This window comes from Cynara cardunculus (assembly GCF_001531365.2).
Source record: "Cynara cardunculus var. scolymus isolate 2C chromosome LG 2, CcrdV1, whole genome shotgun sequence".
NCBI lineage: Eukaryota > Viridiplantae > Streptophyta > Magnoliopsida > Asterales > Asteraceae > Cynara > Cynara cardunculus.
Window position 1 is genome coordinate 69557848 of NC_037529.1, and position 54393 is coordinate 69612240.

At 36.0% G+C, this 54393-nt stretch overlaps 8 protein-coding genes and 1 non-coding gene across 14 annotated transcripts; 6 read left to right on the forward strand and 3 right to left on the reverse strand.

The window, feature by feature from the left end:
- Nucleotides 1–3902: 3902 nt before the first annotated feature.
- Nucleotides 3903–7263, forward strand: LOC112507697 (probable amino acid permease 7). Its single transcript, XM_025112362.1, has 7 exons — nt 3903–3996; nt 4104–4340; nt 4624–4717; nt 5173–5387; nt 5875–6008; nt 6103–6330; nt 6862–7263. The coding sequence occupies exons 1-7, from the start codon at nt 3903–3905 to the stop codon at nt 7261–7263; spliced, it is 1404 nt and encodes a 467-aa protein (XP_024968130.1).
- Nucleotides 7264–8926: 1663 nt separating this feature from the next.
- LOC112507097 (probable amino acid permease 7) lies at nt 8927–14134 on the forward strand. Of its 3 annotated transcripts, none has more exons than XM_025111518.1 (8): nt 8927–9011; nt 9238–9298; nt 10578–10817; nt 11267–11360; nt 11437–11651; nt 12641–12774; nt 12857–13084; nt 13612–14134. In XM_025111518.1, the coding sequence occupies exons 2-8, from the start codon at nt 9247–9249 to the stop codon at nt 13990–13992; spliced, it is 1344 nt and encodes a 447-aa protein (XP_024967286.1). In that variant the 5' UTR covers nt 8927–9011; nt 9238–9246; the 3' UTR covers nt 13993–14134. The 3 variants fall into 3 exon arrangements, with proteins under 3 accessions (XP_024967286.1, XP_024967287.1, XP_024967285.1); XM_025111519.1 differs by lacking the exon at nt 8927–9011 and having other exon boundaries at nt 9048–9298; nt 13612–13721; nt 13808–13971; XM_025111517.1 differs by lacking the exon at nt 8927–9011 and having other exon boundaries at nt 9048–9298.
- On the forward strand, nt 9029–9189 carry LOC112508370. The gene has a single exon (XR_003068743.1). It is a non-coding gene; the product is annotated as a U1 spliceosomal RNA (small nuclear RNA).
- A 1330-nt stretch (nt 14135–15464) lies between the features above and the next one.
- Nucleotides 15465–17682, reverse strand: LOC112506394 (3-oxo-Delta(4,5)-steroid 5-beta-reductase-like). The gene is made up of 2 exons (XM_025110398.1): nt 17644–17682; nt 15465–16691 (listed from the first exon to the last, which is right to left on the reverse strand). Exons 1-2 carry the CDS (start codon nt 17680–17682, stop codon nt 15555–15557), a joined length of 1176 nt encoding a protein of 391 aa, XP_024966166.1. The 3' UTR covers nt 15465–15554.
- Nucleotides 17683–18372: 690 nt separating this feature from the next.
- On the forward strand, nt 18373–19529 carry LOC112507857. The gene has a single exon (XM_025112590.1). It carries the CDS (start codon nt 18519–18521, stop codon nt 19215–19217), a length of 699 nt encoding a protein of 232 aa, XP_024968358.1. The 5' UTR covers nt 18373–18518; the 3' UTR covers nt 19218–19529.
- Nucleotides 19530–21080: 1551 nt separating this feature from the next.
- Nucleotides 21081–26237, reverse strand: LOC112507298. The gene is made up of 4 exons (XM_025111829.1): nt 26138–26237; nt 23299–23649; nt 22678–22938; nt 21081–21654 (listed from the first exon to the last, which is right to left on the reverse strand). Exons 2-4 carry the CDS (start codon nt 23563–23565, stop codon nt 21241–21243), a joined length of 942 nt encoding a protein of 313 aa, XP_024967597.1. The 5' UTR covers nt 23566–23649; nt 26138–26237; the 3' UTR covers nt 21081–21240.
- A 3541-nt stretch (nt 26238–29778) lies between these two features.
- Nucleotides 29779–37030, forward strand: LOC112506516 (KH domain-containing protein At5g56140). Of its 2 annotated transcripts, none has more exons than XM_025110630.1 (7): nt 29779–30128; nt 30693–30778; nt 33917–34065; nt 34884–35003; nt 35178–35294; nt 36335–36478; nt 36593–37030. In XM_025110630.1, the coding sequence occupies exons 1-7, from the start codon at nt 30022–30024 to the stop codon at nt 36740–36742; spliced, it is 873 nt and encodes a 290-aa protein (XP_024966398.1). In that variant the 5' UTR covers nt 29779–30021; the 3' UTR covers nt 36743–37030. The 2 variants fall into 2 exon arrangements, with proteins under 2 accessions (XP_024966398.1, XP_024966397.1); XM_025110629.1 differs by having other exon boundaries at nt 29844–30128; nt 34869–35003.
- A 145-nt stretch (nt 37031–37175) lies between these two features.
- Nucleotides 37176–41442, reverse strand: LOC112508006 (probable calcium-binding protein CML21). Of its 2 annotated transcripts, none has more exons than XM_025112784.1 (5): nt 41353–41442; nt 39270–39506; nt 38787–38989; nt 37961–38135; nt 37176–37643 (listed from the first exon to the last, which is right to left on the reverse strand). In XM_025112784.1, exons 2-5 carry the CDS (start codon nt 39466–39468, stop codon nt 37528–37530), a joined length of 693 nt encoding a protein of 230 aa, XP_024968552.1. In that variant the 5' UTR covers nt 39469–39506; nt 41353–41442; the 3' UTR covers nt 37176–37527. The 2 variants fall into 2 exon arrangements, with proteins under 2 accessions (XP_024968552.1, XP_024968551.1); XM_025112783.1 differs by lacking the exon at nt 41353–41442 and adding an exon at nt 41065–41343.
- Nucleotides 41443–44787: 3345 nt separating this feature from the next.
- Nucleotides 44788–49659, forward strand: LOC112505711 (ubiquitin-conjugating enzyme E2-17 kDa-like). 2 transcript variants are annotated; one of them, XM_025109654.1, is made up of 5 exons: nt 44788–44867; nt 45840–45931; nt 47673–47800; nt 48495–48599; nt 49310–49659. In XM_025109654.1, the coding sequence occupies exons 2-5, from the start codon at nt 45862–45864 to the stop codon at nt 49451–49453; spliced, it is 447 nt and encodes a 148-aa protein (XP_024965422.1). In that variant the 5' UTR covers nt 44788–44867; nt 45840–45861; the 3' UTR covers nt 49454–49659. The 2 variants fall into 2 exon arrangements, with proteins under 2 accessions (XP_024965422.1, XP_024965421.1); XM_025109653.1 differs by having other exon boundaries at nt 44794–44867; nt 45820–45931.
- Nucleotides 49660–54393: the final 4734 nt, after the last annotated feature.

Here is a 54393-nt window from a genome sequence, read left to right on the forward strand (position 1 = left end):
TTATATTTTATTCAAAAATAAAAATATTACCACTTTCTCAAAACCACATAAAACCAATGTTTACTTAAAATTCAAGATTACAAGTAAATTATGCAAAAATACTGTAACACCCTCATTTTTTTTTTTTTTTTGAGAATGTCACGTAACCTGAATCAATTTCCTGAATACATAGTCCAAAAGACGGCTAAAATATCACCGTTCTAATCGTTTACAGCGGTAGTCTTTGAATCCCAAAATTTTAACTTAAGTTCAAACCCACCTTCACTTGGGGTTAAGTTACAAAAGATCATTACAGCGCATCTTAGACAAAAGACTAAAATGAGATAATAATAGGCAACACTCTAAGCATGTCCTTTGCCTTTGTCCGTCCTCGAACTACCTGGGCCTGAAATGCATACTATAGTCAGCTTATAAAGCTCAGTGAGTTCATGGTTTTCGTGTATAAAAACATTGTACGTCATACATTTCAACTTGTAAACCTTGTACCAAGTAGCATACAATTTTTGAAAACATGCAACACTGAAATAAATGAAATCTCCTAAATTATCTGTCTGGAATGGGTCATTTAGTCACAAACACGCCATGGGTTGATACTTCATTCTCGATTGATCACCTATTTGTCCGGGTAGTGTTTTATACTGGTCGTGACTTACTGGTCAAATGTCCAGCCTTAAATCATCAAACTTTTAGAAAAGCATGATAGAGTTATTCGAAACATGATTAAACACATAACATGCAATTGATCATAAAACGTCATACATGTAAAACATATCATGTATGTAAACTGAAACATCATGCATTTGTACCACCATCGTATAATGCTTGAAAATAAATTTATACATAGGTATGCATCCCATTGTAAGTCTCATGAAGACTCACCTAATAACGTCGATTGCTTACTTAACGGTGCTGACTGGTAACCTACAATTTATAATAGCGAATAGTAAATAATAAGTTTCTCCAAGGACTATAAAAGTCATCTTACGGTCAACTATTCGCTTGCTATTCTAAAAGTCTTATCGAACCATCGGGGCTAAGGATGAAACTTTAAGGCTGCCTCTGTGCTAAGTCTTGGAGAGGACCAGAGCCTCTGTGGACGACACAGAGCCTCTGTGGTCGACCAAAGCCTCTGCGAACCACCAGGGCCTCTGTGAACTACCAGAGCCTCTGCGGTTGTAACCATAGAAAATAATTCATCGCCCAGGACCAGAACCCCTCTGGTCTCTCTTACAAAGCTTATGGTCTCGTGACCAGAGCCTCTGGTTAAACCAATCTATACTTGGGAAATAATTCTACACCAAGGGCCAGAGCCCCTATGTGGTCTCTTCTCCAGAGCTCTCATGCAGAGCCTCTGTCTAATATAACTTGACACAGAGTTCTTACGCAGAGTTTCACTATAACATAACTTGATACAAAGCTTTCATGCAGAGCTTCTGGCTAGCATGACACAAAGCTCTCATGCAGAGCTTCTGTCTAACACACATGATACAGAGCTCTTATGCAGAGCTTCTGTCTAACACACATGATACATAGCTCTTATGCAGAGCTTCTGTGTAACATTCTCTAAGGTGGCTTCTAAGCAGGCTGTGATACATCGTGTTTAACAAATGAAAAATAATCCTTGAAATCGACTCCCAAAACACAAAGTTTGGACGTGAGCCTTCTAGGGTTCTATACATGGCCAAAGCCACGACTAAACATTGTTTAAATCATAAATTTGGTCGAGTATTTACCTCTAAACGACGGGAAGCAAGGGGGGGTTCTTGCTAGTATGAACTCCGACTTTTCTCCTTCTCTCAAACTCGACGATTCCTTATTCTTTCAAAAGGATAACTACTCTAGACCAGTACCCCTGATTTATACTCAGGCGGTTTGGCCTATTAGTTGACCAAATCGGCCAAATCCCAATTTTTAGGTTGTGAGACTGTCTTCTCCACAGCCTGAAATCATGCAGGTCGCAGTTTCCCCTTATGGGCCAGGCACCGCCTGTCCTCTGCTGCCTCTCCCAAGCTTACAGCAGGCTCTCCCCCTCTAATTGGAGCCTTCAGCACTTAGCTGTAAGTAAAAACAAAGTTAACTTATTTTAAACCTCTAACTTTTATTTAACATATATATATATATATATATATATATATATGTATATTCATAAATAAAATAGAAATAATAATAAATATGCCTTATTTTATTCCTCGAAATTTTTGGATTTTACAAATACAACTTATAAAACTCGATTTTTGAATTCATATAACTGATTGCGGATAAATATAATCAAATAGAGGATAAACATCTTATTTTAAAATCTAAAAAATCTAAAATATAATTAGAATAATTATCGAGTTACTAACAAAATGATTAATTATTATCTTTATAAGAAAATTATATTATTAAACTAAATCTAAATTAATTCGTTATTGTACCTAAATTAAACTATAATAAAAAATTGAATTAAAAAATTACAAAAAAATAGGAGTTTTAAATAGTTAATTTGATACGAATATCGCTATATTTTTGTCATCGCTTTCTCAAAATAACATAAAGCCATATTATAACATCGATTGAGATAAATAATAAAACGAAATATTAAAATCACGATGTATCTCGCTGCATTGCGCGAGTACGCTTCTAGTTTTTTAAAAAAATAAGCAGAACTGGTTAAATTAATATATGTGTTGGTGTTATCATTGGTTATTGTGGATTACCATAAGTCAAAGATTCATCTCGAGCTTTATAGATCTATCAACCAAACATAAAATAATATAACTATAAAAAAAATACTAAACAGACAAAAAAGTAGGACGGCGTTGAAATTCTTAAGTGATTTGGTGTGTATTATAAAACGAAACATGTGATAATGATGTTTATAGCCAATGTGGATAACAACTACTTTCATATGACACGTGGGGCATCTGTATAAGCTTGATGTACCATCATAATCGAGAGGGACCCTGACACCCGTATTTTCTTTCATATTTTTAATAATACCGGTGTTTATACTGTTTAAAGTTATGAAACTAAACCAGATATATTTGAATCAAATAATTTTTTTATAAATAAAACAATAATTTTGTTGTCAATCAGAATTGATGTCGTCAACATAAATGCAAACGCGACAAATAATTTAAAGATAAAACAATGATTGGAACTAAACCAGCTTCAGATTCTATACGTTGCACCATGCATTTACCAACTTTAAGTTGTGTGGCCCATTCAAAACCCTTTATTCCTCTGTTCTTGATGGTTCTTTAAATATTATTCCGGTAGCGTCTGGTACGCAAAATGGATGGTACAAGACAGATCAGATGAAACAGAATCACGAAACAGTACACGATTCATGAAAAGTAACGTACATAATATGTAAAGTTTTAAACATTTAAGCACCCGGGTAACAGGTTGAAGCATTAACCAGTTATCATGCTGATGCGGTATCCAACTCAGTATTATTAGCTGATGTGGTTAGTGACATGAATTTTTTATAATCTAAAATTAGTTTTCAACCGGTTATCCGAATACTTAAATATTTAAAGCTTTACATTTTAGGTACCCGAATCGAAGTTTAAAAGTACATTACCAAAAATAAGAATCAAATTAAAATACGTTATTTTTTCATGGAATTTGTTCTTTTATTTAATATAATTTTTATAAAATGATTTTTTAATCATCATTTTAAATAAAAAAATAAAAGGTTGCATAATTTTTTATATATTTAAATTTAATAGAAAACGAAACGGTAAAATGAGTGGCAAAAGAGGGAACGAAATAAAAAAAAGGACACGTATGCAGCTTCTCCAACGATCTTCAAATCAGTTTCATCATAAAATCAACGCCATTGATCCTTTCACTCTCACACGTCTCCCCTTTCAACTTGTCATTTTTGCGTGGGAGAGAGATAACCTGCAACTTCCATGGCTGGCTCCATAGAAGAAGACCTGTCTCCGCTAATAGAACACTCGCATTCATCTCCTGATCATCAATCTCACATCGTCACACATAGAACTGGTATGTTAATTTCAATTTCGTCTCATCGTTTCCTGTTTTATTGGAATTTGAATTGATCGTCTAAGGTCTACTCACTGGACGGTCGGAATGTAAACGTGGAGTTACAGGAACGATATGGACGGCGATAGCTCATATAATAACCGGAGTGATGGGAGCAGGAGTGTTGTCGTTGGGATGGAGCTTGGCGCAACTCGGATGGTTGTTTGGTACTCTTGCAATCTTAGTTTTCGCGTTGGTTACCGGAGTTTCAACCTCCATTCTCTCCGATTGCTACAGATCTCCGGACTCCGAGTTAGGTCCTGATAGGCATACTTCCTTTCTTCAAGCTGTTAGATTCTATTTAGGTCAGTTCTGGATTTCTCTTACCATTTGCCATTCATTCACTTCTGTTTTCCAGAATTAACGTAATATCGGTGGAAATTTTTTAGATATCAGTTTCAATAGATTGATTATTAAGTTTGTTACCAAATACTTAACCAGTAATCGGTGCATAAACTTTTTTGGCAGAGCTTCTAGAGTGTCCTTGTCTGTTTTTTTATGCTAATGTAATATTATTAATGATACAAGCGATCATCCCGATTGAATTAATGGCGTAAAGTCGAATTTGAGGCTAACTTTGAAAAGCAGGGGAGAGGAATCAGAAGATATGTGCCGTGTTCTTCAACGAGAGCTTATTTGGGAATGATATTGCTTACACCATTGCAACTGCTACCAGCATCAGGTAAATCCAATTTACTGGTGTAGTACTTTTATTTCATGAACATTGATGCAGGGAAATGTTTGTTTCTGATAATTTATCAACATTTAAATCACTAATGTAGATATTCTTTGCTAATGATCCAATTTCATGGATAAATATCGGTTTATAAACTTTGCACAACTCGTGGTAAAGGACATGCTTGCATACATCTCATTTCGCAACTTAATTTCGAGCTAGATATACTAAGATCATTAGATTTGATTTGGTTTGCTTATGAACTTTGCTTTTGGGCCATGAAAGTTGATTTATGATGTACCGCAGACCTTACTTTCGAGTGTGATATGCTAAAAATCGTTTGATTTGGTTTGTTTATAAACTTTGCTTTTGGGCAATGCTGGAAAAGTGATCTAAGTTTGTCTTGACTTGAGGTGTTGCGGTCATCTTAAGATATTGATTACATGATGATATGAATGCAGGGCAATACTGAAATCGAATTGTTATCACGAACAAGGGCATGATGCAGCATGTAAATATCCAGACAGCATTTATATGCTTCTGTTTGGACTAGTGCAGATCGTCATGTCTCAGATACCAAATTTCCATAACATGGCTTGGCTCTCTGTTGTTGCTGCCATGATGTCGATTGCTTACTCTACCGTCGGTTTGGGGCTTGGTTTGGCAAAAGTTATCGGTATAATATATATTCGCTTCGGTTTTTAAATTTGATTTTCTTGCCTTTCCTTTATCCTAATCACATTGAGCCTTTTGTGGGCTAACCTAGAAGTACTGAATTTGAATCCTACACTTGGGAAAATGCCCGTCTACCCTGTGGGGTACTCAGTAGAGAGAAAATATGTGTACATCTTATCCCTAAACCCTATAGACCGGGTACGCCTTACCCCTAAAGCCTCCTTTGTGTGGGATATATTGGGATTTGGTTGCCCCTCTAACCTGTAGAGTGGTCAATAGAGGCAACATATGCGTAGATCTTACCCCTAAACCCTACTTGGTTTGAGATATATTAGGTACATCTTTCCCCTAAACCCTACTTTGTGTGTGATATATTCGGTTCGTTTGATTTGGTTACTTGGGAAAATGCCTACCAATATCATCTTCTGGATGGAATTCTTGAGTGCGGTTTTTTGGGGTGTTTCTGAAAATATAGCTTTGAGTTTCAGAAAATGGGGAGATTAAGGGGAGAATAGGAGGAGTCCCATCAGCTTCTGCAGCTTATAAAACATGGCTAGTTTTTCAGGGTCTTGGAGACATAGCTTTTGCTTATCCATACTCAATGATACTCCTAGAAATTCAGGTGCTGCACCTGATGGGTTCATTCAAATTTGCACTTTTTTTTTCTTGTGATGAATAACTAAATCTTGAATTCTTGATTTGCCTTTTCAATGAAGGATACCTTGCAATCACCACCATCTGAAACTGTAACAATGAAAAAAGCCTCAAAGTCTGCAATCATCATCACCACCGTCTTCTATCTATGTTGCGGAGGCTTCGGGTATGCAGCCTTTGGGAACATGACACCCGGGAATCTCTTGACTGGATTTGGGTTCTACGAGCCCTATTGGCTCGTCGATTTTGCCAATGCGTGTGTCGTTCTACATCTTGTTGGCGGATATCAGGTACTACACATTTGTGTCCGTGATCTGAATGCAGAAGTCATTACTAAGGGTCTGTTTACTACCTGGTTACCATCTCTTATTGCGTATATCCAACAAGAGATGCTGTTTACCAAGCCCCTCTTGGCTCTTGGCGGTCCATGGTGCTGACTTAGATAGGAGGGGCTCTTATGAGCTGTTTGGTTGATTTTCCATTTAGTTATGTATAGATAAAGATATCTATGTGGATTCTGGGAGGGTCTTTCCATAGATGGAAGGAGCGTGTTTTTAGTTGGGAGGGACAGGTTCGGAAAAACTTGACTTTCTTCATAAAGCTTCCCCTAGAAGCATACTAAATAAACTACTCTCTATATCATTAAGCCACTGCCAAACAGTCATCGGACCGAATAAGTTGTCAGTCCGATTAAGCTCATTAAGCTGCCAACAAACAAGCCCTTACATGGTCAATGATAAGCTCTTACCCGATTATTGTTTACCCAATTTGTGTTGGAAAATGACTCCTGACTGTTCTAATTATATGTGAATGTTATTCAGATCTTCAGCCAACCGATATTTGCATTTGTGGAAAGATGGTTTTCCGAGAGGCACCCAGATAGTCGATTTGTGAACGAGTTCTACACATTGAACCTGCCTTCACTGCCGGCATTTCAAGTGAATCTCTTCAGGCTATGTTTCAGGTCGCTATACGTTGTGACCACGACTGCAATCGCAATGCTGTTTCCGTATTTCAACCAAGTGTTGGGAGTGTTGGGAGCCTTAAGCTTTTGGCCACTGACCATATATTTCCCGGTCGAGATGTATTTCGTGCAAAGAAACATCGCACCTTGGACACGAAAGTGGGTTGCTCTTCGATCCTTCAGCATCGCTTGCTTTCTTGTATCGGCTTTGGCATTCATCGGATCACTCGAAGGACTCGTATCGGCTAGATTCCAGTAAATACACGTTCATTTTTTCCCAATGCACAGATATATCATCAATCTCATCATTCAAACATTTAATTGACATTCATGTAGATTTGTGGGCTTCCAAATCTTTTGGTAGTTCCTTTTGAGTAATAAATGTTGGCTAAAAATAGAAGATGTTACGATCAAGTCGTTATTCGGGTTTTTTCTTGTTAACGGTGAGTGTCCGAGTCATTTTGTGCGCATCTCTACTAATCTTAGGGATCCTGAAGAACTCATAACAACCAGTAAAAACCCCATTCCCGTTGCAAGACTTGAACTAGCCTCTGAGGAGAATCCTCAAAGGCCCCAAGTCTTGTAACGGTATTATATTTGATGATTCGAGTGTTTGAAAACTACGTTGAAAAACTATCTAACGCTTCATTTGAGTGGGATAAACGGTTTTATACTGTTTGGTTATGTTCGTTGTTTAATAAACAAACAACGAATATAAACAAACATCTGGATATCATGGAATCATTAGAGCATCTACGACGAAGATGCTGTTATTTTTTTTTATAAGTGGGGTATTAAAAGTTAAAATCTCTAGAAAAAAAAACATATAGCATACATGTTGAAAATGCTCTAACATTTATTTAAAAAGAACTCTTAGTGAAAAAATATTTACCTAAAACAACCGAGGGTCGTTTACTAAATATTTATTTTAGTAAGCATTTAATAGTTTGATTATCTTATTGAGTGGATATAACAAAGACCGATAATCTTATTTGGTAAGAGGAAAGACAATAATCAAAACTTTTAATCCGGTAGTGAGAGTGGTAACTCTTACCCGGTTATAAACACTTACCATCAACCCATTTTGATGACTGGAAATACTACACCATAATAGGGGCGTGCATTGGGCGGGATCAACCGGGAAAATAAAAAACCCGATCGGATTTCAGATATGAAAATCAAGCCCCAATTTTTGGATTTCGAATTTTGGATTGCTTCGAGTTCGGGTTGGTCGGTTTTGGGTTGAGGTCAATCGGGTTCTTGTTTAGTTATGCTGCAAAAAAAAATATATCAAATCAATTTTGACGATAAATTCAATAGATTGAGAGAATTGATAAATCGATAGTATGCTTAGAAATTAGAAAAAAAAACACGACCAACTAAGATTTTTTGAAATTTTAAAAGATATAAAAGAAATAAATCTCGATTTTAATGTTTAGTTTTTATTATTTGTCTATATCGATATAATAGAAAACGACAATATTTCTTCTTTTTTGGTGTAACTCTTTAATTCAATTTTTTTATTATAATTTAATTTAAATTTAATAACAAAGCAATTTAATTTTGGTTTAATGATATATATTTTTTTGTAAAGATAACAATTAAACATTATGTTATAACTCAGTAATTATCTTAATTATATTTTAATTTTTCTATGTTTAAAATGAATCTTTATCTACAGTTAGTTATACGAATTTAAAAATAAAGCTTTAATAAATTGTATTTACGTAAAATTATTTGTAATATTTAATTTTAAGTAATATGCATTAATAAACAATAATTTATATATAAAATATGATTTTAAATTTTTTTATCAAATAATTTATAATATAATATAGATATAGATATATAAGATAGGAAGTAGTATTTAAAAGTAAAAAACAAGTTGCAAACAATATCAGCCAAGAAGACTTCCGCAACCTATTCCAGGATTGCATTCACTGTTGCTATCCCACATCGATGTATTAGTAAAAGTAGAATAGAAGAAGAGGTTATATAAAAAGCAAGGTATGCAATTGGATAACATACTTACCTGGACGGGGTCAATGGGTGATCAAAAAGGCCCATGGCCTAGGTTGACGACCTCCATTGCACTACGGAGGGGCGTCCGCCTAAGGTCGGCTCAAGTAGTCGAGCCTACGTCATAATTTGTGCCAGTGAGGGCCTGCGTTCGCGCGGCCCTCGTCAATTCTTAACTCCAAATTTTTCATGTTTCTGTTTCAACTGATTGCAGACGAAACTAATGGAAGAAGGTGCAGGTGAAGCTCCGTTGTTGCTGCTCCATAAACGATCTGGTTTGTTTTTATTTTGGTTTTGTTTGTTAATGGCTGTTAGGTATACGTTGTATATATATAACCAGTTACCAGCTTTTTGAATTTGATTGTGGATAGTTGTTTTGTGTGTGTGTGTGTGTGATTCTTTGGGTTTTGTGTTGAATCCTGCTCTGCGTGATCTGGTTTTTGGATTTTTGATGATTGTTTGCATCTATGGATGTTGAATGTTGTGGAAAATGAATAGAATTCGTTGGAAGATAGAGATTTTTCATTTGTGTAGGTGATGCGCACCAGGTGTTTGTGAAAATGAAAAGCTAGCTACTCGATCTTCTTTTGCTTCTGTTTTGAAATTTTTGATGATTTAAGTGAAATCATGGGTTCATTTTATGTGGTTAGATTTGCTAGAGAATATTAGGTTGGTGGTTAAACCATGAATCAATGGTAGGAGGTGTGATTTCAAACTCGTCTAAGCTATAACTAGAATCTAGAATTACTGAATGGCACTGTATTTTCTTTTTCTTTTTGTGTGTGCTGGGGGGGGGGGGATGGCGGTCCTAGGGCGGCCCCCTTGTGGCGGTGGTCTTAGTGAAATTCAGAAGCGTTTTGAGTCTTGTTCATAGACTTATGATTCTGAAATGGTATTGACGTAGGGTTTGTTTACCAAACGCTTACTGGGTAAACGCTTTCTTGGTGTTACTTGCGTTAGTGGGTAGCATGACAAAGGACCAAGAATCAAGTAAGAGGCATATCAATGATTGATAATCGTACCTGGCAAGTCAGGGAGAATCGTACCTGGCAAGTCAGGGAGAACTCTTACCTGCTAATATGCTTACAGATAATCTATTTTGATAGCCAAAAATGTTACACTATAAGATAAGTGCGGGTAGTGAGTATTGCAAGAATGAGAAACTTTGGAACCCTTCTGATCCATGTCAATTTCGGTCCCTGTCTTCGTACCTTTGTGCATTTAACCACCCACTAATCTGATAATCATTTCCACTTATAGATTTAGGAACAATTATGATTCTCCAAGTATGAAATGAAAATATGTCTGCCAAAATCGTTATTGAAATCTGAAACTATCCTCGAGTTGAGTTCTTCGTACCAAGACAAATTAGGGTCAAAATACTACGACCTCATGGCTTTATCCTAGTTTTACACTCGGATTCTCTCAGTATTCACAAATTTCCTCCAACAGAATTTGCTGAAATGAAACTATGATCCAAGCATATTAGAAATTTGAAGATAGATTGATTGATGGCTTCTTTTGTGCTAACTCGGTTTACGTTGTTTGATAAAGGGGATGTATGGACAGCTTTTGCGCACATAATAACGGGAGTAATCGGATCGGGGGTTCTAGCGTTATCGTGGAGTGTGGCTCAGCTCGGATGGGTTGCTGGTCCAGTTTCTCTTGTTTTATTTGCACTCGTCTCCCTTCTAAATGCATCTCTTCTTTTGAATCTTCATCTCTATCCCGACCCTAATAATGGTGTCACCATTATCAATCGTTCATACTTGCAAGCTGTGGAGAACATTTTGGGTGAGTGAGACGACCACTGATTCAATTAGTGGCTACTTCTATTTGTTTGACGGTATTTGATCATGTTCAAGGATGGACCCACATGGAACGATTAGTGCCACCATTTCATGGTTCCTTCGTAAGGGAAAAAATTACGATTATGAAGGGTGCCACCATATAGTTTTTAGGCTGAGACATTAGCACAAGATTTCAATAGCTAAGATGGTAAATGCTCCTGCCTTTGTACGTAAGGCCCAAGTTCAATTCCCACAGTTGTCGAAGTTGTTTTTTAGCTTAAATCTTGGTGTTATTTTATATTTTATTGTGTTTTTAAAAATATATGTAGACTGGACTTGAACATGGGTCTCTTCTATGTAAAAGACAAGGAACTAACCAATAGATCTATATTAATAGTCGAATTTTGCCACCATTGAGAAAAATTTATGGGTCCACCTCTGGTCATGTTGCAGGGAATTCGAATGGACGGGTTTGTTCGGTGTTGGTATACTTCAATTTATTCAAGTTGGGAGTCGTTTATACGATTACATCTGCAATCAGCATCAGGTATGATTCTTTCTGGTGATCATTTAACAATGTTTTTTTGGTCTAATTGTTGATGTTTTTGTTTTATTGGCGATAGAGCAATTGAGCAGTCGAATTGTTACCATGAAAATGGCCACGAAGCTGATTGCGAATACGGGATAAAAACCTATATGATCCTTTTCGGAATTGTTCAAATTATAGCTTCTCAAATACCCAATTTCCATTGTACAAAATGGCTCTCGGTTATTGCTGCAGTTATGTCGTTTGCGTATTCTTTCATTGGATCGGGGCTAGGGTTAGCCCAAACGATAGGTATGTATGATTGGATTCCTCTCGGACTTGATGGTACGTTTGGTACGCAGACCGGAATGGAGGGAACAAAGACTTGGCGAGGTTTGGTAGGAATGTGAGAGAATCTCCAGATGCTCCAAATAGAGAGAATGGAGATTTTCTTATCTATTTTGCTCTAACATATTCTCTATATTGTTATCTAAAACATAAAAAACTCCCAAGTTTAGAGAATTCTCTAAAACTTGATGCGAGAATAGAGAAATGACTTTTTTTCATTCTTGATTGAATTTTATTGTTATTTTATATAAAGTTTCTTAAAATGTTCATTAAATCACTAAAAATAGAGGATATGTTGGAGTTGAGTATAAGGGTTCTTTTTGGTTTTTGGTTCTATGTTTTAGAAAAAATTATAGAGAATCTAAGAGAATTGTACAAGGTTTTGGGTTTAAATTTCAAATGGGTATTTTAGTAATTTATCATTCTTGTGATTCTCGTCTTCTTGATTTTTGTTCCCCTATTTTAGTATGACTAATGCATTTTTGTGCTACTCAATCCTTGGTCATGTTCTATACCGGTCTAGGGGCTGTTTGGCTGGCTTTCTATTAAGTCTTGTATGGATAAAGTTGTCTGTGTGGATTAATCTGTCTGTATAGATTGAAAAGTTTTTTGTTTGGGTGGGTTTTTTTATAGATAGAACAAGAGTGTTCTTTAATTGAGTGCGACAGGTTTGGGAAAAACTTGTCTTTCTGTATAATGCTCCCCTCTAGAAGGGAAGCTTACTGAATAAGCCACTTTCTATATCATCAAGCCACTACCAAACAGTCATGTATAGCTAGCCGAATAAGCTGCGAGTCTCATTAAGCTACTAACAAACCAGCCCTAAATTTCCCACAAAACGTGGGACAAAAGGTTTTTCTTCTGTCCCATCATGTCCAACGTACTAAACGCACCCCGAACGATATTAGTAGATGGCGTTTCTGATAATTTATCAATTGATGATGAGAATGCAGGAAACGGAAAGGTCAAAGGTAGCATAGGAGGAGTTTCAACTGATGAACCAATTCAGAAAGTATGGTTGGTAGCTCAAGCTATTGGAGATATAGCATTTTCATACCCTTTTCCCTTGATTTTTCTTGAAATACAGGTAAAATGGTTATGGTTCTTTCATCCATATAAGAGACATCTCAAGGTCAGTTTTGTAATTTTAACTGTTTTTGAATATGAAGAGTACTCTGAAATCACCTGCACCTGAGGAAGTAACCATGAAGAATGCTTCAAGAATTGCAGTTTTTACTACTACTGTTTTTTACCTTTGCTGTGGTGGATTTGGGTATGCGGCTTTCGGGAACTCGACTCCTGGGAATATCTTAACCGGGTTCGGATTTTACGAGCCGTATTGGCTCATCGACTTCGCTAATGCATGTGTTTTTCTGCACTTGGTTGGAGGATATCAGGTAAACACTTATTCTCCATGAACTGTTTTAGGGACCCTTTGGTAAACGCTTACATTCTCGGCCACCAAAATATCAAAATATAGATTGTGGTAAGCGCTTACCGGCCAAGACTCACTCACTGTGTAAGATTCTTGATCTTTGCTATGCCTCTAACCGAGTAAGATTCTTGGACCTTATCATGCTTAAGCGTTTACCTGGTAAGAGTTTGGTAAAACGGCTCATTTACCTTTGGAAATCAGATCCAGAAAATGAACGTAAGCATTGGTTTATTGTTTCACGGGTAGTACACCCGTTAGACATGTCCCGTCCAATCCGTTAGAAAATTGGCCTAGGAAACCATTCTCGAAAAAATAGACGGGCCTGGACGATGAAAAAATCCTTGACTTGTGTGCACAGCTCGACGGTACATAAAAATTATCAAGCCCGCAAAAACGGGATCAGGTATGCTATACACTGACTGTAGGTTGGGCCTAACCCGTATCCAACCCAAACTTATAAACGATCACCTCTTTACTGTTTTTTATCAGATATTTAGTCAGACGTTATACGGCATCGTGGAAAGATGGTACGCTGAGAAGTATCTCGAAAGTGAATCCACAAGCAACCGGATTTTCAGAATGAGGCGGAATCCCTTTCGGTTTTGTTTTCGGATATCATATGTGGTTTTAACGACATCTATAGCGATGGTATTCCCTTACTTCAATGAAGTGGTGGCGTTTGCAGGGTCGGTGACTTTCTGGCCGTTGGTTGTATACTTCCCGGTGGAGATGTATTTTGTGCGGAAAAGAATCGCACCGTGGACCGGTAAGTGGATTGCTCTTCGTATCTTCACCGTTGTTTGCTTGTTTGTATCAATATTTGCATTTGTTGGTTCAATTCAAGGGCTAATTGCCAAAAGATTTGGTTAGAAAGAACACCCAACTATGTTACGCACAAAAAACGATCCTATTTGTGTCTCGATGATAATATGTCGAGCCACCGGTTAACGAGTCGAGTTGTATGCTATTCGAGTTTGGCTCGAGAAAGCATTACCGCGCTCGAATGTTCTTCAATGTTCAAGCTTGAGCTCGATATTTGTTTACGTGCTTGAACTCGAGATCGGTTGATTCTCTTATTGGCTCGACCTTTATAATTTTATACTTGATTTATGAATATACAAACATGTTGGACTCGAAAAATTTAATCGAGTTTTTGAATGAGCCGAATTGAGAATCGATGTTTTGGAGTTCGACTTGTTATGTTAAACCAATCTAAATGTGTGTTTCGAGATCGGCTCGAGCTTGAGATAACCGAGCTCAGGCTTGAGTAGCTCGTTAAAGGCTTGATTTGTTAACGTCCCTTAAATTTCATAGGATTTATTTATAATAATATTTTAAACAATGTTAAAAAACAGTTGTTTCGTAATAATAAGTTAATAAATTACATTATTTTTTAATTTATTTTTATAAATTATTCATAAAGAATTAAATTCAATTCCAAATTCTACTAACCGAACATATCAATGATTCCAAATCCACGGATGTTCCAATATTTTTAGAGCCTTTGTTACATCTAAATTTTTTGATTACACTGTAAGATAAGATAATAAAGATAAATATAGTTTTATATTTGTTGATGAAAGTCCTAAACTATGAAATTGGACAAATTGTATGAAAAAGTAACGTAATTTAACTTGATTCATGTTTTCGGTAATGTATTTTAAAAAAACTTTTATTTTGGTACCTAAGATGTAAAGTTTTAAACAATTAAGTACCCGAATAACCGGTTAAAGACTAATTTTAGATTAAAAAAAGTCTATGTCACTAACTACATCAGCAAATAATACTGAGTTGGATATCATATAATTCCTCACATCAGCATGATAACCAGTTAATGCTTCAACTAGTTATCCGAGTATTTAAATGTTTAAAACTTTACATTTTATGTGTCAAAATGGAAGTTTTAAAAGTACGTTACCTAAAATAAAAATCAAGTTAAGGTACATTACTTTTTCATGTAATTGAGTCTAAAATTTTGGAGACCCATTCCAAATCCTCCCTCGAAATCCAAAATACTCAAAAACATTTTGTCAACCAAACAAACCATGGGTTTTAACCACCAGCTTGACACCAAAGGTCAAAAGTGTCATGAGGTCCCAGGTTCAAATCTAAGGAGGAACAAAAATCCTCTTATGACTACGGAGGTTCAAATGCGGTGACTTCGTGCTACTTGCAAAGTAGGTGGTTGCCCTGGAATTAGTCGGCTTGCAAAACGGGTTGGATATCCAGGTTGATCACAAAAAAAAAAACCCTGAGTTTTCTGCTCTCCTCTCTCTTCCTTCTCTTTGCTTAAAAAAATGGTTCTATATCACAAATAAAACATAGTTCCAACATGTTTGGAGCAGAAACAGTTCAAATCTAGTTGATATAGCAATCTAACAGATATAAGACAACAGTTATTGTCATTCGCTTCAAAACGACTGAAACCACATCTAGGGCACAATCTTGGAACACTTAATCTTATCAATCCAAGAAACAAAGCATGATTTTGTATTTCTAAACCCTAAAAATCCATGTTCTTTGCTCTTATTCATTATATCCAACATCCCTTCATTACTTAGAACAACATCCACAAACCACCACTTTCCAACCTCCTCTAACTTATTTACCAAAAGGCCCTTCTCCTTCACTATCTCATCCCAAACACCCCCTTTATCTTTCATCATCTCCCCCAAGCTTTTCTTCTCTCCGTCTTCCCGAAACCCGCCGTTTTCGACCTCGAATTGCTCCGCCAGAATCTTCCACAAATGCTTCCACTTGAAAACGTCCCCGTTACTGATGTTAAACGCTTCGTTCTTTGCGATCGGATCGACCGCCGCCCAGATTTGGTGCTCGGCGATCAGATCGGCATCCGAAGCGTCGGTGAAGCTGTTCCATGCTTCTTTGGTTCCTGGAAACGTCAGTGGTTGACCTTCGTGTTTGCAAATTGATGCGTAGGCGCATAGACCTAGTAGAATGTTCATCATACTGTTGGGTGAAAACCCGAAAATGACCCCGGGTCGATGGATGGACCATGTTAGTCCTTCCTTCTTTTCGACTTCTTTGAAGAGGATGTCTTCGAGTGTGTAGTAGAAATTAGGGGAATCGAGTCGGGGAAGATCTTCGTGAAAAGGTGGATCGTGAACGAATTTTTTCGCCATAATGGCTTCTAGTGATCCGATGTAATGCTTACGACCAGTTTGCAAGCAAATATGTTGTAAATTTGGGGCGTTCGGGATTACAGCATTAAGGACATTGGTGAACATCTTGCCATTGATGTCGCAGTTTTCGGACTCGGTTTCGCAATTGGCCCATGTGACGTAGAAAAGATGAGTGAGGTCTGTTAGGGTCGAGAGTTTGGATTGGGTTTGTTCAGGATCGCTAACGTCGCATTGGATATAGTCTATAGGGTAATCGTCGTTCCACGATGGTCGTGGGCGGCGAGCAACTCCGTAGACTTTCCAGGGACCTTCGGGGGTGTCGTGGAGTGGTAGGATCTCGGCGAGGCTGTTCCCAACGATGCCGGTGACTCCGATTATTAGAGCGAATTTCTGGTACTTCCGTGATGGATTGCCATCCTCCAATTTCCTCTACATATAAATTGAAAAATCATTAGTAATCGAACAAAGGGGTAATTGGTTTATCAGTATTCTACTTTTTCTCCTGAATCTGATCCTATAAAGTTTGTCTCTGTATAATATATATATATATATATATATATATATATATATATATATATATATAAGTGAGTTATTATACAACCCTTTACATTTGTACAACCAATACAACTCAATCTCAACCGTCCATTTAATTTGATGAATATGTGATTTCATAAAAGTTTTGATTGTTTCCTAATATAAAGTATTAATCATAATTAATGAACTCTAGTCATCTTTCATAAATATTCAAATCATAATAAATGAACTATCATCATTTTCATAAATATCTCAATTGATTGGGTTGCATTGGTTGTACAAATGAACATGATTGTATTTGAAATATACCCTATATATAGGTTGGTTGTTATACAACCCTTGTCATTTGTGCAACCAATACAACCTAATCTTAACCGTCCATTTCATTTGATTAATATGTGATTTTATAGAGTTTTTGATTATTTTCTAATGTAAAGTATTAATCATAATTAATGAACCGTATTCATCTTCCATAAATATTTAAATCATAATAAATGAACTCTAATCATTTCCATAAATATTTCAATTTATTGGGTTGCATTGGTTGTACAAATGCAATAGATTGTATACACACAGAGGGTAATCAGTATTCCACGATTTCTTCTGAATTAGATTCTATAGAATTCTCTCTCTCTCTCTCTCTCTCTCTCTATATATATATATATATATATATATATGGGTAATTGGCTTAAGAGGATTCATGTTTTCTTCTGGATCTGATCCTATTGAGTTGTCTCTGTATATAATATACATATATATATATATATACATATATGTATGTATATATATATATACACACATAGAGATAGAGATAGAGATAGAGATAGAGATAGAGATAGAATGGTACCCTTGCAGCGCCGACGAATCCCGATCGCCACCAACTCATGATTTGCAGAAAGAGAAATGAAGGAGAAAGAAACCATCGTCCTATTCCTATATATATATAAACTCTAACCAATTCAATCTTCACCACCCAAAATACAAGGCTATCATTTTTTCTATTTAATTTTTACCCTTTTAATTTTGTATCATAGTGTGCATTTTTGTTATTTTCATTGTTTTTCAAAGGGTATCACATTGTACATCTTGTATGTATATTTGGGTATCACAGTGAATACTGTTTGTAGGTATCACAATGTATATCTTGTGTTCATATAAGTTTCATCCGAATAAGATTCACCGGAGAGAGAATAGAGAAGAGATGAGAGAGGATATTTATAGAATTCTTAAAATGCCCTTAATTAATATTTTAAGTTAACATTATCAAAATTATTAATTTTCTAATTTAACTTTTGATTTATGGTTGGGATTAGATCTTATGGTTACCACAAACTAATCAATTCTTCTTGAATGGGCCTCAATATATATATAATATATATATATAGGACGTTTTAAATGCAACTCATCATATGTATACAACCAATTGTAAATTTATAACAAAATGGGCGTCATATATAACAAAATGACAAAAGAACAAGGGTGCAAATTGTAAATTTATCCAAATGGAAAAATCTGACCGTTGTAATCGAGAAAAGAAAAAGGGACCGTTACCGTTTCATAAACCCTCTAAATATCCAGCAACTCGCCACCATAATCATCCAAATCTCACCGTCTTATTTGCAAATCTAACCACGAATCAACCCTAATCGATCTTCAATTCGGTTACTTAATCTTACTTCTGTTCAATTTTGATCTGCTTTTGAAGGTTTTTGAAGTTCATCAATGGCGGAAATGGAAGATCTGCACCACCACCTGATCGAAATTCCGGTCGACGGAGAACACCAGAAGCAAATAATCTCTGCCATCAACGCCATCTCCGCCATCCAAGACCACCCGTTGATGGAAATCTCCGAATCCCCCGGCCACCTCCTTCTTCTGAAGCTATGGCAGAGAGAAGAAGATCTTTCCGGTCGCCGGATCGCCGGAAAAGAAACGAGATTGGATACTCTCCGGCGAGAAATATTCCAGCTTTGTTTGTTCTTCTTTACATTTCATGGTCTTTTCTTGACCATTCTATTCACGTCGTCGTCGTTGTCGTCATCGTTATCGTCGTCGTTATCGTCGTCAAGCAACGATCTTTGTCGAAAATGGTGGATACCCATGATGACGTCGTTATCGTTTTGTGTCGTGATGGTGTTCTTGGTTCAGATGAAGCTTTTCCGGTACTGGAAAGTGTACGGACAGATTCAGAGGGAGAAAACCGATAATCGAAGTTTGATAAGATGTATTCAAGAATTGAGGATGAAAGGGGTTAGTTTCGATCTATCGAAAGAGCCCGGAAACGGGAAGAAGATGAAGAGTTCGAGTGTCGAGATTAAATGGAAGCCGATCACTTGGTGTTCTCGTTATTTTGTTACCATATGTCTTGTTTCGGCTTCGAGTTTGGCTCTTCCGCTTTGCAAATTCATGGTTTGTGCTTAAAAACCGAGGTAGTGAAATTCGATTTTGGAAAAGGGGGATTTTGATCGAGTGGGAATGAAGCGTTTTGGTCCGATCAGTGAGCCCGTGTCGTTTGAAGTGTTACGGTCCGTGGAATGGGCGATTGTCGGATGTCGATTTTGACACCGCGGGTTACCGGAAAACGACACGGCTTGTGTTATTCGATCGTATCGAAATCGGGCCTTTTTAAGGTTTGTTGATGATGGGAGTTTTTTGTTTATGATTTGATTTATTGATTTATGATCGTGAAAATAGATTTTAAGCTGGATACAAGATTTAATGCAAGTATGAATATTTAGCCGTTAAAGAATATCGGTGTTTGAGTCGGTTTGTAAGCCCTGTGAGTTCTAGAAAACCCGGGTCGAGGATGGGGATTCCCTGTTAAAACAAGTCCCGAGGCTGGGATCGGGGATCCCCGGTAGACTGAAGTTGGGGTTGGGGCCGGGGTCGGGTATTGTACCCTGACCTGCCCTGTAACCGGTATATAACTTTATTAATATATTTTATATAATATATGTGTATGTTTCAAAAATTAGGTCTTGACCGGAGACGAGTATCGGGGTTTGACCAGAAAATGAACTGGAGACGGGATGTTAATCTCTGTACCTGCCGGGGCCAGGGGCTGTTACTTAAAACCTGGGTCAGGGATTACAAAACCCGCCCCATCTCCGCCCCATTGGTTGAGAGTTCGAGTCGAACCGATAATCTTTAAAAAGAATCTCAAAATCCCAAGTTTTGTAGCGTTCAGTTATATATATTTACCAAAAATGGAAAACATATACTCTCTAAGTCCCAAATTAAACTATTTTAGTTAGTCCTAATTTCTATATAATAAGTTTTCAATTTCCTATTCTACCCTTAATTATAATATGGAAAAAGTTTATTTCTCTATTATCAAGGGTAAAAGTGTCGTTTGATCATTTAAAAAGTATAATCATTGCACATTCTTAACTTTGGGTCATTTTGATGGTGGACATTTATTTTGAGACGGGGGAGTTCTCTCTTAGGGTTGGGTTTCAGTGAGAAACACAAGAATAATTGAATGTCAACACTAATGAGATACACCCGATCAGTTCCATTCTAAAATGCAATTCATTGGTGGACATGAGATTAAAGGTGATTGAGGATTCGATCTTTTCTAATGTTTCTCGTTATGACTTCGCTTCTCACACAATTTTTTGTCATGTCTCTTAATAATTAAATGAAGATTTATTAAATAGATTAAAAAAAGACTAATTTTAGATTAAAAAATTCATGTCATTAACCACGTCAGCAAATAATACTGAGTTGGATACCACATCAGTCGCCACATCAGCATGATAACTGGTTAATGTCTCAACCAGTTACCCACTCAGGTACTTAAATGTTTAAGACTTTACATCTTAGGTAACAAAATGAAAGTCTTGAAAGTATGCTATCCAAAATAAAAATAAAGCCGAAGTACGTTATTTTTTCATGTAATTTATCTTTTTTTTATACAAGGGCTTTTTTTAGAGAGTAGATATAAAGGTTTTACATATTTTCACAATAAATATATTTTTTCGAGCCAAGCCTGCTCATATATTTATCAATCGTACAATAAATATATAAAATTTATCAAGCTCAAGTCGATAAATGGGTTAATTGACCGCGAGTTCGAACCCATAAACGAGCATCGAGCTCAAGCCCGATAACTCAAAAATATTTGAGCTCGAGCCTAGTATTATTTTTCGAGCCCAACTCAATTAAGCCACTACTCGACTCGGCTCGTTTACACCCGTAGCTCAGGCTTACTATGTCCGAGCTTTTTCGGGCCGTACTTCGGGATTTTTGTGGCATCTCTACCCGAAATTGCAAGTTTATATATGAATCCAATGATCGGCTACAAACATTAAATGGAGACAAAAATAAGGGAGATCACAAAGTTTGCTATCGGAAACCGAAAGCCAAGTATTTGTTCGCAATCTTTTTCTTACATATTTTGCGAAACAACCCGATTCATCGACTCAAAACCCGTCACATTCTTTTAATAGTCATCATCATCTTCACTATAGGCACCGTTATCGTTATCATCGTCACTGTATGTCTTCTTATGGTATCGATTTCTATCGTCTGAAACCTTACGATACGTGTTTTCATCGTCTGAATCTTTGTCATTGTCATCGTTATCGCTATCTAATGAGCTTGAAGACATAATCGCACGTATCTGAGGCCTTAACGCGCGCCGATACTTCCTAGGGCTATCCCACCATGTCGGGGTACTGATTATTGCTTTTTCTAACCAATAAGGATCGACTTTGACTTTGGCTCGGTATGTTTCATAGAATTGAGCAAACTCTTGCATTATGGTCCGTAAACGAGGACCTCTTTTTCCGGCAAGAAACTCGAAGCCCTCTGCTATGAAAGTGATAACCCGGTCACCCATAACGATGTACACGTACTGAAAGAAGCCGGTAAGACAAGGTTGTTAGTTAATTTAATAGAAAATGGTGAGGGTGTGTTTGGTATGTGGACAGGCCTGGACTGGCCTAGAAAGGACTGGACACAGTACTGGTCTGAGTGAGGTAGGACACAAGACTGGCCTGAGTGAGGTAAGCGGATGAAAGAACTGTGCAAGGTTTTAGGGTTTTAATTTGACAAGGGTAGTTTAGTATTTATCAATCTTGTCCATCTTCTGATTTTTGTTCCACCTATTTTGGTGGACAAAAACTGTCTCGTCCTGTCCTGTCATTTGGGGCCAAGAAGTTTTTGTTTTGTTTTGTTTTGTTTTGTCCCGCTTAACAAAAGCACCTGAATGATCCCACGGGGCATGTTTGGTATGCATATAGGACGAACAAAAGTAAAGGTGGCAGGTGAAAGAATTGCGCAAGGTGATAAAGTTTTAATTTAGCATGGGTAATTTAGTAATTTACCAATCTTATCACATGTGATGGATTTTTGTTCCACCTATTTTGGTGGGAACAAAGAAAAAGACATTTTTGTCCCACTCAATCATGTCATGTCCCGGTCCTAATGTTGCACCAAACGTGGGACAAGTTTTTGTCCCATCTTGTCTGGGGTTCTAGAACATGAATGACGTTCTTCGACATGATATTATAAGCCATCCAACAATAAGAGAGAGAGGGGGGATTCAGAGGAAAACCCAAAAAAAAATGAAAAACTAAGGAACATCCCAACACCCTTGGTAACCAACCGTTCATCTTGACGGTATGCACACGTGCATACAAGTAATTGAAGTTGTTTCTTGGATGTTATGCACATGTGCATACCGGACAAATTTGCTACAGATTACTTGTATGCACATGTGCATACGTCCAGATGAATGGTCACAAGGTGTTCCTCAGCATTTCAATTCTTTTGTGGTTTTCCCCTGAACCCGACCCTATATATGTGTATATATAATGTACCTGACCCTAAAATATGCAATAGTTTCTACTTAAAGTAGATGAGAAAAACTGATTACCATAGCTATTAGTGCAAGGATTGCAAAGGTGACTTGTTGTATATCATCCCACATCCCATCAAAGCCTTCATCCCCTGTTCCACGGAACCCGCCACTGCCACCACCGCCGCCGCCGCCATCGCCGCCGCCAATAGGAGGATCTTCACCACTTCCGTCATCATAGTAATCTTGCTTCTCCATTTGTTTCCGTAGAACATCCTCTAGTGATTGTTCCTTTTTCAAACCACTCATAGCTTTTTCGATAGATTTCCATGGGGAAGCCTGGTAAGAAAAGAAAATTTACTTTGAAATATATATGGTATTTTCAAAATGTTACATATATATATATATCTACAAAGAAAGTACTACTTTTCTAATTCCTACTTTAAGTCACATGAAATCTTAGAACATCTCCAACAGATTCTCTAAGATTTCTCCAAAATGGAGACTCAAAAGTTAAAATCTCCAAAAAAAATACATTCAACTCCAACAATTTCTCCATTTTGGAGATTTCAGCATTAATGGTATCATTAAAATATTCAATAAATTTAACATCACAACAATTTTTCAATCAAATTCATTCTATTACTATTATACATACACACACGTCATGAAATAAAGAGTGGATGTCGATTGTCATACCTCATTGCCACTTCTCGGTCCTCCTTTGCCACCAAATAAACACACAGGTTTGCATAGTTGATAGCGGGATGCACCAGTTCTTTGTATCATGTGACGTGTTATCAATTCCGTGAATTTCTTTGATGAACCAACGGTTGGTTTTAGGGAATTGTGAAGATTAAATATGTTCACTGGAGCAATACGTTGCACGGCCAATCCATGGGGTGTGTTATATTGATCTGGGATATGCAAAGAAGGCCGGGATGCAGTGACTTGAAGGAAACTCATCTCATCAACTTGCTTATTTATTGTAGACAAAACATCGAGGTTAAAATAAACAGAAATTGTTGCAATTTCTTTGTTCAGACAGTCCTGTGAAAAATGAACCATAATGTTATGCAGGCTTCTAGAGACAAGAAACATAATACGCTGACGAACCATGTCACCAATTTTAGTCATAAATAAATCAAACCAATGAAAAAGATACATAGTTTTTAGAAATATGTGATCACTACACTTTTTAATTAACTAGATGACTATTTTACCCCTAAGAATAGAGATAATCATGAAATTCTAATCTCATAATTAAAGAAAGAATTGGAAGGTAAATACTTATCGTTGAAAGTGGATACGTATTTTGGTACAAATTATATAGAATAGAAATGTGGACATTTTATAAATTTATTCCCCACGCATAATCAATTAGCCAACACTAAACAGGAAAACAACAATCAAACCCTCACAGCCACAATCCATTAATCAAAAAAATTCAATATGACCATGTCCATGGATTATTAACATGTAACCTCTCAGTGGCAAGAACGAGCAGCCTTTAACTATTGCAAAATGGCTTAGCAGTCATATTGACAAACAAAAAACAGAGTATGCTACTCAGCGAAAACTACCCAATAGCTGAAGGTACACACGGATGTACCCACAAATCACAGGTGCAAAACTTGACTACTTGCGTACCCTAAAATTCACACTTTTTGTACCTCTACCCGTGTACCTGTAGAGACACACACGCGCATATTTATAGATGCATGTATGTATGTCCCTACTTTCATTGGCGTTTACTAGGTTTGGTTTATGTAGATATGGATAATGTATGTATATGTTTATATAATACAAGTTCGTTAGTTAGTATGTAACTTTACATATGAACGTGAAATAAACTATAATTAGCTTGATGATTAAGCAATCACTAACGGTTTCAAGTTTCAACATGAGTACTAACCTGTGATGGTTAAGCAAATGAAGAAAATACACAAAGCAGGAAAGCAAGTACAACAAACATAACCTAAATGCACTGAATCACATCCTATTCATGGGCTCACAATTAGGACAATAACATGCAACTAAACCAAAGTGGGATAAAACGTCGCCAACTCTCTCCCTCTATGGCTCTATCTATTACATAAACCACCCACAGCCTCATCTCTCACATGCTTACACACACAACCAACTTTTGACAGTTAGAAATCTCATAACTGCAAGAAACAATAAAATTGTAACAAAGGACAGGCTGTATACAAGAGTTGACAGATTATACTCGGAGATGTGAAATAAAATCTTGATTCTTGATCACAACCAAATTATCTTTCTTTACCATGCCATAAATCCCCAAGTGTTTTGTAAATTTTATGCATCACCTTATAACATCTTTATATAAGTTCAACCAAAAGAAGTACAGATTTTCAAGCTGAATTTTTTAGCTGTTCAAGTAGGCTGTTTCAAGTTAATTTGTATACACTTCCTATGTGGTAGGTTCTGGATGTTGATAATGAGGAAGAATATATAAAAGCCCAAACGTGTTTCATGTTGGTGATTTGTATTACTAATATCATTTAAGTGTAATGGGATTAATTTGTTGACCAAGGTAATCATGATAAATATCGAACAAGCAAGGAAGGTGCGGAGTGCACACTTGTTTGAGTTTATTTTGATTTAGGGGCGAAACCCCGAAACGACGGGGGTCTGGGGGCAGCACCCCCGGTGGCGGTGTCCAAGGGGCGGCAGCCCCTGTCGGTTTTGACCACGGTTTGAAAACCCGGTTTTTAACTGCCGTACGGCAGTTTTGGTTTGAGGGGAAAGCTATGATTTGGTCATTGGATTTTTGGTACACATATTTCATAACACGAAAACTCTCAGTTCGGGAAATCACTGAATTTTATCCGATTGAAATTTCGATTGTACCATCGAAATACTTCAATCTGAAAGTGATACACGACTTTCAGTGGAATCCAAGCAATCGAAAACCAGAATTTCTAACATTTCACACAGGTATCTATCTTGGCAGATGGTCTTGATACTTTGTTATTTGTGCATCTTATTTTTATCAGCCCATTTTCATCTTATTTTTGCTTCTTTCTTCTCTGCTTCTTTTGAGCAGCAAATGCAACAAGCAGGCAAAAACCTTAAGCACAGGCAAAATAACCTGATAGTGCATATAGTAAAGATACACTGGACCACAGTTCTCATGCTCCCTTTAACAAGACAGTTATAAATAGATATGCATGATAACAAATATATCTCACAATCAGCAATCAAAATCCTATAGTGTATGCATATCTGTAGGCAAGGGAGTTAGGGTCCAATTGTGTGAGTGTGGAAATGATTCAAATGAACCCCTCTAGCCTCCTCATAACTCATTAACACATTAACACTCAAAGTTGGTGACCAAAACACAGTCCTCTTTCAAAAACCAAGATACAAAATGATAGCAATTCCAAATACACAGCAGCAATGTATTTTCCATCTTTCTAAGCAATTCGAAATACAGTCATTTGCTTCGATTACTGACAAGAATTAGATTTTCTCTATCTTCAATAGATAAACACAATGTGGTGAGCAAAATTACCTGGTTTTTTGAACGATTGAGATTGAACTCCTAAAATGTTGAGCGATTACACCGAGATACAGACGATTGAACTATTCAAAGATTGCAGGATTGAGGCTCGAACGATTAGGGATAGGGTCGTAGCCAGTCCCCCACTCGCCTCTGTGAACTGAAACCAATTTTGATCCGTTGGGTTGGGTCGGGTTTATGGCGGCCTGACCCAATTGCATCGATTTGTGTAATTTTCGATAATATTGGGCTTTCCGGTCTAGTTGGACCGGTTTTCGGGAAACGTGAGTGAAAACATTAATTACAAATTTAATATTACATCTTATCCAAAATAAGTGTCTACATTTCTATTTTAATTTGTCTTAATGTAAGAGACTCTTTATTAAACTCTTACCTGGTAAGAGCATATCGGACATCATTTACCTTAGTGGTGAGCATGGCAAGAATTGTGAATCTTACTCCGTAAAAAGGTATAACGTAGGGGTGAGCATAGGCGGGTACCCGCCCTTTTTGACAGGAACCGGAACCGGAACCGGCAGTTCTTGAGATATTGGAACCGGAACCGGTTAGAGCGGTTCTTAAATTTTTGGAACCGGAACCGCCGGGAACCGGTTCCGGTTCCGGGTACCCGCTTCCTAAAATATTAAAAATTTGTTATTTAGAAATAAAAAATAAAACATTGTCAAAACACTAAATAAATAAGCAAGAATACAAATTATACAGAATAATGGTTACAAATATTGATTAACGATTACAAACCATAATAGACTAATAGAAAATGTTCAAAGTTTAACGATTACATATTATAATGGTAATTGTTCAAAGTTTAACGATTATATACTATAAATCCAAGTGAACACACAATTTAAAAAAATACGAATCATTTTATATGAATAATTTAGATGAAGATTGAAGATGACGACGTGCTTTTAAGATGTAAACCTAATATAAATTTGGGTATCCGGCGGGTAACGGTTCCGAAAAATTGAGAACCGGAACCATTCTCAATCGGTTCCGCATTTTAGAAACCCGGAACCACTCATATCGGTTCCGGTTCTGGAACCGGCGGTTCCGGTTCTATAGCCGAGTACTCGGTTCTGCTGCTCACCCCTAGTATAACGAGGACTGAGATTTTCACCCGATAAGTGATGGAGAAGACTCTTACTCGATAGGTGCTTATCAGGTAAAAGATGTTTACTGCAGTCCATTGTGCACTGGAGAAAACTTTACTCTCTATCATTAAGGGGTAAAAGTATTATTTAGAGGGTCGTTTACCAAACGCTTATCAAATCACATTACCTTACCGGATGAATATGGTAAGGACCAAAATCTTATCCGGTAAGAGCGAGACAAAGACCAAGAGTCTTACCCGGTAAATGAGAGCGACGACTCTTACTACAAAAAACACTTACGGGGTAAATTGTTGCATATGATGTCATTTTGGTGGACTAAAAATCTTGCTTGATAAGTAAATAATAATGTTAAATTTTACCGATAAGCACTTACCGGATAAATGTTTGATAAACGGTCCCTTAGTCGATTAAAATCGTAACAATTACCCGTTCATAAAACATATTGCATGTATAGGTGATGTTTTTTTTTCTATACTGCATATGCCTCAAACTGTAATTCAACATGTGATACAATGGAGTTTGTACCTAACATCTACTAAAATATACAATCCACTGCATCAAAAACAAATTCGAAGGTTAATAGTTCATAAAATACAAAGCTCCAATAAAACACAACATAACTAAATGTGAGGGGTAAAATCGTAAATTGAAGTCGTGAAAAGCATAAGCGTAAGCTCTATTTGGACCGGAAGAGCGAGAGTTGAAATGTGAGTCGTAATTCTAATCAAAGTTCAGATGAGATGCAGTTTAAACCACGATCATGTAAATCAAAATTGCAAATCGAACCTCACAGTGTCGTTTTGACAAGAATACAAACCATAATTGCACCATAGAAATTTAAAAGTCGTATAATTTAACGGGGTGCAGACAATATGTATGATTTCATAAATACCTTTCGTCATAGTCCACCCTTTATTACTATGGATGCTCATAGATTGGATTGAAAACATTTGAACAACTCAACCTAATGTTTGCGGTTTGAAAAATCTTAACCCCACCTAACTCAAACCAAAGTGCAATCCAACTCATTTGAAACCGTAGAAGTTAGTCAGGTTGATACTTTGGTACATCAAAATATTCTCATAACTTTGAACATGCTATTTTCTATAGTCTACTCATAATTTGTTTTTTATCATCAACGATTTGGTACAATTCATCCATATTTTTTTAATCTTAAGTACATCGCATTTAATTTTACTTCTCAACCTGCCCACACACACACACACACATATAGAGGCGGGTTAGATTACAAACCGCATGATTCGTGAAAACTATGCAAACTACTCTCGACCAATAGGATAATTTTCGGTTTTTTTCTATAATTTTAATAAGTAAGGGTATAATTGTCATTTTATTGTATAATGGTTAATATTGGAAATGATTTAAATATTTTTAAATATGGAAATGTAAATATAGAAACCGTTTACATGGAAGGTGTAAATCAATTGTTTTTAAATATAATATTGGAAATAATTTAATTATTTTTAAATACAAAAATGTAAATATAAAAACCGTTTATATGGAAGGTGTAAATCAAATGTTTTTAAATATAAAGCGATGAAACAGTGAAATAGTTGCATACGATGAAGAATACAAGTTAATACAATTTTATAATGTGAACAAATTCATACAGTGAAACAGATTTATACAGTGAACCAGATTCACACGTACGAATAAATATTGTGAAACAAATTCATACAATGAAGAAATACAGCTTAATACAGTGAACCAGATTTATACAATGATGAAATAATGTTTTTCATACAGTGAAATAGTTACATACAGTGATGAAATACAGTTTCATTCAGTGAAATAGTTGCATACAGTGAATAGGACAGTGATGAAATACAGTTTCATACAATGAAACAGATCCATATGGGTGATTTGCTGATTTTGCCATTTTTAATTAAAAATTAAATTTTTTTTAATTTCCTAATATAACACTATTTAATCTTGACCATTGATCAAGAAAATGAATGGATGAGATTGATTTGTAGGGTTTTCACAAATGAGGGTGGTTTGCAATTGATCGCTCATATATATATATATATATATATGTGTGTGTGTGTGTGTTCACAGTTGCTAAACATATATATAAAAGAGTTACATAGAGATGAATAATAAATTAAAAATATATGTATATAAAGAAAATATGTGATGATATAATTGTCTAATTTACATATTAATAGAGTTATTTATATCATCGTATGTATGATGGTGGAAAGTATATTTAGAAGAAAAGTAAGAATAAAAAAGAATGATTGTATGAAATTTGGAATGGGCCAAAGAAAAGGGGCCTACAATCATACAACATGATGAAGCATGCCCAACCACAAAAAGAGGGAAAAGAAACAAAGAAAAGGTTGATCTACCATACCATTATCATACCATTATCATACCAGTAATCTTTTAAGTTTTACCCTCCAAAATTTGGCAGTAAATCAAGATTTTCTTTCATTCTACGAGCAACCCCACTTCAAAATCATCTTCACAATTCACATTTTACGTATAGCGAGCAGTGATTTTATCACTGTAGGGGTGTGTGTGTGTGTTGGTGTACGATTGGACCTTCTCATCTCAATCTCAATCTCAATCTCAATTTCAAATCTTTTCATCAATAAATGCCGAGCTCACATCTGTCTTCCCTTCCACCGACGCTAATCTCTCTTGGTTCTTCTTTCTGAAAGAGAAAGAGAAAGAGAGTCGTCGTCGTCGTCGTTGGCCGGTGACGTGATCTAAAGCTCCGATCGCCGGATACCCACCATGTCTTCCGGCAGATATATGGCTTACTCACCTTCCCCATCAGCCCCTCACTCTCCTCATATCGCCGGTCTTCGTTCCGCTGCCACCGCCATCGTTGAGCAAGAAAAGTATTGATTACCATTTTGCCCTTTACGTCCATAACTCTATGTTTCTTGAATTCTTGGCCGGTTTTACTCGATCTTTATTTTGTGAAATTGTGGGTATGATTAGTGTTTTAGAGGGTTTCTTTCTTTTATTGGTTATCTTGTTTTTCTAAGGGTTTCACTTGAATTCTTGGCCATTTTTTACTGGATCTTGATTCTGTGGGTATGATTAGTGTTTTAAAGGGTTTCTTTCTTTATTGATTATCTTGTTTCTTTTCAGGGTTTCACATCTAATCTTGATTTTTAGGATTCACTATTGTAATTCGACTGTTTACTTGGATCAGATTTGTGTATATTTTATGTTTTCTTTGCAAATTTGATACAAAATTCAGGTTGTAGACTTGGATTTGATTCCACTTGTTGTTGGCAATTGGTAAATCTTTAATATCTCTCATATTTGATGGCAAGAAAGTGGGGGGATAGGGTTTGTTTGATTTGATGATCTTTTTATTGGAAGTTTATTGCTTATTATTATTTGATTTATATCTCTTAATTGATGGGGATTTCTGTTATTTGAATGTCCGATAGGTATCTGTCTGAATTACTAGCGGAACGGAATAAATTGAGTCCATTTGTGCCTGTTCTTCCACACTGTTATCGGTTGCTGAATCAGGGTGAGTTTGTTATACCTGTTTTCTAGGAATTCAAAGCATTTTATTGGTTATGATTTCGTTTCGTTTTTACCTTCGTAAACACGTATGTAAATAGCTTAATAGAACTGGTTTTAGTTTTAGTCGGTTGCTTTTTAGGCTAGCAAAGTGGTTGATGTGGATATGAATTTGGGGTGGAAGTATGATGTATAGTAAGGGTCTGTTTGTTGGCAGCTTAATTAGCTTAACAAGACTCGCAACTTATTTGATCAGCTATACATGATTGTCTTATAGTGACTTAATGGTATAGAAAGTGACTTATTTAGTAAGCTTATAGAGGGGAGCTTTATGCAGAGTGCCTAGTTTTTTCCAAACCTGCCCCTCCCAATTAAAAAATGCATTCCTTCCATCTATGAGAAAACCCTCCAAAACAAAAACCTTCCCAATCCATACGGACGAATTAATCCCACAGACAGCTTTATCTGTACAGAACTTAATGAAAAACAAACCAAACAACCCCTAACCATTGTAGTTCCTTTTCTTAGTTGAACAGGCTTGTTTGCCACACCAAAGAAGTCGTACGTTAAACAAGTTGTTTTTTATGAAAAGAGCATGTACTATTCGACTTTTTCTAGGTTATTTCGCTCTTTATATGTCATAATATGAGCGATGCAATTAGTGGGATATTAGAAATAGTAAATGATTGTTTTTCATGTGATCAAGGAGTACTTTTAAACCAAGGTGACTCTAGTTGTTGACTTTATTCGGGTAAATGTAAAATGCAGTAGCTTTCTAGACTTTAGGCACACATTGGGTTCTCATCTTTTTATTTGGATCATAATTTTCTTAACTACGTTCCTTCCTATGTGAAAAAATGTATATATCAAGTATTCAAATATACGTTTCCATGAAGTATGCTTTGTAACGCCCCAAAATTTCTAAAACGTACATCAGGTGCCGTTACTTTTTAATTAAAACTACCAAGTCTTGAATATTGATTAGTAAAATACTACTTCATACACATCTTCTTCATTCCTTTCCTGAGATACATACACGAGATATATAAGCTAAAAAGCTTAGTGAGTAGTTATGGTTTATGAATAAACAACTTTCGTGATACTTTAACATTTTGTGAATAGTAATTCACTAAAACTCTTGATCATGCACAAAATAATCTTTTTATTATGCGTAAACATTCTTTTGAGATCTCACTTGAAACATGTAAGTATGGCATACTTGTCTTGAGGTCTGCTAACCCCCGCGTACATAAAAGGCTGCCCCATAAGGTCCGTTTGCAAGTTGTCCCTTCTTGTAATATCCCATACGTTGGATATTTTATGGTCATACATAACACGTAAAAACTTTCATGTCTTGTGTGACACATACTTGTATCATAACACTTCAACCACTATTTATAGGTGATTTATTGCATCAACTACTTGTTCTTTTTGCTCTCAAACATGTCTTATGAGAGTTTTACACCTCCTACTTGAGGATAAGAGAATCTTGACACCTCATGCTTCTGGGAAGAGAATCTTGACATCTCATGCTTCTAGTATTTCTTTGTCATGCTTCTTAGACTTGCCTTGTAGTCAAATAGTCTTCCCAACTTATTTTTTTAGCCTTTACAACTCATTACTAGTTTACTTACTCATGCTTTCTAGTCTTGCTTAATCATCACATAGCTTGCCAACACACTTCTAGCTTTTACATCTCATCCCCGTAGGCTTGATTTCTCAAGTTTTTCTTTGTAAGCTACTTGCCTTATAAATATGATAGATTAATAAATGCTACAGTTGTTGGCACCTTTTTAGAGTACTTAAACTACTCATAATATTTGTATTTAAGGCATAAAAAAATTGTAATTTAACAAATATGGAACTAGGGTGTTACATGCTTCCCCTTAAAAGCATATTGTAAAGTTAGCATATAGCATTGCCAATTTAATGGACCGATGGTTCATCACCATTTAAAGGAATTTAAAGTGCTTTTGGGTTAGAGGTTAGGTCTGCTTACATATCACCGCTTATCTCACCCGGACCGTACTTTCGAGTGAGATTTACTGGGTTGTTTGGTTGGTTAGGTTTATTAAGTAGTTCTCATTGTCTTTCATCATTTTATTTTTTTTGTGGGGGGGGGGGGGGGGGGTTTGGGGTTGACTATATGGTTTGGGTTGATAAGTCAAAGGAGGATCAATATTTCTTGTCATGGGTTCGGAAAAGAAATTTCCAACTTCATTACAATGATGCTTCTTCTCCAAAAAAACTGTATGTGCTTATTACCAAACTACTCATGTCAAATTGAAACCCTAGGTGGACAAAATGCATTTTTTTTGTCCCACCAACATAGGCATAACGGAAATCAGGGAGAGGGACAAACTTGGTAAGTTACCAAACTACCCATGTCAAATTGAATCCCTAAAACCTTGCACAGTTCTTTCACCCGCCTACCTCACTCTTGCCCGTCTAATCTTGTCCCGCCTGTGTACCAAACGCACCGAGAAAGAATAAAGCATGTTTCTTTCTCTATAAATTAGCCCTTCTTGCTTAGTCGGTTGTTGTTCGAGTCTTCCAGTTTTCTTTTTGGCGCGCCTCTTTATAACTGCCATTGGTGGAGATCTCTATGTCTAGTTATAGCAACCCCAAAAGGGTCATCTTGGACCTGTTTTCTTTTAAGAAATCAAATCAATGTATCAAATTGTGGCATATGTTCAGTGATCTTGGTTCATGAATTCACAATGCAAACCCTAAAATTGGTCAGTCAGTAGGACAGTTTTTTGTTGTTACCGTCTGCTGGGACTCTAAGAAACATCTGAGCAAGATTTCTTGTAGTTCCTTGTCGCCCAATATGTAATATCTGAGCAAGATTTCTTGAAAATAGTGGAAGAACGAACCACTTTCTCTTTAACATCCGTTGGTTGTTTCTTTAAATAAAAAGGCTCCAAAGTTGTTAACATTATGAAGTTTAAATGTCTTTTTCTTGATTCTCCAGGTGAATATTTTTGTTAAAAAGATTGTTGGTTTGATAGGGGACGCAATGGTATTCAACTGACCAACCCGTCAAACCACTGTCCATTTTCTGTGGTGACTGCTGCTAACTACTACTTTGTTAACTGCTAACTGGTACCATGTTGTTCTTTGAAAATTGACCTTTTTGGAGCAGAAATACTGCGTGTAACCACACTGTTGGGGAATGCATCAGTTTTAGATCAAAGTGGGCTTGAACACGCTAGCCCCCTGGCTTCAGGCGGGATGTTTTCAAACGGAGGAGCTAACATGAACAGATGGACAACTTCACCAATTCAATCAGAAGTACGGATACTAACCATTAACATAACCTTTTTTCGTTAGTCTAATTTCTTACCGCTTTTTAGAAGCATTTGATTTGAATCCTGACACATTTTTCATGCTAACTGCGTTCAATTTGTTTGAGTTCTTGCTTCGAATCTTTTACTTATGTTATCACAGGTAGTTTTTCGGCTAACAACTTCCACAATTGACGAGTTTTGACTACAATTATACACTTAGAATCTTTAACCCATTTCCTTTTTCAGGATATATTGACCACCCATCTTGCAGTTGACAACAATTATACACTTAGAATTGTTAACCCGATTCTTTTTTCAGGATTTATATTGACCCATCTTGCAGTTGACTACAATTGTACACTTAGAATCGTTAACCCGTTTCTTTTTTCAGGATTTATATTGACCCATCTTGCAGTTGACTACAATTTTACACTTAGACCAGTGTACATTTAATGTATGTATATATAATATATATATATCCTGCTTCTTATATTGCTTACGGTTTCTGGTTCTATCAAGCTCTTAGATTTCTTGGTCAAAGAGCCAATGGGGATGCTTTTAAGGGTCAACATGCAGTTTTATGAGCCTTTCTGGACATGGGTTTGCAGCCATATGTTAATTTACTTGATCTGGTCTGTCTCAAAATCTTGAAAAGTTATTAACTTTTCAAGATTTGCCTCAGAATGTTCTCTGTTCTTATGTGATAAAGATTTCGTTATGCTTCTTTGAAATCAATTGTGTAAAGAAACTACAAAAATACACTTTTTTAATCGGGGGGTTTTCGTGTTCCTTTTTAAGAGGATTTAGATTTCGGTTGTGCAGATGTCAGCTTTATTGCAGCCTTCATCTGCACAGAGCTGGCTTGGTTCTCAGGGGAGTTCATCTGGTCTTGTAGTGAAGAGAACGATTAGGGTCGATATCCCTGTGGCTAGTTATCCCAATGTAAGTCCACTTTTTTCAAGAAATCTTGAAAGTGTTCTTGATTTATATGTCCCTTTTTTTCAAGAAATCTTGAAAGTTTTCTTGATTTGCAAGTCCACTTTTTTCAAGAAATCTTGAAAACTTTCTTGATTTTTGTGTTTTTGATTGATTGATTGATGATGTTGGATTTTTTAGTTTAATTTTGTTGGGCGGCTTCTTGGACCGAGAGGGAATTCTCTTAAGCGAGTGGAAGCAAGTACCGACTGTCGTGTTCTGATTAGAGGACGTGGAAGCATCAAGGATCCGGCAAAGGTAAATAATGGAGTTTGAAAGTGTTCTTTTTTCGTAATTTGTATTGGCTGATAGAAGTTGTTGCTTATGGAAGAACCTTGAATGGGTCCCTGTGGCTTTAGGCACCACCCACCGACCCTTAGGACATCTGGTTTACTTGGCCCATGATGGTTGTGAGACCCGTATGGTGTGGCGCCACAAAAAGCCCAAAGCCCGACCCAGAAATGCCCAGACCTAGCAAGGCCGATGGCCCATTTTTTTGAAAGCCTGAAAAAGCTAGGGCCTGAGAAAGCCCGATTTGGTCTATTTTCACATAGAGGTACAAAAAAGCCCAAGCCTGAATCTCAGCCAAGGCCTGGGACGAGCCCAGTCCAAAGAAGCCCGGGCCTTTAGGCACCACCCACCGACCCTGAGGACATCTGATTTACCTCCCCTATGATTGTTGTGGGCCTCGACAAAAAACTTGAAACCCAGTCTGGGCCCGACCCTAAAATGCCCAGGCCAGGTCTAGCAAGCCCAATCGGCCCAAGTTTTTTTCAAAAGCCTAAAAACCCCAATTTGGCCTATTTTCACATAGAGGTGCATAAAAAAGCCCAAGCCTGGCCCGATCCCGACCCAAAGAAGCCAGGGCCTAGTGAGTCCTAATCCCGATCCAGGCCAAGCCTCAAAGCCCGACCAGGCAGAAAGTTTGGGAGCAAGCCTGGGCCTAGGCCCGACCCGTAAAAGCCCAGTCTGTAAAGGTCTGGAAAAGCCCAAAAAAGTCCCGCCTGGCCTGGGCCTTTTCTTGCTCATAGAAAAAGCACTTAGAAGGCCCGGGCTTTTTTTTTGCTCACTGAAAATGGGCTTGGAAGGCTCGGGCCTTGTGCATCTCTATTTTCACATCATGTTCGGGCTCTTTTTTTGCTTACTAAAACGGGCTTGTCGCGCCCAGGCGTAGGCCTAAAAAAGCCCGGGCCTTGTGCCTCTCTGCCCAGAGAGTGGCGTCATACCCTTTTTGCAGAAAGAACCTTGAATGAACTTCAAACGTAGTTTCTCAATTGTTAATCATTTATTCCATGTAGGAAGAGAAGATGCGAGGAAAACCGGGGTTTGAACACCTGAATGAACCTCTACACATACTCGTCGAAGCAGAATTACCTGTTGATATAATAGACGCCCGTTTGATGCAAGCTCGCGAAATTCTTGAAGATTTGCTTAGACCCGTGGTATCATCTTCATTCGGATTGCTTACCATTTGCTATTAAATTATGGGTTTAGGGTTAGAGATCTTTCTGTCTCTAGAATTTAGGGTTCATATGCTAATTTTGTTGCGTCTCCAGGACGAGACTCATGATTTCTATAAGAAGCAACAACTACGAGAGCTTGCAATGCTGAACGGCACCCTTCGTGAAGAAGGCTCTCAGATGTCGGGTTCGGTGTCGCCCTTCGACAATAGCCTCGGAATGAAGAGAGCAAAGACCAGAGGATGATGGAAATGAAGCCCATTTTTCGTTACTAGTGGGCTTTTCGAGCTTGCATGTTTGGTATATGCGTTGTTGCCACACAAACGCTGCCTCCAACCGCCGTCGGGGCACCGGATTGCATCCCGTTCTAACGTGTTACTATATGATATGAGGTGTGTGTTTTGGGGGAAAAACAGTTGGTTATTGGGAGTAATATTGTAATAAAGAAGACCTTATAGATTGTGTGTTTTGAGAGCTTGTTATGGGAGTTTTGGTACAATTGAGTGAGAATTCTATATATAAATTGGTTTGTAGTTATGTAACTTTTTGAATCACCTTAAAATTATGGTAGAAGTTATTGGTTGTCCAAAGTATTGCAGAATTCAATGTTTATCTTGTATTTGATCATGTTTATCAGTTAACATTTTGAAGTTCAAAAGTGGAGCTGAAGTTGTAGATATGCGATAATAAGTCTTAAACTTGATATTTAAGACGGGTTGTTACAATATTCGTATTGACCCCTTTGCCAAAAATACGATATTGACAAACAATCTCAAGAAAAACAACATAGAACAAACGTTACAACAATCGAAATCGAAGTGTTCACTGAAAGATAAAAAGAAACAAGTTCCATGTTCAAATCTATTTACTGATACAAACCAAATCAAAGTGCATAAATCAATCTTGTTTCGGGTTTTGAACTCGACCGTCATCATGGCGTGTGGGATTTTGGCGGTTTATAGATGGCTTGATCGGTGATCGCTTAGCTGCTCGTGATCCCAATCGTAGGCACGATGTTTCGGTTTTCTTGCTCACTCTTTCGTGTCGTCTTCTTCGCCCTCGGCATCTTCGATTCCGACCCATTTCGTGAAGGCGAAAAGGAACTCCTTGAAATTGACCATTCCATTTTTATCCCAATCCATCTCTTCTGCAAACTCAAAAACACCCAAATTTAGCAACTGTTACAAGTATTCTAAGATGTTACTTTATTGTAGTCTATGCTTTGCAAACTAGCGGATAAAGTAGTAATGTTTGGTAAATATAATATAAATCTCTCTGAGATTCACTAATTATTTTCTAGTTGGCAGGCTTGAAGTAGTTTTTCTATATTGGAACTATGCTTCAAGTAGCTTTTCAAAACGATAGCTTATGGCTTATCAATCAGTGCTTTTTCAATAAGCTCAAAAATAAGTTAGCTTATAGTTAACAATCAATATGCAAAGAGAGAGAAGGGGCTAGAGATACCGAATCTTCTCATGGCTATGCGCCCAGAAGACCGCTCGCCGGAAGTCGTCTCATTTATCGCGCGGACCATCTCGCCCCTGCTAACGTACCCATCTTTGTTTTTGTCCAAGAACACAAATGAGTCGACCAAAGTTTCAAACGTCACTTCTAGGTCTTGGAACCCCTTCCGCGAACTCTATAAATGTCAAGAATGTAACAAGATAGAAAAGAACTCAAAACACACAAAACAAGAGTAAGGTCTTGTTTGTTAGCAGCTTAATGAGCTTAATGGGACTTGCAGTTTATTCGGTCAGCTATACATGACTTTGGTAGTGGCTTAATGATATAGAAAGTGGCTTATTCAATAAGCTTCTAGGGAGGAGCTTTATGCAGAAAGCCAAGTTGTTTTCCAAACTTTCCCGTCCCAATTAAAAAACACGCTCCTTCCATCTATCAAAAAACCCTTCAAACAAAAACCTTTCCAATCTATATCGACAGACTAATTCACACAAACAACTTTATCCATATAGAACTTAATAGAAAACCAACCAAACAGCCTCTAAGGCTATGTTTGGCAAACTGGCTGATAAGTTAACTATTGGTTAATAAGCTAGTTGATAAACAAGTCATTTTTGGTAAAAATTAGTTGATAAGCTAGATGACAATGTGAAATGACCTAAAAGGACATATGTCAAAAAATTAATTGGAAAAATACAAGGGGCATAGTTGGAAAAAAAAGCCCTGGAGCTCATTGAGACGTTTCAAAAAGCTAGTTTATGACGAACCAGACGAGACTTTTTCAATAAGCTCAAAAAATAAGCTAGTGATAGAAGTTAGTGGTGGATACAGCATAGCAAGAAACAGGATCTTTCTTCAGAAGATACACGAGACAAAGAAGAACAATGAACTCGTTGAAGCTTATTTCCATATCATCGTTTATATCACACTCCTCAAAGATATCGTTGATTTCCTCATCTGTAAAATCTATTTCCAGCTTACGGAAACAATGATTTAGCTCCTTCCGATCAATCGAACCGCTTTTATCTTCATCTATGCTCGCAAAAAAACACAAATTTTAAAGAAAGACAGATAAGAGTTCGTCAAAACCAAACAAACTCGGTATATCCCACATGAACATGGGGTCCACAGAGGGTGAGATGTACGCCGACCTGACCTCCACTCAAAGAGTAGAGCGGTTGTTTCCATAAAGTCGGGGTTTTCCTTCAAACCCCATAACATAAAAATAATTGTAATGGAAGATGAAACAAATATATAGTATCTACATGCAACAGAAACGATAAAAAATGTGCGAAAATCTTCACATGCTTACCAAATTGTTCAAATATAGCTTTGCACTTCCTTAGATTTTCGTCAATTTTTGGAAATTTTAGGATTATGGTGTTGAACGATTTCATGGAAGTTCCTTTAGATTCTCTCCGACGCATTGTCTCCAAGATTTTCGCTTCAAATTTGGTTGTAGGTACCGAAACCATAGGTGGTTCATCACCCTTCGACAATATACCACCCATAGTCAAGTAGTAAGGGATTGTGCAAAGCGTAATATAGCCTGACCACATATGTTAAAATTAAAGAATTGTAATAATCGATAATAGTATGAGAAATAACACTAATAAAACCAAACCAAACCAAACCAAACGAGCCCAGTGAGTTAAAACCAACCCAACCCAAACCAAACCAAACGAGCCCAATACATCACACCTGAAGGTGGGGTCCGGATGTGGGATGTAAGAATAGAGCGATTGTTTCTGTGAAGACCTCAGCTTGTGAAAATTGTGAGAAAAGAAAACTCGCCCAACAGGTGTGAAGAAGTGAAAATACCAATTATGTGCAACAAATCATCTCATCCCATTTTGAAGTCATTTTCTTGGAATGAAAACTGAAGGATATGTGTAGGTTTAGCAAGAAAGATGATTTAGGGGTTGTTCACTACCTGCAGAACGCTTCTTACTGAGTAAGAGGTGCTTACTGTGTAAGGAGGGATGTTGTTTACCAACACACTATGACCCACCAAACATGTTGACCGAGATGTTGACTCAACAAGAAAAGGGTTGCTTTCTGACCCGGTCAACGCTTACCCAGACACTTGGTAAACAACCATTTGCAGTCAGCGCTTACCCAATTTGTGTCGGTAAATGGCTACTTTAGGTTTTACCAATACCAATAAACATATTTCAATAATAGAACACGAATTTAAACACCATAATTTCCATCATCCACACCCTCAGACCCTACTTCTGAATGGGACATACCCAATATGTTCAATTTGACTTAATTTCCACCATCCCAATATAAACAAACATCTTTACTACTGGAACGATGTTTCTAAATTCAAACTACACTTAAAAAGATCCGAGCTTGAAAGGATCTTGAAGCCTATGAAGTGCCAAGAAAGCCGACCCAATTATTCATAGATCACCTGACTAACCACTTGGGTTATCGCACACCGGTTAAGACACAGGGGATGCAGTAAATTCTCATCTTCTTCGGGTTCAAATCCATAAACTACCAAAGCCCTTCTGACCACAAAGGTTCATCAGCGATGACTCCTGGCCATTTGTGGTCGTACAGGGATTAGTCGGTGTGCGTAGGCTGGCCTGGATACCCATGGTAAATTTCACTTTTTACCCCCAAAAAGATCTGCTAACTGAAACTACAGATCATAAATTTCACTTTTTTACCATATCTGTGTAAATAAAATCTATCTTGGTAGAGCATAAAATGGTACATAGATACAGAAATCTGTATCTATGCTTCGATGTACAGTTCAGATGGCATCTATTTATAACATCCCCTATACTAAATTCTGCAATTTTGCAAAGATTTCATTAGTAGGGCCAGATGTTGGCTAAAAGGCAAACAAATATTCAATTTTCAAGATCCAATTTGACTTAAAACTTAACTTAATTATGAAGCAAAAGCATAATCCTACTGATACCATCTTCATAAAACAGTATCTACCACAAAGTCAAAAACAAACGGAAACCAAGAACACAAATTCGCATGCAATCATGGGGGAAAAACGACAGACAAAATACCCATTAACATACAGTGAAATTAACCATGTAATATAAGTTAAAAACCAAATTAAAACATGAAGTTCTAACCGGGAAGAGTGTGAATTTATCGACCGAGAGTTAGCTGAAACTCCAATAGAAAGAAATTCAGGGTTTGTTGTTGTTGTTGTTGATGATGATGATGAATTTGGTAGTGAAAGACAACCGACCCTGAATCGAAAAGATAATATATCGAAGATATGAACGGCACCCAGATGGAAATATGGATCGGAGTTTGGATTTATATGGTGATAGTGATTGATATCGAAGAAAATGTAATTTGGGGACGTCGTGAAGTGTGTGTGGGTGTGGGTGGGTTTGTAATGGAAAAATGTCAACCTTCGCTGATTGATCTTCGATTATTGAAAGGTAATGTGTTGGATTTGATTTTTATTTGGAAGAGAGTGGGATTTGGGGGAGAATCGAAGATGGGTATAGTGCGTTCCGGCTATTCTTCATCGTCCCATGTTGGATTTCTTGTTAATGGGTATGTGTTTTTTTTAATAAATAATCAGGGTATATAACTTGATTTTAATATTTAATTTTATATTATGTTTATATTTTAATATAATTTTTATATGGTTTTAGAAAATAAATAATATTTTTAATTTTAATAAAGTTTAATTTAAACATATCATAAAATAAAATGTTTATCTTGTATCTGCAGTTGGTTATACAAATTCAAATATGAAGCTTTAATAAGTTGTACTTACATACAGTTTATTTGTAATCTTGAATTTTAAATAATGTGCATCAATAAACGGTACTTTATGCATAAAAATGGCTTATAAGAGTTTTTTTTAAATGTTTTATAATATAGTATAGATAAAAAAAAACCATATGTTTTTTATTAAATATTATATGAACAAAATATTATTTGCTCGTACGTATTAGGAAGATTTTTTGTTGGAAGATTTTTGTCATAGATGGAAGTAGTGGCGAATCTAGGATCTTAAGTGATTGGGGGCCTAGGGTATAAAGAATCCGAAACCGAACAACTCACACAAACCAAAACAGTTTCGGGTTATTCGGTTTGTGGTGTAGACAGTTCGGTTAACCAAATAAGCATTAAAATTTCAATTCAAGATAATCAAAATTATAAATTTTCTAATTTGTCTATTGATTTGTGATTGAGATTAAAACTCACGGTTACCACAAACTAATTAGTTCTCATTTGATTAGGCCTATATATATATATATATGTGTGTGTGTGTGTGTGTGAGGTTTACTTTGCAAACCATCTATTTCATATAAACCTTACAAACTAATCACATGAAAGGCCAAGATTGAAACAAACTAAATAAGTAAAATATAAAAAAAGAAAAAAAAAATCATATTGGATACGCGGAAGGGCAAAATGCGAAAAACATGTTTTATGAATCTGTTTCACTACACGTATGAACCCGATGCAATCATATATGACCTATGAACTTGTTTTATTACATCTGTTATACATATGAACCTGATGCAATCATATATGATTTATGAACCTATTTCATTAAAAGTGTTATACAGATGGACCTGTTTCATTGCAAACTGTTGTACATACCTATAAATATAAACTTGTTTCATTACAGTTGTTATACATATGAACCTAAATCAATCATATATGACCATGTTTCACTGAACAGTTTGAGTTTGTTTTATTGGAAATTATCCTGTTTCATTGAACAGTTTGAGAATGTTTCATTGGAAATTTTGGCGATTTTTTTAAACAAAATTATTCTACATTTTTTAAAATGTGGCAGCTTTTTTCAAAAAATTTAATGGATATCTCAGTTAAATTTTTCCTAATATTGTGCTAATCAATATATCATCCATATTTATATGAATATTTATAAAACACATATAATCAAATATTCAAAATAGAACTGGGAAGAATTTTACAACTTTTTTTTAACCACACGTCTGTAATACGTGTGATCCATGAAACTGCGGGTCATGTTATTAGATAAATGTAAAAGTATAAATACACAAAAGATGATGATAATAATAATAATAATAATAATAATAATAATAATAATATTTTAAAAAGCCGCACATTGTAAAAAACACACGTCATGGCATGAGTCACCCCTTACACAAGTCCGTTTTATTGTAAGTTTGTAATGACGAAGACACATCTCATAACATGAGACACAATTTAAAACCCAATATCATGATAGTATAGGGACCAAAACTATAATTTTTCAAATCAAGAGGAGAAAAACTAAAAGTTTCATGAAACTATAGGGACCAAAACTATAATTAATTCTTGTTATAGAGCAAATTATGATTTTTCGTCTCCATACTTTAGAAATCGTCTCTTAAAGCCAATCGGTTGCCTGAAACATGACATAAATTTCGGTTTTTGAAGCGTCAATCACATAGCCGGATCGGATCAGGTTGATCTATTTTCGTTCCTAGGTTAATTCTTATCTGTAAATACAAGGGACCAACACAGTAATGGGTTGTAAATTACATAGTTCGAAACAAAAATAATTTACAAAATAATGGGCTGTTTGGCGGTTGCTGAATGGTTTTATGCTTAATGATTAAATTGTCATAATGATTAAGAGACTTTCATGATATATTACAAAATAAAATATAATTGTTTATAATAAAATTATGAAATTAAGGCTTTGAATGGTTAAGGGAGACACATGATACAAAATCATCCAGAGAGTTTTAAAACCATTAAGATACATACTTTTTTGCCAAACAAGATTCGCCTCTTAACATTCAAAGGCTGCCTGTTGGTGATTTGTATCACTAATATCATTTAAGTGTAATGGGATTAATTTGTTGACCAATGTAATCATGATAAATATCAAACAAGTAAGGAAGATGCGTAGTGCACACTTGTTTGAGTTTATTTTGATATAGGGGAGAAGCCCCTAAACGACGGGGGTCCGGGGGCAGCGCCCCCGGTGGCGGGGTCGAAGGGGCGGCAGCCCCTGGCGCGGTCCAAGGGGCAGAGCCCCTGGCTGGGGTCGAGCTGCCAGGTCAGCTTGGAAATTTTTTATTCAGATAATATTGTTTTGTGAAAAATGCACTAGAAATCCGAATTTTAGATTTTATACCCGGTTTTTTAAACCCGGTTTAGGGTGCAAAACTGCAGTTTTTTGACAGTTTTCGCACTTGTTCAATATTCGAATTGGTCATTTTTAATAGAGAGGGAGAGAGGGTACACAAATTTCATAACATCTTGGATTTGAAGTTCTGTCAATCACTGAATTTTATCCTATTGATATTTCGATTGTATCGTCGAAATACTTCAATCTGAAAGTGATAAACGACTTTCAGTGGATTCCAAGTAAAGTTTTTCTAACACTGCCTCTTAATATAACTATTAAAGGTAAACTAACAATCCCTTAATAGTTCCATTAAGAGATTAATCTTGTTTGACAAATAAAAAAATATACATCTTAATGGTTCTAAAACCCTTTAAATAGTTTTGTATTATGAGTCTCCTTTAACTATTCGGTGCCCTAAATTCATTGTAAACAATTAACAAACAATTATATTTTATTGTACGTTGTATCATGAGAACTTCTTAATGAAAATGACCACTTAATTATTTTACACCAAATCATTCAACAATTATAAGAGCATGATAGAGTAATTTTTGAAAAACTACAGGGACTAAAAAGGCAATTTACTCGTTATATGGCTTTTATTTTGGGTAAAGAGAGTCGTATATTATTGACAGCTAGGATTGCTCCTGACACGTGGCCCAGAGACACGTAAACTACCATCCGACTATAAATACCAACTTTCTTCGATGGCCGCTTCATTTCACATAAGAGTAGCGTAATCTACACATAGCGTAACAGAAACAACAATTCAAAACCCTAGCTCTGTTCTTCCTGCAGGTAATTCACTCGAATTCTTCTGATTGGTTACATGATCTTATGTTTAATTTTAGTGATCGATTTCTTATTTAGGTGATCTGTCTCGATTTTCGTAGGGTTTTATGAAGTTCAATTCTACTTGCAAGCTTGTTTACTATGCTTCAATTTTGTGTTTGCATGTTCGAATTTCAATCATCGCAACGGTTTATGAGTGTTTGCAAGTGTGATTTTTCTGTATGTTTGTGTATCTTCTGTTAGTATTTGGAGTTTTTATGCAATTGCATGTTTTCTTGGCTGTTTAGAAGGTAAATTTGTGTGTCTGGATTAGAGTTTCGACGGATTTTTGTAGTTATGGTGCATTTCTTGGAAATGTTTGATGAGATTGGGATTTCCAACAAGACAACCTAATTCAAAATAGGTGATCCTTGACTCGAAGCAGTGAGCTCTCATAAAATGCAAATAATTAGGCTTTAATATGAATTATTACCAAGAACTCAAGAATATAGAGTACATGATTTAGGCTTTAGAACACATGCACACCAAGAGTTTTAGAGCATCTCGAACAGATTCCTAAAAAGGAGATGAGAGAGCGAGAGAGAGAGAAAATCTCCAAATATGAAGAACACCCTGAAATGATTGCAATGAGAGAGATTATTTAATATATTTCCACCAATAGGAAGCTTTGAAAATAAATATATAAAGAGAAATAATATTTTATTAGATGAAAAGAATATTTTAATAATATAATAAATATTGTAATCTCGAAAATGGAGAATCTGTTGGAGTTGAATGTGTTTTTGTTTTAAAGATTTTGAAGTTCCATTATATATTTTGGAGAATCTGTTGGAGATGCTCCCATGCCTACGCTAATACTTTTGAGCACACCGTTTTTCAAAGCAATTTCAAATGGCTATGGATCATTGTCTTTTTGCGCTCATGTTGAATAAATGAAGGTCTTACATGGAGATTTTAGGTAATTGACTGTTTCTGCAGGCATAGTGATCAGAATCTTCTTATGGCTTCAAAGAGGATTCAGAAGGAGTTGAAGGACTTGCAAAAGGATCCTCCTGCTTCTTGCAGTGCTGGTTAGTTTCCATCCTTCATTATTCTGTCATGTCCTGATTTTGGATAGTACCTGTTTCATCTTGGTATGCATTTTTGTTGATGCCATGCGACTTCATCTGGTTCCTGCAAACTTTTTATTCTCTGGGGATAGCATGATGTACTTCATTTTTTTCCTTCCTATTTCCGGCACAAATAAAGAAAATAGATTATGAAACATAAATTTCACTGTGAGAGTGGTTATTATAGCTGTTTTGGAGGCATATCCAAAAATTGGACCTAATGGTATTGTGTGATATTATACTCCGGAAAAATGATTTGATCTACATAGGGCGTTTTTTAGTTAAATCCACAAGAGTTTTTTATTTAGAATCAACAGTGATCATTGACACCTGTTGGTAGTCTCTTATTTGCTTCCCTTTCGAAAAGTCTGGTAGTCTTTTGAAAGATGTACGACAGTTTGTGATCTTTCCACTTGATGGCTGTAGTGTTGGTGACTATTTACCTTAACCTACAATCTATTGTTTGAAGTTTCATCTTTTGTAGTTTGGTGTAGCTAATGCATACACCTTTGGAGCTAGAAAAGTTCATGTTCTGGCAAGAAGTTGATGATCTTGGTCATAGTGCATGACCCTGAACAGGAACAGAGGCCAGTTGGTGGTGTATGCCTTGGATTAGGGTGATGGAGGTAATTTGGAGCTAGAACAAATTCATGTTCTTGCCGTGAAAGAAGTTGATTATCTTGGTCATAATGCATGACCTTGAACTGGAAAAAGGGCTGATTGGTGGTGTGTTTCTCGGGTTTGTGGGATGGAGGTGATTTGGAGTTCCTATGATAGCATTCCACAGGTGTGTGCCGATCCTTGGTGTAGTCCAATTTTCATGGTGAAATAGTCCGTCTCACCCACTTGCAAGGGGGGGGGGTTCCAAACACAAGTCCTCGTACTTTTTGTACATATCCTGAATTGCCTCGACGCATCTCCAAGGTATCCCCCTCTTCTCCAGGCTGTACCAAATCATCTCCTATGGAACGCTATCATAAGCTTTCTCCAAATCAATGATTTATGAACACCATGTGCAAGGGGTGGCAGATGATATTGAATGTGAAGAGATCTATCCATCTTAATTTGGTTGGTATTTTTAAATGGTCTTGTCTGGATTAAGACACAGACAACTTTAAACTATATCAAATGATTCCCCTTCCTCTTCTCCATGTGTCTCATCTCATTGTTGTCTGCAGCAAATTACTACTACCACTTACTCTAAATCTGTGGGGAAATATCTGACACTTATGTTGGAACTCCAGTAGTTGGTGCAGTCATTTGTGTTACTAGTTTTATCTTCATGGTTTGCCTAAGATTATTCTTCTTATTTATCTGCTATTGACATGACTTCCTGCAAGTGAAGATTGTAATCTAAGGCCATGTTTTAAGCCATAAACTAGCTTATAAGCTAGCTTTTTGAAAAGCTACTTTGTTCTTTTCTCACTTTTTCCAATTATACCCCTTATATGTTGGACTTGAATAATTTTTCAAAATGTACTTTTAGGTCATGTTACATTGTCTATCTATTTTGTCAACATATTTTTACCAAACATGACCGGTTATCAACTAACTCAAATAACTTATTAGCCAACATCTATCTTTTTCAACTAACAACTAGCTTATCAGTCACCAGTTAACTTCTCAGTTAGTTTGCCAAACATAACCTAATAGAAAGATCTAAATTGGACTTCTAATTATTTGTAATTTGTTGTTTCTTCAGGCCCTGTTAGCGAAGACATGTTCCAGTGGCAAGCAACCATTATGGGCCCTTCAGAAAGTCCTTTTGCTGGTGGAGTATTTCTTGTGTCCATTAACTTCCCACCAGATTACCCATTCAAGCCACCAAAGGTAGTGAGCACTGTCTTCAATATTCATTTACAATCAAATCATCTATGCCCCCACTATTTTTGCACAAGCGGGGTCTTCATGGAAACCACCACACTAATTAGCTGTGTGTATATCCCACCCGTACTCTATTCAGAGATGGATAAACTGGGTCAGTTGGTTTGGTTTTATTTATTTCCCTGAATCTGCTTTTACAAGTTAAAACCAAGCATTAGTGATATATCAGTAATGAATATATGATCATTAGTTTTGCCGCCATGAAAATGGTATCTTAGTTATGGCAATGAGGTGACATTCTATCTAATTTATATCGGGCTTAGGGCTGTTTGGTTAGTTTTTCATTAAGTCCTGTATGGATAAAGAAGTCTTGTGTGGATTGATCTATCTCTATAGATCGGGAAGGTTTTGTTTGAAAGGGCTTTTTCATAGATGGAATGAGCATGTTTTTTAATTGGAAGGATAAACTTGGCTTTCTGCATAAAGCTTCCTCCTAAATGCTTATTGAATAAGCCACTTTCTATATCATGAAGCCACTAACAAACAATGTTGCATAGCTGACAGGATAAGGCACGAGTCCCATTAAACTCGTTAAGCTGCTAACAAACGGACCCTTAGGCTTGGTGTCATCATTTCAACGCTTGCTGTTTGGACATATGTTAGAAAATAGAAATAAATAATTTTGTTATATGTTTGACAGGTCTCCTTTCGAACCAAGGTATTCCATCCGAACATAAACAGCAATGGTAGCATTTGTCTTGACATCCTGAAGGAACAGTGGAGTCCTGCACTTACCATCTCCAAAGTAATATTCTCTTTCTAAATACATTGTGATGACAACCATGGTAGAGCTGAATGAAAATCACCCGTCTCTGAACTCGATCTCCACCAATCATGTGAAGATTAGTTTATTGAAGAGATAGAGAATAAAAAGATGAATTGGATTAATGGATGTTAAATAAAACAACGATGCGTCTTCACATGATTGATATTAGAGACATGAAGTTCGGGGACGGATGATTTTTATCCCCGTAGACTTTATTGTATGTTCACCAACATCGATGCTTAGAATGGGATAGTGGTGAGATCATAATGGTGTAGGGTGAGTGGGGAACCCTTAGGGTACCCGTCTAGTAAAAAACATCGCTACATTAATTATCAATATTGAAAATCAAATATATTTATCATTTAATAATAAATGTGTACATATATACTTATTAATACACACATATATACATATATTAAATAAAATAAAAGATTTAATTGGGTGGGATTAGGGGCGGGCAATGCCATTCCCGACCCTGCTTCGGGTGTGAAAATAATTCCCCGTCTCCACCCTTTTACCCGCCAAACTGGGTAATCCCGCCCTGTTTGGGTTAAAATTTTCATCTCTACCTAGGACACATGATTTACCTCCCATGACGGTTGTTGGACCAGTATGGTGGGGGCATTTTGGAGAATAACGGTGGTAAGAGTTTGAGGTTTATGTGATTGTAATACATGGAAAGTTTGCAGGTTCTGCTTTCAATTTGCTCACTGTTGACCGACCCGAACCCTGATGATCCTTTAGTGCCCGAGATTGCTCATATGTACAAGAACGATAGGGCGAAATATGAGGCTACGGCTCGAGCTTGGACCCAGAAATATGCCATGGGCTAGGGGAGTTATGGATCTACCTTTAGAATGTGAAAAGTGTGTGCTTTCTAGTGAATAAACCACCTCATGATATAGAAAAACTGCTTGTGGCTTTGGTTGCTTCCTATGATTTAAGAAGAAAACAACCCCTAGTATTTCTATAAAACAATGTGGCTTTGCTTCTAATGCATATCGACCGTATATAAATACATTTGAGGGGTGTTTGGTTAGAAGTATTAAGCAATAATCAATGAGAATGATAGTAAAAGAAACTGTTAGGTTTTATAAAATATAACGGGTTCATTCTTCTAGAAGCCAAAATTTTCATTCTAGGTTAAACTGGGGGAATAAAAAGTCATTTCCATTTTTATTCTTCGGCATTTATATTTTCATTTCCCAACCTGAATCAAACAACCCCCCGACCCCGAGTACAGGATTGTAGATGTTGTACTCTGTTAGAGCATCTCCAACAGATTCTTAGATTCTTTAAAATAGAGATTTTAGGAATTTTTACTCCAATAGGTTCAACAAAACCTTCTCATATAAATGTATAGGAAACAAATAATATTTTATGAAAGATATTGAATATTTTAATAATATAATTCATAATTGCAATCTGCAAATGAGAAATTGTCAGACATCTTTAGAAGTTTTGATTTTTAATTATTGATTTTGGAGAATCTGTTGGAGATACTCTGTTTTACTAAACCATACCAAACGAACCTAATAAATCCTACTAGAAAGTAGGGTAGGCCGTTTACCTAAGTCTTATCCGGGTAAATGCTTACCGGTAAAATTCAATACTATCACTTACTTACCAGGTAAGATTTTAGTCCATCAAAACGGTATCATATGTAACAATTTACCTGGTAAGCACTAACCGTGTTAAAGAGTCATCATCCTCACTTACCGGGTAAAACTCTTTGTCCTTGCCTTCGCTCTTGCCAGGTAAGATTCTTGGTTCTTGCCTTATTCATCCGGTAAAGTAACATGACTTGATAGGTGTTTGGTAAACGACCCTTAAGTTGTACATAGACTTGAACTTTATCCGAAATGGTAAAACGGTTGTTTTTGTGAAAACAACTTGCCGGTACACAAGAGTATGTGCAAATAGCAAATAGGTAGCAGAGAGTAATAAATCTTGTTATACTGTTAGGGATTAAAAATTTATGGGTAGGGAGGGACATGAATAAACAGAAGCATATATAATATATATATATATATATATATATATATATATAATATATATCTGTTAGATAGAAGTCAGCTTATGTATATCCCACATCTGGATGAAATATATTGGATTCGTTTGGTTTGTTTTAGAGAAAAAGTTGGACGTTGAGTTGTTGTCATATAACCTGTGCATCCACGTGACATCGTGATAAAACACATACCAATCTCGTGTTCGTACTTAATGACCTTCTCCATAAGCTCGTTTGTCGAAATGATGTAATAACATCGGGGTATGTCAGATAAAGATGGTTAGGAAAAATGTTAAAAGGATTGGAGGGGAGTAATGTCATTTTCCTAGTCTCATACTATTTGTTCTTTTTAAAGCAAAAGGGTATTGCTTATGCACTAAAGAGAGGTCTGGCTTGTAATTGCAACTCCTGTAATTTGACCACTCTGCCCCTCTTCTCTTGGTTTATAAAGCAACTATTTTCAACAACCAAATTCATCTCTTAGCGGCTGTTGACTAAACACTTATCCAGTAAGTGCTTATCGGTAAAGTTTAACATTATCATTTACTTATTGGGTAAGATTTTAGTTCATCAAAACGGTACCGTATGCAACAATTTACCCGGTAAGTTCTTACCATGGTAAAAGTCGTCAATCTCACTATTTAAGTGTAAAATCACATGTGATTTGACGGTTCCCGTGTTGTCTTATATCTACTACCTTCTCGTTTGATCCTCTTTGAGATAGTGAGTGAGATACGGGAAAAACTCCCTAACATTAGGGAACGCACTAATATATACATATATATATATACCCACAACGTTTTCTTGGAAAGTTTTAAATGTAAAAAATTGGTGTCATAAAAACAGACGGGTATATATATGTATATATATATATATATATATATATAATGTATCTTTTCTGATTCATTTTTAATGTTTTAAGCTACCTAAAAAATTGAAATAACAAGGTTGTAAAAGCATCTGAAATCCCTGTAGAAATGCATCGAGTCATCATCAGTTCATCACGACTTTAGAGTTGCTATCACTGACACGGCGCCTTATCCTCCTCCGCCACCCACGTGATTCCCGCCATTACCTTTCCATCATTATATATATATATATATATATATATATATATATATATATATATTAAATGCAATCATGTTCATTTGTATAATCAATTCAACCCAATTAATTAAGATATTTATAAAAATAATGAAAATTTATTTATTATAATTTGAATATTTATAAAAGATGAATATGATTAATTAATTATGATCAATACTTTATATTAGAAAACAATCAAAACTTATATGAAATCACATATTAATCAAATTAAATGAACGGTTGAGATTGAGTTGTATTTGTTATACAAATGTAATGGGTTGTCTAATAACCAACCTCTATACATATATACATACACACACACACACATATATATATATATATATTTATACTAATATTCCATTTGTTACAAAAACTAAGTGTCAGTGTTTCTATTTATAGATTTGAGATCATATGAGAGCAGTCTGTTTTCGTGAGACCATTTTAGCAGCCTGTTTTCGCGAGACCATTTTTTTACTCTGAAACTTCACAATAAAACGTTAAGAAAGTAACCTTAAATAGTGTTTTTACTGTGAAGGTTCGACTTTTTTTACCTTTACAACGTTTTGCTGTGAAGTTTCAAGTGTAAAAAAGTGATCTCACAAAAATATTTCAGTAGATTTTTTACAGTCAAATTGTGCCAACATCCAAATTAATATCTGGGTCAGAATTCAACTTATCAAAAGATTCAGAAGTATTTTTAAGCAGTAGCGGACCTACGGTAGAGCATGCGGTGGCACTTGCCACCGTATTATCCATCCGTCAAAGGGTAAAAGTTTTTAGGTTCGTGAAAGGTACAACCGTATTAATCTGTTGTATGCCACTGTATGTATTTTGAAACTACAATAAAAATAAATTTTACTTGGTAGAGTTGGTTTGCAAGACTTTTATTTCATTCTAGATCTAAATTCGAATCTTATTAATACCATTTTTTTATTATGATTTAAAATTCTATTTTGAATGTATATATTTACCATAGAAGGGAAAAGATTGCGTAAAAAAGTGAAGAGGGACAGAATAATGTAAGGTCCGGCGTCAAAAAAGGACAGGTCTACGGAGGCTTACCGTAGGGTCGCATTCATGCTCCATTCTTTTCCTATGTTTATTTCTTAACGACCTTTTTGCTGCTCTCCACCAGATTCTTTTATATTACATTTCACACCCCTTTCTATTACTCACTTTACCAATTGAGTCCCTGAACAAACACAATTGCCATTTCTACCCCCTTCTATAAAGTCTCACCATTACAGCTATATATGGGTTGGTTTGGTTGGGTTAAAAAAATTTGAACAACCCAATTTAATGCTTGCAGTTTGAAAAATCTCAACTCAACCTAATCCAAAGTGCAACCCAAACCAACCTGTACGAGTTGCTCAAGTTGATACTTTGATACATCAAAATATTCTCCTAACCTTCAAAATGTTGTTTTTATCTACTCATAATTCTTTTTTTATCATCAATCATCTAGTACAATTTACTCATTCTTCTTAAATCTTATACATTACATTCAACTATTTTTCTCAATTTACATATATATGTAAATTGAGAAAAATAATTGAATGTGATATATGTAAGAAGTATGAATAAGTTGTATCAAATGGTTGATAATGAAAAATAAATTATGAGTAGAGAAATAACATATTCAAGGTTAGAAAAATATTTTAATGTACTAAAGTATCAACCTGAATGGTCCCCGACCAACCCGTACGGTTTGGGTTGCACCTTTGGTTTGAGTTAAGATTTTTCAAACCGCAAGCATTGAGTTGGGTTGTTCAAATGTCTTCAACCTGGTCAACCCAACCCATGAGCACTTCTAATTCACCATAACTTCTATTCTCATTGGAACGCAATCATATATATATATATATATATATATATATATATGTTGGTTATTATACAAACCATGACATTTGTACAACCAATACAACTCAATCTCAACCGTCCATTTCATTTGATTAATATATGATTTCATAAAAGTTTTGATTGTTTCTTAATGCAATAAGTTGTATTTGAAACAAACTATATATATATATATATATATTAATGGTTATATTTGTATGAAACCACCTTTATTAATATAATTGTTACTTCTTTCATGGTAAAGAGTAATTAATTAAAAAAATATATAACCTATTTATAATTAATAACTTACATTTTTTAGACAAAAAAACTGGGACCGTAGGATCAGTTAATGGCTTTAAATTTGGTACCTAGGATACATTCCTTAATCTGACTGACATGTCCGAATCAAAGCCGTCCACGTGGCCTAAGGGACAAGGCTATTATTTGGTACCCATTGTAGGTGGAACAGAGGAATCTAGTTGGCTACTCTTTTATTGGTTAAAAATCCTAAAGTAAATCTTATTTTTACCACGCCGTTACTTTTTTTAGTTAACCCTTCTACTTATCATCAAATTGCTTTATTGGTTCAAAACTTTTTGATCAGATTTATCAATTCGTGTAATGCAATGAGATAAATCTTAATTTTAATATTTGATTTTTTTTGTCTCTGTTAATATTATAATACAGTTTATATAGTTTTAAAAAAATAATAATATTTTTATTTTTAAATAAAATATAAATATGAAGATTTCATAAAATTTTGAAAAAATAAGTAATATTAGTATCAAATTAACTATTTAAAAGTTATCGTTTTTGTATATTTTTTTTTAATTCAAT

Bases quoted from the DNA above. Each gene is read 5' to 3' on its own strand.
- LOC112507697 (XM_025112362.1), top strand. From the start codon at position 3,903: ATGGCTGGCTCCATAGAAGAAGACCTGTCTCCGCTAATAGAACACTCG. The intron at 3,997-4,103 runs GTATGTTAATTT...GTGGAGTTACAG, and splicing joins CATCGTCACACATAGAACTG to GAACGATATGGACGGCGATA. The intron at 6,331-6,861 runs GTACTACACATT...AATGTTATTCAG, and splicing joins ATCTTGTTGGCGGATATCAG to ATCTTCAGCCAACCGATATT.
- LOC112505711 (XM_025109654.1), top strand. From the start codon at position 45,862: ATGGCTTCAAAGAGGATTCAGAAGGAGTTGAAGGACTTGCAAAAGGAT. The intron at 45,932-47,672 runs GTTAGTTTCCAT...TTGTTTCTTCAG, and splicing joins TCCTGCTTCTTGCAGTGCTG to GCCCTGTTAGCGAAGACATG. The intron at 47,801-48,494 runs GTAGTGAGCACT...TATGTTTGACAG, and splicing joins ACCCATTCAAGCCACCAAAG to GTCTCCTTTCGAACCAAGGT.
- LOC112506394 (XM_025110398.1), bottom strand. From the start codon at position 17,682: ATGAGTTGGTGGCGATCGGGATTCGTCGGCGCTGCAAGG. The intron at 16,692-17,643 runs GTACCATTCTAT...ATTTATATGTAG, and splicing joins GATTCGTCGGCGCTGCAAGG to AGGAAATTGGAGGATGGCAA.
- LOC112507298 (XM_025111829.1), bottom strand. From the start codon at position 23,565: ATGAGTTTCCTTCAAGTCACTGCATCCCGGCCTTCTTTGCATATCCCA. The intron at 22,939-23,298 runs GTATGACAATCG...TTTTCTTACCAG, and splicing joins GACCGAGAAGTGGCAATGAG to GCTTCCCCATGGAAATCTAT. The intron at 21,655-22,677 runs GTAATCAGTTTT...GGCTTCTTTCAG, and splicing joins TCCTTGCACTAATAGCTATG to TACGTGTACATCGTTATGGG.
- LOC112506516 (XM_025110629.1), top strand. From the start codon at position 30,022: ATGTCTTCCGGCAGATATATGGCTTACTCACCTTCCCCATCAGCCCCT. The intron at 30,129-30,692 runs GTATTGATTACC...AATGTCCGATAG, and splicing joins GCCATCGTTGAGCAAGAAAA to GTATCTGTCTGAATTACTAG. The intron at 30,779-33,916 runs GTGAGTTTGTTA...TTTTTGGAGCAG, and splicing joins TTATCGGTTGCTGAATCAGG to AAATACTGCGTGTAACCACA.
- LOC112508006 (XM_025112784.1), bottom strand. From the start codon at position 39,468: ATGGGTGGTATATTGTCGAAGGGTGATGAACCACCTATGGTTTCGGTA. The intron at 38,136-38,786 runs GTATCCACCACT...TGACATTTATAG, and splicing joins ATCCTGTTTCTTGCTATGCT to AGTTCGCGGAAGGGGTTCCA. The intron at 37,644-37,960 runs GTATCTCTAGCC...TTGAGTTTGCAG, and splicing joins CATAGCCATGAGAAGATTCG to AAGAGATGGATTGGGATAAA.
- LOC112507857 (XM_025112590.1), top strand. From the start codon at position 18,519: ATGGCGGAAATGGAAGATCTGCACCACCACCTGATCGAAATTCCGGTC.
- LOC112507097 (XM_025111518.1), top strand. From the start codon at position 9,247: ATGGAAGAAGGTGCAGGTGAAGCTCCGTTGTTGCTGCTCCATAAACGA. The intron at 9,299-10,577 runs GTTTGTTTTTAT...TGTTTGATAAAG, and splicing joins GCTGCTCCATAAACGATCTG to GGGATGTATGGACAGCTTTT. The intron at 11,361-11,436 runs GTATGATTCTTT...TATTGGCGATAG, and splicing joins ACATCTGCAATCAGCATCAG to AGCAATTGAGCAGTCGAATT.